At 34.4% G+C, this 52885-nt stretch overlaps 10 protein-coding genes and 1 pseudogene across 26 annotated transcripts; 1 reads left to right on the forward strand and 10 right to left on the reverse strand.

Moving 5' to 3' along the window:
• Window positions 1-1590: 1590 nt before the first annotated feature.
• On the reverse strand, window positions 1591-3101 carry LOC105792526 (NADPH-dependent aldehyde reductase 1, chloroplastic). Its single transcript, XM_012621139.2, has 3 exons — window positions 2811-3101; window positions 2352-2728; window positions 1591-2265 (listed from the first exon to the last, which is right to left on the reverse strand). The coding sequence occupies exons 1-3, from the start codon at window positions 3072-3074 to the stop codon at window positions 1884-1886; spliced, it is 1023 nt and encodes a 340-aa protein (XP_012476593.1). The 5' UTR covers window positions 3075-3101; the 3' UTR covers window positions 1591-1883.
• Window positions 3102-9419: 6318 nt separating this feature from the next.
• LOC105792527 (mitochondrial Rho GTPase 1) lies at window positions 9420-15518 on the forward strand. The gene is given in 16 exon segments (XM_012621140.2): window positions 9420-9607; window positions 9783-10006; window positions 10206-10338; window positions 10789-10938; window positions 11180-11356; window positions 11576-11723; window positions 11726-11829; window positions 12276-12344; window positions 12460-12515; window positions 12818-12899; window positions 13036-13247; window positions 13321-13390; window positions 13833-13945; window positions 14211-14361; window positions 14594-14780; window positions 15179-15518. Coding segments are annotated over 15 exon segments (1932 nt in total). The 5' UTR covers window positions 9420-9607; window positions 9783-9800; the 3' UTR covers window positions 15253-15518.
• A 930-nt stretch (window positions 15519-16448) lies between these two features.
• On the reverse strand, window positions 16449-17644 carry LOC105792530 (cyclin-P3-1). Its single transcript, XM_012621142.2, has 2 exons — window positions 17098-17644; window positions 16449-16884 (listed from the first exon to the last, which is right to left on the reverse strand). Exons 1-2 carry the CDS (start codon window positions 17496-17498, stop codon window positions 16623-16625), a joined length of 663 nt encoding a protein of 220 aa, XP_012476596.1. The 5' UTR covers window positions 17499-17644; the 3' UTR covers window positions 16449-16622.
• Window positions 17645-18754: 1110 nt separating this feature from the next.
• LOC105792528 (probable microtubule-binding protein TANGLED) lies at window positions 18755-21860 on the reverse strand. Of its 2 annotated transcripts, none has more exons than XM_052634741.1 (4): window positions 21551-21860; window positions 20292-20434; window positions 20143-20201; window positions 18755-19821 (listed from the first exon to the last, which is right to left on the reverse strand). In XM_052634741.1, the coding sequence occupies exons 1-4, from the start codon at window positions 21557-21559 to the stop codon at window positions 19040-19042; spliced, it is 993 nt and encodes a 330-aa protein (XP_052490701.1). In that variant the 5' UTR covers window positions 21560-21860; the 3' UTR covers window positions 18755-19039. The 2 variants fall into 2 exon arrangements, with proteins under 2 accessions (XP_052490701.1, XP_012476595.1); XM_012621141.2 differs by lacking the exon at window positions 21551-21860 and adding an exon at window positions 20544-20972.
• Window positions 21861-22009: 149 nt separating this feature from the next.
• LOC105792531 (F-box protein At1g55000) lies at window positions 22010-24828 on the reverse strand. The gene is made up of 2 exons (XM_012621143.2): window positions 24375-24828; window positions 22010-22645 (listed from the first exon to the last, which is right to left on the reverse strand). Exons 1-2 carry the CDS (start codon window positions 24777-24779, stop codon window positions 22271-22273), a joined length of 780 nt encoding a protein of 259 aa, XP_012476597.1. The 5' UTR covers window positions 24780-24828; the 3' UTR covers window positions 22010-22270.
• Window positions 24829-26923: 2095 nt separating this feature from the next.
• LOC105792535 (alpha-crystallin domain-containing protein 22.3) lies at window positions 26924-31211 on the reverse strand. 2 transcript variants are annotated; one of them, XM_052635244.1, is made up of 3 exons: window positions 30925-31211; window positions 27564-27877; window positions 26924-27294 (listed from the first exon to the last, which is right to left on the reverse strand). In XM_052635244.1, exons 1-3 carry the CDS (start codon window positions 30939-30941, stop codon window positions 27062-27064), a joined length of 564 nt encoding a protein of 187 aa, XP_052491204.1. In that variant the 5' UTR covers window positions 30942-31211; the 3' UTR covers window positions 26924-27061. The 2 variants fall into 2 exon arrangements, with proteins under 2 accessions (XP_052491204.1, XP_052491203.1); XM_052635243.1 differs by lacking the exon at window positions 30925-31211 and adding an exon at window positions 28214-29941.
• An 897-nt stretch (window positions 31212-32108) lies between these two features.
• LOC105792536 (alpha-crystallin domain-containing protein 22.3) lies at window positions 32109-36479 on the reverse strand. Of its 2 annotated transcripts, none has more exons than XM_012621155.2 (3): window positions 36330-36479; window positions 32803-33170; window positions 32109-32566 (listed from the first exon to the last, which is right to left on the reverse strand). In XM_012621155.2, the coding sequence occupies exons 1-3, from the start codon at window positions 36344-36346 to the stop codon at window positions 32334-32336; spliced, it is 618 nt and encodes a 205-aa protein (XP_012476609.1). In that variant the 5' UTR covers window positions 36347-36479; the 3' UTR covers window positions 32109-32333. The 2 variants fall into 2 exon arrangements, with proteins under 2 accessions (XP_012476609.1, XP_012476608.1); XM_012621154.2 differs by having other exon boundaries at window positions 32803-33173; window positions 36330-36478.
• Window positions 36480-37277: 798 nt separating this feature from the next.
• On the reverse strand, window positions 37278-39608 carry LOC105792534 (nuclear transcription factor Y subunit C-9). Of its 4 annotated transcripts, none has more exons than XM_052635240.1 (4): window positions 39465-39608; window positions 39192-39215; window positions 37713-38529; window positions 37278-37558 (listed from the first exon to the last, which is right to left on the reverse strand). In XM_052635240.1, the coding sequence occupies exon 3, from the start codon at window positions 38521-38523 to the stop codon at window positions 37738-37740; it is 786 nt and encodes a 261-aa protein (XP_052491200.1). In that variant the 5' UTR covers window positions 38524-38529; window positions 39192-39215; window positions 39465-39608; the 3' UTR covers window positions 37278-37558; window positions 37713-37737. The 4 variants fall into 4 exon arrangements, with proteins under 4 accessions (XP_052491200.1, XP_052491202.1, XP_052491201.1 ...); XM_052635242.1 differs by having other exon boundaries at window positions 37713-38554; window positions 39465-39606; XM_052635241.1 differs by having other exon boundaries at window positions 37713-38602; window positions 39465-39606.
• Window positions 39609-40028: 420 nt separating this feature from the next.
• Window positions 40029-49034, reverse strand: LOC105792532 (hypothetical protein). Of its 11 annotated transcripts, XM_012621145.2 has the most exons (12): window positions 45173-45354; window positions 44421-44764; window positions 44194-44344; window positions 43306-43643; window positions 43083-43233; window positions 42328-42668; window positions 42103-42250; window positions 41671-42005; window positions 41463-41592; window positions 40965-41290; window positions 40772-40889; window positions 40029-40644 (listed from the first exon to the last, which is right to left on the reverse strand). In XM_012621145.2, the coding sequence occupies exons 2-12, from the start codon at window positions 44751-44753 to the stop codon at window positions 40172-40174; spliced, it is 2844 nt and encodes a 947-aa protein (XP_012476599.1). In that variant the 5' UTR covers window positions 44754-44764; window positions 45173-45354; the 3' UTR covers window positions 40029-40171. The 11 variants fall into 11 exon arrangements, with proteins under 11 accessions (XP_012476599.1, XP_052490404.1, XP_052490409.1 ...); XM_052634444.1 differs by lacking the exon at window positions 45173-45354 and adding an exon at window positions 48867-49034 and having other exon boundaries at window positions 40772-41290; XM_052634449.1 differs by lacking the exons at window positions 44194-44344; window positions 44421-44764; window positions 45173-45354 and adding exons at window positions 47889-48039; window positions 48116-48456; window positions 48867-49034 and having other exon boundaries at window positions 40772-41290.
• LOC105792533 (gamma conglutin 1) lies at window positions 45725-47298 on the reverse strand. The gene has a single exon (XM_012621147.2). The coding sequence runs from the start codon at window positions 47234-47236 to the stop codon at window positions 45959-45961; it is 1278 nt and encodes a 425-aa protein (XP_012476601.1). The 5' UTR covers window positions 47237-47298; the 3' UTR covers window positions 45725-45958.
• A 375-nt stretch (window positions 49035-49409) lies between the features above and the next one.
• Window positions 49410-50954, reverse strand: LOC105792539 (gamma conglutin 1-like; annotated as a pseudogene).
• Between the last annotated feature and the right edge of the window lie 1931 nt (window positions 50955-52885).

Genomic DNA, 52885 nt, shown 5'->3' on the forward strand with positions numbered 1-52885 from the left:
AGGGCTTATGGTTGAATATTCTTTGGTAAAGTGGCTATGGTGAAAGAATAAATTCAATCCTTAAATATTAAACTTTTAGTTGTTTTATTTTGAAATTTACGAAAATCCTTTTAAATATATTTTTATGATTAAATGAGTTAACTCAAGTATAGATATATTTGATCGTGAAGGTGTAACACAAACGAGCAACGCAATTGTTACCTTTATTCTTAACTATACGCAGGAGCTTGAGGCTTTGGGTGTATGTCTCTTTGTCGACCAGGCTGGTTCAGGCATTAGTCGGGATCCTCCCTGTGTGCCTATTGTAAAGATTAATTTCAATGCATCATGTCGTGTACAATCACGGATGGCTTTCGTGGGAATTATAATTAGAAACCATGAACATATCTTCTAGTAGTTGTGCAATTACAAAGGAACGTACCTGTCACGTTTGCTGCAGGGGCTATGACGTGTGTTTGGGCGCTCGAGTTTGGCTGTGAACTGAAAATCAAATAATAATATGGGTTCATCTCCTCTAATTATTTAAAAAATTAGTTTATACTTATAAGAAGAAACACAAAAAATACAACATAATCCATAAAATAAAATAAACTCATGATAACTTTTTTAAAAATCAGCTTGAAATTTTCAATCTCGATGGAGAACTGCTTCAAAATCAACTTCCAAAGTGTTCTTTTGAGTAATTTTCGTGCTAAACTAAGACTCCTATCTTTCTCCCTTTTTATTTCCTTATATAAGCCTTCTTAAAGTGCCAAAAATCTAAAAATTGAAAATCTTTGTTGATATCATACACGGGCGTAACTAGTTACACGCCTGTCCGGCTCACACAGCCGTGTGGTCTAATCGTATAGAATACTATTGACCATGTGTAGCTTCCAAACAACTCCAATATTTTAATTTTTACTCGTTTTTCGCTCCTATTGTTATCAAATGCTCCAAAAAACTTCAAAAATATGAATTTAAAACATTGAAAGTATATAATTCACAATTAACACCATTTAATCACTCAAAATGCACTACAAATAAGACTAAGATATGTCAGTTTTGACACTAAAATATGTTTCTAGCGTTGGCATAAAAAATAATTTAAATATGGAATGGTCTAATATAAAATTTAGTTAGTGTTTATAAATATGATGAGCTGGTTTAACAAGAAATTTTCATATTTTGAGTCACTTAAGATCGACTTCTTTGGATATAAGTGATGGCCACATTTGCAATTTATGGTACCAAAACAATTAGCGTTATTTTGAGATTCAATTATGGTACAATAATTCAATTCTTAATAAACATATTTGGAATTAAGGCATTAAACTACACAAAGTTTTAGCAGCATAATGTGCCTGAGAAGATTAAATTTTAGCAGCATGATTCAATATATGGTATAATAATTCAATTTTCCTACGAAGGATTGCTTCTACTGTTGTTTGTCCAATACGCCAGCTTACATCTGAATGTGGAGCTCATGCTCTTCGGGATTATGAGGTGACCATGGCGAAGCTAGGGGTTTGATAGGAACCCAAAAATTTTAATCTATAATATTTTAAATTAAGAAGTAAAAATTCATTTGGATCCTGGTTTGCCCAAATATAAAGTCGTAAAGATGGCTCCTGCTTTGTTCCATTATTATACTTTCTTGCTTCTTATAAAAGACCCAAAGTTTCATAGTTGCTTTTTACACAAACCGCACTAGTTGGGCTTAGGCTCCTCCTAGTATCCTTGAGATTGCCTTGCCTAGAGTTATACATACAGTTGGAAATAGATACGACTGTTTACTATTACCACTCTTGCATGCAGCAAGACTCGAAACACCCACACCGTATTTATATAAACATAAAAAGGAACGAAAAGCAGAAGCTTGAGTAAACCCTGTATGGCGCATATCAACCATTCACAACGGTACCACCATTTGGATGGAGGGTTTGGCCAGTCATGTAGGAGGAGCAGTGGTTACATGCAAGGAACACAAAGCATGGTGCAACCTCGCTGGGCTGCCCAGGTCTTTTCATTGGAACTTGAGCTCCAAACTGAGCGGTTTCCTCTTCATCAAATGATGCTGGTATCAATGGAGTCCATATGGGCCCGGGTGCTACGGCATTCACACGTATGCCTCGGTTCACCAGCTGTAGTGAAAGGCCTCTAGTGAAAGCCACAATTGCACCCTTGGTTGCTGTGTAATCAAGTAGCTTGTCATTCCCTTTATATGCATTTACGGATGTAGTATTGATTATGGAGCTGCCTTCTTTCATGTACTTCAGAGCATGCCTATGAATTATCAAATTATGAAATTGTTACCATCGCTATTGACCGAATTTTTCACTTGTTTTTCTTGGAAAGTTCTAAAGAATTACCTGGCCAGGAAGAATTGGGAATAGATGTTGGTCCTAAACACCCTATCAAGCCTCTCCTCATCAATCTCCTCCACACTGCTAGCCTTGTACTGTTCAGCCGCATTGTTAACCAGAATATCGATCCGACCAAATGCTTTTACGACCTCATCAACGACTTGTTTGCAGTTCTTATCGTACCCCAAATCAGCAGATACAGCCAGCGGGTCCTTGGCGTCTGAGGTCTTAGCCTTCCTCAGGATCTCCTGACTGTCTTGTGCATCTTTCTCCTCTTGAGACTTCACGTACGTAAAGGCCACCGTTGCTCCCTCGAGGGCAAAGCTGTGGCAAACTGCTCGGCCAATCCCCGAATCACCTCCAGTAACTAATGCCACCTTCCCCTGCAAAACAAAAAGAAATTTACTCAAACATTCAGCATATATATGTGTTTGACATTTTTGGATTGTGTTTAGGAAACAATACTTGAAGCTTGTTGGAAGGCTGGTAGTTGGTGCTGTAGTACTCAGGGATAGGATTCATGACATGTTCTTTTCCAGGTTGTGCATCCTGTTTCTGAGGAGGTACCTGCTGTTGCTGCCCATCAGAAGCCATTCTGATATCTAACAATCTAACAGGTGATTTTCTCTGCTTCCTCGGAAAAAGGTTTCTAATAACTTGGGTTTTGTTTGGATACCAAGAAAGTACAGTAGGCAAGACTCTTGAGGAAATAAGCGAACGCGAAAACATATATATACGAGTATAGGGTTTGGATGAATGCAGTGAATGGGAAAAGGTGGTGCAATGCAAAGGGTAATATAATGAGTTGTGAGGTAGACACGTAGGGCGACGTGGCAGTACAGGTTACAACGTGTCCTGCCTGTCACATGCAGTGGACACATCAGCGGGAACAGACGTTTTTGTTGACATGAGGTTCCATGTGATGTGAGGTGGTTCTAGCATGGTCTTTGAAACTGGTCTTTTTCTGATCTGAATTTCTGCAACTATAGAAATGGACTTCTTCCTGAGTTTTCTCTTTTAAAGGGTGATGATATTGCGACATTTTTGCTGATCTTCAAAATTGTGCATTGCAACCTAAAATTGACCGATTGCCTACCAAACCTTTGAAGTTGAATTAGTTCAACAATGATAGTTTAGTATTTCAATGTCAATAGTTACAATATTTGCTGGTTTTGATTCGACTTGAACGAAATGTGCTAATTAAATAAATGAAAAGAAGATTGTAAGCATGGTTTTTGCCCATGGATTTTGGTTAGAATCTAAGCAAATGAAAATGTAAAGAATAAAATAATAAAAAATATTAATGAATGGACTTTTAGGGTCTGTTTGATTGAATGAATTGATTTTCCGGAAAATCATTTTCAACTTTTCCAGCGTTTGATTGGCGGAAAACATTTTCCATTTGGAAAATGAACTCCAAAACAAGGGAAAATGGGTTACATTTTAGGGAAAATGTCTTACCCTTTCAATTTCCATAAGACATTTTTCGTGCTCTCCTCTCTATCGCCTCATTCATTCATTCCTTCATTTCCGGTAGAAAATTGCTTCTATTTATCGACTTTCCAGTAACTTGTTTTTTTAATTATTCAATACTTGTTTTTTTAACACAATTACAAATAATTTATTTGATATTAATTTTTTTCAATTTATAACGATTAATATTGTGGCTTAATAATTGAGTATTATTATAAATAAATCATTGCAATCTATGTAAAATAATTTAAAATATAAAATTTATTAATATATATCAATATATGTAAAAACAATTTTTTGAAAAATATTTCAGAAATCATAAAACAGTAGAAAATAGTTTACAGATTCAATCAAACACGGAAAATATTTTCCAAGAAATTATTTTACGAGAAAAGTAAAACATTTTCCCGAAATCATTTTACAGAAAATATTTTACTGGCAATCAAACAGACCCTTAATTTGTAGATAAATAAATTTTCAATGTAAAGAATAAAATAACTATATGTGCCCGTGTGCACCAAAATCACTTAAATTTTTATAGATCATATGATCATGCTATGAGCCCGTGTATGGCACATGGTTGTGTCTTAGACCGTGTGAACATGTAGTTACCTTTCAAAACAAGGTTTCTAGCATATCACTTAGGGTTCAAGTCACCCAATTTAAACCATATTCAACCACTTCAAAAGCAAATCAAAACAAGTCCAAATCATCCTTTAAAATCACCATATGTGTGCCTAATTAACATGTCAAAATTGACACCTCAATTCATAGTTTTTAGCTAACCAAATGAATATACACACAACAATACCAATATGCCTTTAAGGCACTTCAACCATTTCCATTATGCCAAGCACAACCAAAAGCACATACAAATACCAATTCAATAATCACTAAATGACATATTCATCTTCAACTTTTCAAACACCAAATAACCATTCAATCAATCTCTATTAATGTTAAGCATTAACTTACCAAAACATCTCCTAAACATAACCTAAACATATAGCATCCATCATTCCACATCCAAGCACCAGTCAAAACACAATGCATACCATGATATTATCTCATCCATTTGACTTTAGGCATATACAAATCAAGTAACCTAACAAGTCATCAACAACAAGACCATTAGCATCACATTCATACATATATATATATATATATATACACATAGACTTCAAAATGTCAACCAAAACACAAAATGACCATTATAAGTATAAAAATATTCCTAGGTACATGCCAAGACTAAAAAGAACAATTCACCAACACTTGAGTTTGAGATTGCCGCTGGATGCTAGATCGACAATCGATTCTTTAAGTACCTAACCAACACACAGAAAATAAAACTGTACACTGAGTATAACTCAGTGGTATTTCTATAATCCGAATATTAAACATAATATGATACATACCAATGGATAAGTTAAATGTAATGAACAATAAGCACATTAATTTTGTATGTACTTTCACATTTTCATAGCTTCAATTTCTAACTCAAATCAAAACATTAACATGGATCATCACCCTTTCACTCAAATTCATTGAAAATTTAACATTAATGTCTCATTTCATCTCAAGATTCATTGTAAGCAATCTAAAGTTCATAATCAACTTTATTTTAATTCATTTCACAAGTTGTAATTCGGGTTGCCACTTCCATTTTTCCTATTAACATGACTCGGACTCGGACGAGTCCGACGAATACGCAGATCCAACCAACACACCAATTTGACACCTAGTGCCTGACAGATAAATCCGTAATAATAAATTGTGCCCTACTCTGACCATTAAACTGACAATAAATGTGCCCAACACTGGTCGGTATAACTGACAAATAGGGTGTCTAGCACTCCCTGACACTTAGTCGTAAAACCCTGAACTCTTTTTATCCTATTGCATGCCAATTATACCCAACCCTACCCGAACAATTAACAGGGTAACAATTTCTCACATTTCATTTATAAACATTTCTCCATTTCAAATTCATAATCACAATCAACCAATCCCATTTTCCTTATATATATAACAACATGTTTCATCACAACATTAGCACAATTTCACATTTCAAATAATATCTAATATTTCTGAATTTATTCAATTCAATATTTAATACAAATAACCATTTCAATCACATAATTTTCAATTCACTGAATCAATTATAACTCACCTTACGAACTTACCACACAATGCAATGTAAAAATGAAACACAAACCATAAACTCCAAGCTATTCGTCGACGATATTATCTTTTCCTTTTTTTTTCGAGGACTATGGGTCGACATTAGCTACGGATTAAAACAAATATAATAAATTAACAATACATAACCAAATTCGCATTCAATTGCTAAATTGTACAACTTTTTCATATTATTCAATTTAGTCCCTAAAACCGGGACTAACATAATTTTCACATTTAACCCCCCAAACCTAATACCAAACTTTCTAGAGTCCGTATAGGACTTCCTATTTCTCAATTACACCCCAAATTTCACAATTTGTGCATTAAAGTCCCTATAGCACAAAAATCATCATTTGACTTTAGAATTTAGTCATTTTTCTATACTAAGCTTAAAATCTATCAAATTAGTCCTTAAAACTTCAAACATTCAACAATGGTGACATCCTCAAATTTTAACAGTACCAATATTTACCAAATGAGTCAGCTAGCTTGAACTACCGACATTCCGGAAACGTAAAAATTACAAGAAAAAGACTAATTTAAACTAACTAAATTGAAGTTTAAATACTTAGAATCCCTTGCCGTTGGTCCTTCTTCTCCTTCTTTTGCTTCAAAATTTTGTGAAATTAATAAGGAAATGTTTTGTTTTAGTGCTCCATTACTTAGTTTTATGTTATTTTATTCAATTATGTTTTTATAATTTATTTATTTATTTTAAATTAAAATTTTACAACATTTTTAACAATTAAAACCATGTTACCGTCCACTAGAAATATAACATTAGTTTAATTGATTTTAATTCCTTAGTCATATTCTACCTTATAATTAATTATCAATTCATACTTTTATCACTTACGCGGTTTAGTCTGTATACGTTAATTAAACCCTAATTCAATAAAATTATTTACCCGAAATTCAATTAACTTCTAACATAACCCGTAAATATTTATTAAATATTTATGAGTCCGATTTACGAAATTAGGGTTCCAAAGTCACATTTTCTAATATCACTAACTTTTGGGTTGTTACATTTTTTATCCTGATTTTCAAAATCGGACTAGTGATCAGATCATTGATTTTCAATTTGATCGATTTAATTAGTTTGATTGTTGCTCTAACTAGACTACTATGAAAAGGATAAAAATATTATGAACAAGATAAGTAAAATAGGGGAAATCAAAATAATTTTTAAAAAAAAATAAAGAAAACCAAAAAAATAAAAATTTAAGAACACGTTTAAATAACAATAATGTAATAAACATAGTAAATACCTTACAAATTCAATTAAAATTTTTAAACATTAACAAAGTTAATTAAATTAACACTAAAATTTCAAATATTTTAAAATATTATTCAATGTCCAATTATCAACCAAAGCTTGAGACGTGAGAGAAGACTGAAAAGAAGAGAAGCAGATAGACAACAGCAAAGAGCAATCCATCGTTAGACTGGACCAGTTGGGCAGTCACTGGCCCAGACCGAACCGCTCGGGGTGTTGTGAGGGTGTCGCACCTACGATGACACCATTGGACACGACGATGCCAGCGGCGATGAAGAAATTTCAATGGCCAGGGGTGGCCATTCGGCGGTTGAATAATAAAGGAATCACACTCCTACTGGGGCTCTACCGGATAATTTGATTTCAGATTAACTATTTCAAAAATAATAATATTTTAATAAGATTTAATATTAAATTTAATTTGATACTTATCTTGATAGCATTTTATTAATTTAATATTAAAGTAATTATATTAATATTAAATTAAATATTTATCTTGTAAATAAATATTCTATTAATTTAATAAATTTAATATTAAATTTAATCTAATATTGATCTTGATAAGTATTATATTAATTTAATATTAAAATGATTAAGTTTAATTATAGTTGAATTCTCTAAACTCTCTCTATATAAAAAGAGTCACGAGTCATTATTTTTCACACACTTAAATTTAAGAGAAAATTGTAGAAAGAATTTTTGAAGAAATTATTTTAGAAAATTACTAGTGATATTTTTCTTATTTACAACTTGACTCTAAAGTTTAGAAAAATTGTGAAATTGTCCCATTATAATTTTGTGGAAAATTTTTTGATTCGAAGCAAGCTCACACTCGACAAACGTGACCTTGAGGATAACAGAGAATACTACTCGATCAAAGCGTTCATCTTAGACGAATAAAAAAGTGTTCATCTTAGACGAATAAAAAAGGTACAATTTTGATTACGTGTTTATTATTTTAGATATTACAATCAAGTTCTAGTTTTAGAAAAAAAATTTAAAGATAAACTACATCGATGGTCACCCAACTATTAGAGTGTTTCTATTTTGATCACTCAATTACAAAAACTTTCAATTTAATTTCTAATATTGTGGTCACTCATCTATTAAATCGTTAACAGAATGCTAGTGTCCCTTATTTTATTAGCATAATAGCAAATTTAACTCTTAATATTTATGTATTCTATTAATTTGATTCGATTCTAACTTTTTTAAAAAATATATAAAAATAAAAAATACATAAAAATTCAAAAAAGTAAAATCATAAAAAAATATTAAAATTTTTATATTTATAAAAATATAAATATTAAAAATATTGAAAAAAAACCCCCAAAACCCCATACCCATTCATCATCATTTTCAACCTCTCACGAAGCTGAGCAATGTAGCAAACGGTTACATAGTGGGTGGCATTGCTAATTGCACCACTCTTAGGAATCTCCCCACTACCACTCCACACTTCGAGTATTGCTTTTACTCCTCTCTTCTTCTTCTTCCTCTTCTCTGTATATAATTAATCATCAACCGACCACAAAATCTCCCCACCAACATTATCATGATTATGGCACATTCCCAACTCTGCTTCTTTTTGTTCATTTTCGCAAGCTCTTCATAATACCTTTTTTCCACCACTCCCTCACACCAGTCTTCTTTTCTCTCTTTTTAGATTCTTTTCATATAATAGAAGTAGTGGGACTAACAACAAATTTTAACTTTTTTTTCAAGAAAGCTAAAAGTTATATAATAGGCTAAAATATGCCTACTGCTTGTACTCTTTATATAATTACAATTTAGTCCATTTTCTTCTATTTAGGAATTTAGTCATTTTCTTTATATAATAGGTTAAAATATGCCTAGTTCTTGTATTCCATTTAGGAATTTGTATTTTAAATCACAAAATTAGAGAGATTAAATTCTTTGAAATAAAAATATGGGGACTAATTTTTAAATTGAAAAAATTAAAAGGACCTGGAGCATATTTTAACCAATATAATTAATAAAATAAAATAAGGGTTAATTCTGACCTAAATCAAATCTTGGCCGTTCAGTAGCCATCTTAGTATCAACGGCCATGGTCGTCCCAACAGAAAAACGGCGCTCTCAGTTCGAACCAAATACAAATTAATTAAAAAAAAAGAAGAGAAAATTTACAAACATCTTTGTTTGAGTCCGGGAAATTTCTTGTTCGTGAACTTTCCCAAAAAGAGCGCCTCCACCAAAAGCACAGCCTCGCCCGCCTCCGCCGTCCCTTCTTAGGGTTTTGGCGGCCTCCACCCTCGCAACCAAAGCCAAAACCCCTCTCTCTCATCTATTTCCTTTCAATCTTCAGGTTATTTACTTTCCATGCTACTCGCTTACCCCATTTCATCTCTTTTTCTCAAAATCAAAATTTCTCCGTCCATCTTACTGTATTTAAAATGCGTTTTGATGCTTCACCTTAGCTATGTCTACTTGGTTTTCTTAAATATCCGATTGCTTATTTATTTTACCTTTTCTTTTTGTAGTTTTTGATTCTTTTTTGAATGGCTAAATCTTCGAATCCGGAAGGGAAGACCGGGGTTCGCATCGTGGTGGCCGGTGATCGAGGCACTGGAAAGTCGAGCTTGATTGTAACAGCCGCTGCCGAAACTTTCCCAACGAATGTGCCCCGGTTGTTGCCGCCCACTCGTTTGCCGGAAGATTTCTACCCCGACCGTGTTCCAATCACCATCATCGATACCTCCTCCAAGTATAGTTTCTATTTCTTAGTCTGCTATCACTCAATTTCTTCAGAATTTATAGTGACATAACCGTAAACTTCGTTTAATAGCTCTAGCTGGGACTTAGTTGGATTAACGCAATATGGGAATTGAATGTGATTAGGTACATTTTTTTGTTTTGTTTATTGGCGTGTTTTGGGCTTAATTCTTGAATCTTTGTTTGGTTAGTCCGGAGGATAGAGGTAAACTAGCAGAGGAGCTGAAGCGAGCTGATGCTGTTGTGCTTACTTATGCATGCGATCAGCCTGAGACTCTTAACAGATTGAGTACTTTCTGGCTTCCAGAACTTCGCCAATTAGAGGTTTCTATCTTAATTTGCATTTGTATTTGCTAGTTTCTTCTTTTGATGGAAAATATGTGAAGTGGAGGTAAGGTTGTTAAGAAGTTTTTAATCATGCTCTTTCAGCTCTTAATTTCTTGTGCCTGTGTTGGACTCAATTCAAACTCTATAAAGTTGACATGTTATGAGCAAAAAGACCTTATGGATAAAAATATCATAGCTAATTTTACATTTTCAGTTTATCAGCATTTAAATCTGTGTCTAAGCAACTTAAATATGCTTTTGGCAGCTAATTGGCTCACTTAAGATTTCACCATACTTGAATATAAGCAACTACATTTGCTTATTCTTTCAAAAAAAAAAAAAAAACTACATTTGCTTAGGTGTCCTTGTAGATCATGCGGATTGTGGAGTATTATTTTCTTAATTGATCGACTTCTGCAGCAATTGAGGTTAATTATTATTGAGCAGGTGAAGGTGCCTGTAATAGTAGTAGGCTGTAAGTTGGATTTAAGAGATGACCAGCAACAAGTGAGCTTGGAACAGGTGATGTCACCAATAATGCAACAATTTCGTGAGATTGAAACTTGTATTGAGTGTTCAGCATATAAACACATTCAGGTATGAATTGAGGTCCTCTCTTGTTTTCATTTCGGAGTTAATATGAAAGGCAGATGCTGTAAACATGCTGATAAAATGTAGGGTGGTTTTAGCATTGATTTCTGTTTTTTGCTTCGTGTTCTTATTTGCACATATGTGACAACTGACATCATTATGTTTAATTGTATGATAGTAATTGGTATCTATAGATCGCATTGATACTATCAGGAATTGAACTTTTTATGCATCTCCATTTTGATAGATCCCTGAAGTTTTCTACTACGCACAAAAGGCAGTGCTTCATCCAACAGGCCCGCTATTTGACCAGGAAACACAAACTCTGAAGCCACGGTGTGTGAGAGCCTTGAAGCGAATTTTTATTCTTTGTGATCATGACAGGGATGGTGCTCTTAGCGACGCAGAATTGAACAATTTTCAGGTTCCTCAGATGTTCCTTTTCCCTTTTTGTCTTTTACTTTTGAAGCGGGTGGAATGAGATTGAATGATGGGTTGACTGTTTCTTGAAGGATTGTGCTATTCATTGCTTGATGTATTGAAATGCTGATCTATTTAAACATGAAATAAGCTTTTTGTCAATGTTAACATAAGATATCTTGTGCTTGAACAGCCAGGAATCTAATACTTTGTTGCAAAACAGGTCAAATGTTTCAATGCTCCATTACAACCTTCAGAAATAGTTGGTGTTAAACGGGTTGTGCAAGATAAGTTGGTTGAAGGAGTCAATGAACGCGGTCTCACGTTGACTGGTTTTCTATTTCTTCATGCACTATTCATAGAAAAAGGCGCCTTGAGACAACATGGACGGTCCTGAGGAAATTTGGATATAACAATGATATCAAACTTTCAGATGATCTCATTCCATATTCTTCATTTAAAAGAGCTCCTGATCAGGTATCCTTCACTAAAACTAAACATTCTCTTTTTTATGAAAACACTGAATAAGCATTTAAAGCTGTTGTTCCTTTTGTTTTCATTTTCAACTAGCATTGTCTGATCATTATTGTTTGCTTACAATATTGTCCATATGAGCATTAGTTAGAATTGGTAATTATTCTTCTGCTACAGAGTTTTTTGTTTTGGTTTGCTTTAAATTTTATTTTACAAGCATTGCGTTTGGATGTGACTAATATTATTAATGTTATATTTGGTGACCAATGGAATACCTACATGTTGTTTTAGATGAGCAAAGCCAAAATTGGCTGATTTTAATTAGGCCAATTATGAATTGTTCTGTTTTACATTGGCATAATGGACTCTATATCTCATCATATATGCTCTACTATGGTGTTATTTGAACTTCTCCTTATAACTTTGCTCCTGTGTTGCCTTTTATGTAGAGTGTGGAGCTGACAAATGAAGCTATCGAATTTCTGAAGGGTGTCTATGAATTGTTTGACAGTGACTTAGTATGTCTTAGTCTTTCTCATATTTATTTACATTATATTTCTCTTGCTATTTAATATTCTTAACTTTTGCTTATAGTTTTTGAAATTATAAGAATTGTAATATTGTTTTTTTCAGGACAATAACCTCCGGCCCATTGAAGTTGAAGATGTTTTTTCAACTGCTCCAGAGAAGTATGGTTATCAATTTGAAATATATTTCTTCAATTTTCTTTTGCTAGATTGCAATCCTACTGAGAGTGGGTGAGGTCGGAGTGTGCAATTTTATTGTCCCAAAAGAGGCAGGATAACAGACTGCTACCGACTAAAAGTCCAGTAAAAATCTTCACATACCCAAAGTGAAAATGAGGGGATTTTATTTTCAAAAACTGTTGTAATAAGCTGTGTACGAATTTTCACATATAGATCTCTATTGTTATAAGTTGCAAAGCGATATTATCTTGAATCATGCTTGACATTTTATTCTTCAACTTCAGTCCATGGAATGATGCTCCATATAAGGATGCTGCAGAGAAAACTGCACTGGGAGGGTTATCACTTGATGCATTTCTATCAGAGGTATTCCTGGTTTTCTGCTCTTGAAAATATGAATTTCACACTTAATTTATTCTCATTAGAACTAACTCATTGTTGACTAAGTCAGTGCACATTCATGTGATCTGATCATTATAATGAGTTATGGTGCATATTGTAGTGGGCGCTTATGACACTCTTAGACCCAGCTCGTAGCTTGGAGAACTTGATATACATTGGATATCCTGGCGATTCTTCCTCTGCCATCCGCATCACTAGGAGAAGGCGTCTGGATAGGAAGAAGCAACAATCAGAAAGAAATGTTTTCCAGTGCTTTGTTTTTGGTCCAGCAAACGCTGGGAAATCTGCATTGATGAATTCTTTTCTTGGCAGGTATTCATTAAAATTCTTTTCCTGATATCTAATTCTTTTCCCCATCTTTTTAACTTTATTTACTTTTATGTAGGCCCTATTTGGATTCATATTCTCCAACTGCTGATGAGCAATACGCTGTGAATGTTGTGGAATTACCTGGGGTAAGTGCCATTATATTATGCACTGTCTTGTAATTTTATGTTGAAAGCAAGCCCCCACCTCTAAACACAAGGAGTTACTTTGTCATTTTGGGGGATTGGGGATTTTCACGTATATGCATTTCTTGGTGTTATGGAGTCTAGACCATAAATGGGGTGTCATAGGCATATTAGAAAGACTTTGTATAAGGTTCAAGTGAAATGATATTTGAAGATGTACTTTCTTTGAGATGAAATACTGTCAAAATCTACACACTTGCAGTATCAAAGCAATTCCTTTCTGGAACTTTACACATCAAAACCTTTTCATTTTATTGACATATACTTCCTTGCATTTAGTTAGAATAGCAGTTATTGAGATATACCTAAGTTGATAAATTCTTTTGCTTTCATATGTTAATATTTCAACTTCGGGCTTGGTGTTTGTTTGTTTTGCCATTCTTAGGGAATAAAGAAAACTCTAGTCTTGCGGGAAATTCCTGAGGACGGAGTTTCAAAACTGCTGTCTAGTAAAGAGTCACTGGCTCCTTGTGACATAGCTGTATTTGTTTATGACAGGTAAATCGAAGCATGATTTTTCTGATGTGGGATTTTAAATTTAGAGTTATCTGCTATTCTTAGTTAATCATTTTCTGTTATGTGATCATATTTGTAAAAATGGTTGCACCCTCATGTGCTTGGAGTGAACTCTTTTTGTGCCACTAAAGATGATCATGTATATTTTGTTCCATTGTTGAATTTTGTAAAAATTCATGTAGGTGCATATGCATGTGTTATTTATTTATTTTGTAAGTTCTATTTCATTATAATCTGGCCTTCTCAGTTCTGATGAGTCTTCATGGAAGAGAGCAACTGAATTGCTCATGGATGTTGCTGGTCATGGTGAAGACACTGGTTATGAGGTGCCTTGCCTCATTGTTGCTGCTAAAGATGATCTGGATTCATTTCCAATGGCAATACAGAATTCTACCAGGGTATCATGCTTTATTTATTTTTTCGTAATTTAATTTTCTTGCATAGTTAAATGAATAAGTAGAATGCCTTAACCGAGTCAAAATGCTTAATTTTTGTGTCCTCGAAGAGGTAATGGTATTCATGTCAGTGTTGGTCTAGCCTCTGATATGATTATAGTAGAACACATACTTTAAAATTTTATCTTAAAAAACTGAAGTGAAAAGTGTATTGTATTTCAAATTTCCTTTTCAGGTTAGCCAGGATATGGGGATAGAGGCACCTATACCTATCAGCTCAAAATTGAGTGATTTCAATAACATATTTCGAAGGATAGTAAATGCAGCTGAGCATCCTCACTTGAGCATTCCTGAAACTGAGGCTGGGAGAAGCCGGAAGCAGTACCATCGGCTCATAAACCGATCTCTCATGGTTGTTTCAGGTATGCTGATTGTCTGGCATCTCACAACTGTTCTACTCTCAATGCACTTGAAACTTGGGGTTGTTGAAAATGTTGGTGACCATGGTTAGATTTTCTGATGACTTCTTGTTGTGCACATATTTTACTTTTTTCTCCGTGTTGGCGTGGGGGAAATCACTATTTCTTTCCTTTTGTCCACTTGCTTACAGTGTTTGCACCTTAAACCTTTTTACAAGTTATAGTGTGATTTTGTTTAAGCATATATGTATTTTGAAGTTTTTCGTAGCAAAAATTATCTTTAAACAATCTGAGATGGTACGAAGTTGCTTCAACTTGAATGGCATGCTCTTTTATTTTTATCATTCACTATAGTGAACTGTTGTTTTATCGTTTTGAATGATGTAATTCACCATTTGCAGTTGGAGCTGCTGTAGCCATTGTTGGATTTGCAGCTTACCGCGTATATGCTGCTAGGAAGAATGCTTCTAGTTGAGGGATGACGATTCTCCTATCTTCTAGACACTGTTGTGGTAATCTTATCTTCTTAGAAACAATTTTGCCATGTTTATTTTCTTAATCTGATTTCGGTGGCTGACTTTTCTGGGTTATATTCAGAATCCTAATCTGTATGAAAAAGAATTGCAAAATTCTATCATCCAATTTAGTAGTGTTGGAAATGTTTGGTCTGTAGAATATCAAGAGAAATGATGGAATAGAGTGATTGTGCAATAAAAAAAATTTTGCTATACATTTCAACCATCGTTGCTTGCCTGTGTCCTATTTCATACTATTACTTTGGATTCTAAATATTGTAATTTAGATGAATTGGGATTGGGATGAAGAGTTTCACCTGGATTCAGATACTAATCTTTTGGAAATTTAATATTCAAATGGTTTTGATTAAGATGGTGATAGATACTAATTTTAGATCTTTGGTGTATCCAGATATCCGGTTGATATTAGAGTATGTTTGTACACTTGTAATTATTTACTATAACCTCTTGTAATTTTTAATTCTAAAAATTATTAATTATTATAAGAATTTCTAGAGTAATACTCAAGAAAAAATATTAAATCAAATTATCGTATGAAAAACTTCTACAATACAATTGCTAATAAAATTAACAAGTAACAAGAAAAACAAGCTAGCATTTTATATTTGTTAAGTTATTATCTAACATTTAATATAGAGTTAAATTTAATATGAATAATTTATATAAACATTTTGTGAGAATTTATTTAATTATTTAATTGGGTAAGATGTATATTTCGTAAAATTTTTAATGTGATTAGTAAAACAACATATAAATATCTTAAAATAAAATATATATCTTAAAATTAAAATACAATTATTAGTAAAATGATTTTTAAGCTTTAATCATTTAAGGTCATATTAGAAAATAATTATTTTAATTTTAATCTTTCTTTAAAAATTGGAGAATGCAACGAGTATTAGACTTAAATATGTAATTATATTTAAATTTAATTATTGTTTGAGTACTTTTATGCTCGCTTTATAGTTTATGTTCGAGTTTCTAGTTGTCATTCTCAATAATATTATTTTCTAGACTTAAATTTTATTTTCGCTTTGAAAATACTTTTCAAATAAATAATTAAATTTGAATCTAATTATTAAATAACTTTCTAAACATATTCTTATTATATAAATAAATTAGATGAAATTAGTAATTGCTTTTCAAATGGATCATTGTTATATAAATTGGATGTGGATGTAAATTAAATATTCTGATATTAAAACGGTTTAGTATATGCCAAATCATCTCTATGCAGCAATTGAACCATTCTGACGGAGAGGGATTTGAACTTTGGGTCTTTGATTTGTTTAGGTCACCGTAGTTAACATTATAGGGCTCTGCCTCTATGAACACCGGTGAGTCGGCGGCCTCGTCCGGTTTCATCTTTCTTCAAGCAATAGCCTTGAGTTTGCAGAGCAGTTTGGGTTTCCAGACCACCTTCCTGTTGGATCATAAGCCAATACTTGTTGAAGACCTCAGTCGTGACATTAAGTTGAAAATCCAAATCGAATAAAAACCTCATCTCCAATCTGTTCATTTCTTCTCTGCTAATTCCCCCCACTTTGGCGTAATACGCATTGTTATAATGCCTGCACACACCATCTAAATCATTGGGTAAACACAATTCCACACTAAAAAACACCAACGACAATAGATCAAAACAATCAAGTTAAGCTGTTAAATCATGCCAATTTCAAGATTACAAAACAACCCCATGTTACTAAAGGACAAACAAAACATATTAATCTCTTCTATATCTTTTGGAACAGAAGCTTAAGACATGGAACTAAAACATTACTTACTGGTCATCCATAAACTTTGCAGCTACCATGACACTCGTAATCAAGAGACGATGCACGCTGAGTGAAGTAAGGTAAGCGTCGATTCGTTGCAGGAACCTGTCAATATATATAACAGCAACGACAAAGCAAGAATTGCTGCATTTACAGTACTTGAAGATGCGTTCGACATACTGTCTAAGGTTCAAGGAAGGTGCTCTTGAACCATGGAATATGGTAATAACATCCTTAATTTTCGATCCCGCCAATAACTTTTCGTTCCCTCGTACCGATCTTTCGAGAACAGAAGATAGAAGAGATAGAACTCTAGGACTACCAGGAAGCCAATTACCAGACTCGTCTAATCCTAAACCAGTATAAGGATTAGACTCACCAGCCTTGCCTTTAGCCATCAATGTTTCCATATGTTGTTCGGTGAAGATTTGATTTTGTAGTTTTTATCAGCTTTGTTCCTTTCTTGCAAGGAGAGTCACAAAAGGAACATACTTATATTTGTTTTTGAAATAAATTGCAAAACTTTATTCCTAGTGGCCCAATTTTGGGTTGCAATTATTCAAGCTTTTGAATCATCCTTTTCCATCAGAGACTAGAAGCACCAGGAACAGTATATTTTAGCGGAACAGGGAATATATCATGGCACGACCAGAAAAAAACAATGGAAAAATTCGAGTTTTAACTCAATTGGTTCATACAATTACCTTTAAAAATTGATATTTTAACATATTTTACATTCAAATCTCAACATCTGCATCATCTTTTCTTAACTATTTTACAAAGTTTTAGCTCCTTTCAAGTGTGATTCCATTAAGGTGATTAAAAATCGATTTAACTTCAATACCTTTCTTCAACCTAATCGTGATAATTATGATCTCTATCACTTGAAATTTTATTTTTTCTAAAGTATTTATATTTAATACGAATATAGATAATGAGTTATGATCTTTCGAATATATAAAAAGAATTTGAAAGAAATAGAATATACTCGTATTAAATATATATGCTAATTCGAATTTGAATAATATAGGTTATGATATTTTCCAAACGTCTCTTTGTAGCCATGGTCCAACCAAATTGAAGGAATCTTGGTTGATTGTAGAACATAAAGAATGAAAGTGATTTCCTAATTCTATCTTAGATTAAATAGAATTTCCTTTTAGCCCTAAAAATGTTGGCAACTTTTCTTGGTGGCCATATATTTTTCTTTTTCATACACCATTTGTATATGACGTAAGATCCCAAATTCCCAAAAGAATGAAAGGGATTTCCTAATTCTAATCTTTAGATTAATTATAACCTCCTTGGTGGCCATATTCTTTTCTTTTTCATACACCATTTTATATGATTTAAGATCCCACATTCCTAAAAGAATAAAAGCGATTTCCCAATAAGTTTAATCTTTATATTAATTAGAGTTTCCTTTTAGTCCTCAAAATGTTGGGAAGGTTGTATTCTTTTCTTTGTCATACCTATCTTCCCTGGACTCTTCAATTTTCTTTTAAGTATCCATGTTTGACACTCGTGTCCTACCCATGGATATAGAGATAGATCCTTTAGAGAAACTTAGAAAAATCTAATATACCACTTGTACTTGAGTTTGGTAACTTTGTTTCGTACACCATTTTGTCTAATGCATATATTTGTTGTACTGATAGTGCAATAATGATGAAAGTTTGTGATTGACAGATATAGAATAGCTTCAAGCTAAGTTTATTCTCAGTCCAATGAAACAAAGAATCAGACTCTATACTATGGACATTGAGATTCACAACCTTTTTACATCAAACAATAATTGAGATTCACAACCATGTAAGAAAAATCAACTATGGACATTGAGATCAAACCAATGAACAAATGTAATTGGCAAAGTCAACTATAGACATTGTGGAAAGCCAAAGATGATCAAAGCTCAACTATTGACATTGTAAACCGAAGAAAGTTCATGACCTTAAACTCGGCTAGTCGATGACCGGATGGACATTAGAGCTGGACGCTGTTTCAGTCCACTCATGGGTGCATCACTTTCTCGCAAACTTATCCTGCTCTTCAACGGAGACATCAATCTGTTGGCTAACCGGGAAGGTGAAAACGACCTACGTAGCTTGGAAGCAGCTGACACTTTTGGTGACTTCTTGCTCGTGTTCGTTGATCTTGTGGGGGATAGAGAAACCACAGGTAGGCTCTTGATCTTGACTTGAAACTTGGAAGCTGATGGAGGAGACTTGATCAAGAACTTATGCGGAGTTTGTCTATTTCTTGCAATCACTGGGGACCTTGTCTTGAAAAACTTTTGTTGCTGTGAAGTGGGAGCTGAACTGAACAAAGGGTTTGGGAATAAAACAGTTTTTTTAGCCCACGGCCTATTCCTTGGTGACACCCTATTGGCCATATGTTTACTGTTTTCCTTATCAAATTCCCTGATTTTTGGAGGAGAAACCTTGAAGTTGATCCTGGAACGAGCCCTTTGAAGAGACGGAGAGTCGGATTCAGTTCGAATTAGTTGCAGTTTGTTCTGTTTCTCCCTCTTTCTTCTGGCTCTGAGCTCGGTGTTTTCGGGCTGTGTTCTTTGCTTCCTGTGTTCAGTCAATGGAGTTTTAGGATCCTCAGAAGTATTCTTGGTTTTGTTATCAGCAGCTGCTAGGATCTGTCTTGCAAATTGATTTGCTTGAAGTATTTCGCCCACTGTTTCCCCTACTAACATTGCTGGCAATGACATTCTCCTCCATTCACCTGCATCAAAAAGGTAGGATAAATCCAATTATTTCCATCTTAGCTTGCTCAACAAAGTTTAACTTTGAAAAAGATCATTTCATCAAAAATTAGCTTATAAAGGAAAGCTAGTCTAATTGGATTTAGGGTATATATGTATCTAAGCCACACTCAAGTGCAAGAGAGTACAAGAGGTAGACAAATATGGCATTCTAAAAGCTACCTTGTAGTGGATATTTATATAGGAAATTCAAAATGAATGACAAATTCAAGGAGCAATGCTCAAGAGAGGGAAACTAGGCCACAAAATTTAAAAATATAAAGAAAATAAGAGGGATATACCTCCTGCAGTGGCTGGAAACTTCCCAACTGGTGATTTCCTTGGAGTAGAGTTCTTCATCCTTCAAATTGAAAACCACCCAATTTAGTATGCAAAACAAAAAGATCGAACCTTTTGGCACAGTTGAAGACAAACCAAAATTTGATCTTACCTCAAGGACTCTTGCTTGCATCGGAGACTAGTCCTCATATAACCCCTAGTACTTCTTGGACTTAAACTCACCCCTGATATAACCTTAGAGCCTCCTGCAACTGTTAACTGCAACTCTTGCAATCTGGCCATACATTTCTCCACCTTCAAAATCCCAATAATAATTAAAAAAGCAAAAACCCCATAAGTAAAAAAAAAAAATCACTTTTTTTTTTCTCATGATTTGATTAGAAAATGAAGTGCCCAAATTTACCTTCTTTACAGTTTCTCTGAGTAGGACAGGATTAAGAGGAGCCACCACAAATTTCCTTTGTTTTGGTGGGGTTCTAGCAACCATTATTGCCAGAATGGAAAGAAACTTCAGCGGCCAAATTAGAAAAAATGGAGGGTCTTTTCTCAAAGGAAGTGGGTTGTTTGTTGGGTTTTGGCTCCTCCTACGCTCCCCTCCCCTTTTCTTTGTTGCTCTAAATTAAATACCCATGGAAGAGAGTTAATCTCAACTATTGGGTTGGTTTCAGTTACTGTTTTTCCTCCTTCAAAACTCAAAAAGATTTGCTCTCTCTTTTAGAGTTGATCAGTTTAGAGAATAAAAGTCAAAAAGTTTTGGTCTCGAGATATCATCAGTGCTGGCCGGCTGGGTAACGGAATTCTTTTTGCCTGCCCCCAACGTATATATGCCAACGGCTACTTGTATTTGATTTTTTTTTCTTTTATTTGAAAAAATAAGGTATGCATTTATATGATTTTGTGATCATTTCTAAATTTGTAACACACACACACATATATATATTTCTATCATTTTAGAATTACAAAAACATTTTTGTTTATTATATTATTAAATTAATTTTTATGCATGGGTTAATTATAGTATATTATTTTTATTTTTAAAAATATTCATTTTCACAAATATTATAAAATATACTATATACCATACAATATTGGTATTTATCATTGTTTAAAATTTTAAAATTGTATAGATAATTTCTTATAAATTCTGTATAAAAATTTAAAACTTTTAGATAATATGTTTGTAAACAATTATTACTTATTTTAAAAATTAGAATAAGTAATTTTTATACTAATTATAAGCTCTAACACTATTTTGTGTATTGTTAATCCAATGTGAATGATAACAGATTAGTCTAAAAAGGAAAGGTAAGCCTATATTAGTACATGCATAATTTTGTGTTTATCTTTGTTCACTTGTGTTCTTTGATTAATGTATCAAATAATAATAATGAATAAATAAACCAAACCCACCATTTTCATTCAAGCTTCTTGGCAAATTTCACAATTAAAGTAACCCACGATTTCGACTTTAATCCAACATCACAACTTCTCTGCATCTCCCTCTTCCCCAAGATCAGTTTGAAATTCCGGTTTTGTCGTTTTCGAAACCATCCAACCGGCAAAAAAACGAGTCAGTTGGGTCAGTTTAAGCATAACTTCAGTTCGGTTTTGAGTTCAAGAAAAAAGAAGTCGGCTTGATCAGTTTTTGGTTTTTCTAGACCGAACCGATTGATTGCTTACAAATAACAAGCTTATAAACTAGCTGTATTAAAGAAAATAACATGTTTTAAACGAAGGCAATTCTAAAATAATGTTGTTACTAAAAGTATCTGCAAGACATGTTCGAAAATAAACCTTTCCAAAGGAGAAGGCTACTTATGCAGGAAGGCCAATCGCGCGAATGATAGGTCAAACTTGTACGGATCGGACTTTGGATGAAGATTTACAATGGCTTAACATTAATAACTTAACACCCACTTCCTTTGGACATGAAATCAATTTACAGACAAACGTATACTACAGAAACATCAGGCACTTGCTTTGTTCTTAGTACAAACAAAGACGACATTAACACTTGACATTATGTTTCTTCTTTATAACTTCAGTAAATGCTAAAGAAGGAATTTTAATTTATTACCGGCTTCGAATTCATGGCCCCTTTCCGTCCATCAATTCAACATGCATTTCCAACTAGGCCAACCCTGTCTGCCTCTCCCACCTGAGGTCCGAAGAGAATTGAGAGAGTGCAGCTCGAGGATCACCATTTGAAATGGACAAATAGTATTGAGCAGTTCCATCATCAACATGCATGCTTCTCTTTAAGGAGTCAATCACCCTTCTCTTGCCCCGATCGGAGGTCACTCTATTCAACAATGTTCCAGGCTTACTCTCAGGCTTGCCATCAAGATACAGCACTGCCACTTCACGCTTTGCGTAGGTGTCCAACTCTATATAGCATGTTCCATTTATAAGAATGTCCGGATTGCTTACAGGGATCAATAGCCTCTCTCTGGAATAAATCCCATGGTCACTCATCATGTTATTCAGGCGCTTAATGTCCGTAACCTACAAATACAAACAACGTATATATTTAACCAGCAATTCACTTAATATGGAGCTGAAGACAAAGTTAATGTTGGTACACTAAAAGAAACATTTACAACAGAAAGGGGAATCGGAAACCCTGAAGGAAAACTCCATGTAGAGAAACCATAATGCTAAACCTTGAAGCAGAAAATTTACAGTTGCATCTCTCACTTCACTCTTAGTTTTATCTATGCACGCATCAAAGGTTAAACAGAAAGAATTCATTTTAATCGCCAAATATTTAAAAGGGATCAGAAAGTAATAAATCTTCTACGACATTTGAACTGAATATAGGAGAATGTTATTCTTGTGATTATTAGTAGAATATAATAAATTATATTATTGCATTCTAGACACACAGTAAGTGAAATAATAGACTTTCATTTAATTCTTGTTTCTTTATGTTCAAATTGCATTCCATAAGTACAGATCTGGTTCGTGAACAGATATGCTGTGAGAAAGAGCTGCATATTTTCAGAATCTATTGCAGAAGCTGCAGGACGCAAGGTAGAATCATTACTAATGAAGTAATTAAAGCATGTGATGCAGGAGAGTAAGTCCCTTGAAATAAGAAGGTGATCTTAAAAGCTTTATATGAACAACCATCAGATGATTTCTGGGACTATGTTACTTTTCAGCATCCTTCTACCTTTGACACTTTTAGCAATAGCCAAAGATCTTATCACTTTTAGCAAGGCTTGGAAGCAGGGCTATTGCTTTATGGTCTTCCAGGTGGCAAATCCACCATGATAGCTTCCATGGCTAATCTTTTAGGCTATGATATCTATGATCTTGAGTTGACAACAATAAAAAAACAACATAAGAGCTGGGGGACACTTTTAATTAATACAAAAGGTAAATCTATCATTCTTGTTGCTGACATAGACTGATCACTTGATTGTACAAGATGCAGGTAAAAGGCAAGGCAACAATAGGGCTAATCCAATTGTGAAAAAAAATCTAAAGATGAAGAGGAAAAGGCTACTGGTGAAAGCAAAGATTACATTATCTGGTTATCCATATTGTGTTGATGGAACTGGTTTTCTTGTGAAGGAGAAAGGATAGATGTGCAAATTATCATATTGCTGCTTTGAAGCATTCAAAGTCAAAATGTTAAGAGTACTCAAAAAATAAATAAAAAGGTTTGCAACAGAAAAGGGAATTGGAATTCCTAAAGATTAATTCCATGAAATGGCTGTTGCATCTCTCATTTCACCAAAACACCAAATACTAATCAGTGATAAAGTTATTTGAGCTATCTTAGTAACCAAAACCAGAAACTCTCAAGTCCTCAACCAAATATAACACAAATCAAACCCTGTCTTTTCCTATCCCTTTAGCCTTAAGGCTTACGCCTTCCTAATCTTCATCTCCATCCAAGTCTTAAATTACCATTAGCAGCATAACACACAAATTGCAAATGTATACAGGAAAAACATTGACATTCAAACAAGTTAATTATAATATACTGTTCATGTCAGTAAAATGCAATTCAACTCTTACCTTTTAGTATTATCAATTCAATTTCAATAAAAGACAATCTTACTATACAGAAAACAAAAGATTGACCAAAAAAGAATCATAAATTCCTCATTTTTACCTGATTCAAGTTTTACCCTTTAGTACAAATTCAGCTATAAAAAAAAAATTTCCCAAGCAAATCCCTTAATTTTCTCGTCAAATAAAAAATACCCATATTTTGGTTTACCTGAGAAGAGTACTTAACGGCAAGACTAGCAACAGTCTCCCCTCTCAAAATCCGATGCGAGATAGCGAACTTCCCAATCCCATTATCTCTCCAGAAACTTCTCGAACTGGGCGTCCCCACCACATCGAGAAGCTTCCAAGGAGCCTTGAATGCCTCCACAACCATATTGTCATCGGAAGCGACGGCGTTCCAGGTCTTGCATACGCAGCTGGCACGTGCCAAATCCGCGAGAGAAAGCTTCTCGAAAATGAGCCGGAGAGTGTCCCGACACGTGAGAGCTGCGAAATGGGAATTCATCGGGGAGATGGTGGCAGTTGAATCGATAAGGATGGGATTGGAGGAGAAGGAATTCAGGGGGCTGGTGAGGGTTGATTCGTCATCGTTTTCATCGCAGCAACAACTCATTTTTGCACACAGAGAATATCAAATTTCTGCTTTTTTTCCCTTATATTTAGCTAACTGTCAACCAATCATTTTGAATCAGTCTATATATCCGGGTCATAAACCCATTTATTTTGCGAACCAAAAAGTCTTGGCCATTGAATCAGCCCGTTAAATGTTCTTTGGGCTTAATTGAAGTAAATATTCAGTTGCTTGATTTTCAAATTTTAATTGATATAAAAATTTAATCACAATTTTTTCTTTTTCCCAAAATTTACAAGCAGATAATAACCTATAAACTAAAATTCATGCGTAACGGTTAAAAACCTATGCATATAATTATATATGATAAATTTTAATCTCGATATTTAGAACCCAAAATTATTATCGTTAACAATTGTATCATAGAGGTGCTCGTGGATGCGGACTTAAGCATGATATTAATATATTTTAGGTATAATGATTTATTTGGCCTTCCAACTTTACAAAAATGTTATTTTAGTCCTCCATTTAAATTTTCGTCTCTTTTAATTCTTGAACTTGCATTGTTTGTCAAATTACCTCAAAATGGATGTATGTTAACATTGCTGATGTTACATCCATGTGTATATTACTTTAGTAATTAATTAATTTTTAAAAAGATTAAAAAAACAATATTTTTTTATTTTTTAATAATTTTTAATTTTTAAAATAATTTTATAATGCTTTTAAATATTAATTAATTAATTAGTATTTAAATATTAGAGAACTTGGGTCGAGGCCCTCTGGCTCTAACGAGGCTCAGCCTCCGTCTAAGCCATCGACATAGTTGGGGTGAGCAAAGTCCAAGGGTTGTATTGGGCCTCAGTCATGGAAGCAGCCAGCATTAATGCGTCAATAGGAGTATATAATGGTATATTCCTTCAAATCTCTTGGCTTTAGAAGATTACTATGTCCCCCAGCTTTAATCTCTCTACAAATATACCTGAATAGACTTTGTATTTTACAGCCATGTTGATACACAATAAGAGAGATGATGATGGTGGTTAATTGTGGTTCACATGATTATGTCGAGAGTTTTGGAGGATAGTTCCAAGAGTTAAAAGAAAATGATTAGAAGGTTCTTCTGGTACTTAATCCAGCAGAGTTTAGATATAAAAATGATGTCTTAGGAGAATACGATGAATGAAAAGAAGGCTTATATGCTGTAAGGGTTTCTTTTAAGATAAGTGTACTCTTGGAGAAAGCAATTAGTTAAGTTATGATGGATTTTTAACATGTGAATTTAGATGTGATTGGATGATTTATTGTCTTATTGATGGCTCATCATGTGAGAGTGATGCCTGGCACTCGTCCATGTGTTATACATGCATGAGACTACTATTGATTAAAGAAATAACCTAAATCTTATAAATATGGCGATCTACATCGTCTAGCAAGAGAGCCCATTTGAATGAAGCGGTTTTTCAATTATGAGTTTGGCGAGCTACTCGTTTTTTTATTGGGGCCATTGACTTGGGCAAAGTTATTCCAAAAAACAATTGCAAATTATGAAGTGATATTCGTAGAGACAAATTTGAGTTTGACGATGAATACAATATAATAGTTTAATTTTTAGATAATTGAAAATTTTCTTATTCAATAATAGTACCAAAGTTATTTAAAGATCTATATTCATAGAGGTATCAAGTTCAAAACTTGAGCAGGTTCTATAAGCTTTTCTCAAATCGAGAAATAAGATCTTGAGGTTGCATTTTGCAACAAAATATGACATTAAAAAAAAGAAAGATAATGCGTTTTTTTTTTATAACGCTTCTCATCAAGTTGATTTATCTATGTCACAATATGTTTTCAATTTTTGCCTAAATTTTTTTCATATACTTTTATTTGTATTTGATTTATATTTGAATACTGAAACATATAAACATAAAGCTCATCTTTTAACGTAAAGAATTTTTTCCACAGTTTTTATCTTAGTAAAGTTATAACAAGATTGATCAATAAAACTTGTAATTCTCTTTGTTCTTCTTTACCCTCTTTATTATTTATTGCATAACCCATATTAAATTTTAGTATTATTGTTTAAATTTGAACCTGAATCAAATATTGTTATTTGTCATGGTTCAGATCTCTAAATCAAATATCAGTTAGTGAAAAAAAAGGGGGAAATAACATGGAAAAGGAGAAGATTAAAGTTCAAACACCAAGTTCATTTTATGATTTTAGAAATGCTTAAAAGCCTATAACATATTACTACTGAGTTGGATGCAAGGGAAAGAAATGAAAAGAAAATAAAGGGCAGTCACTGGTTTTCTAACATTTCCCAATTACATCTTCTTCACAATGGCTTCAAGAAATCCGCAAGCCAAATGACTCTTCACTTCTTGGTTATTGACCGGACCAGGTAGCCGGAATGAGACGGTGAAGGGTCCCGGTGGGCCTAGATTTTGTGTCAGCATACGAAAGACTCCAGATTCGTTGGATACTATCTGCTCCCCCGTAGTCAGTATACCCTGTATTGTAACCTTACCATCTGCTCTAATCACACAATTGAATTCTCCTGCACTCGTAAACTCAGATTCTCATTTTTCATCCCACCAAAATAGAGATAACAAAGTAGATAGAAACATGAATATGATGATTCAAACTTTTTCTAACAGAGAATTCAATTTAAATGAACATCACAACTAGATTAGCTTCAATCACAAATCCTGGAATAGAGGTTTAATGGCATGAACCATTGCCACAGCCCTTCCATCTCTTAATCAAAGAGATGAGGTTTAGCAATCATGAGGAGAGTGATTGATCTTAAACACTAAAGGAACTTACTTTTATCCATGGATACCCCAGGAAGGGAAACACGGAAATAGTATGAATCCTTCAATTCACCAATTTCCACTTTTCCAATAAGTGGTCCCATTGATCCAGTGGCTGCAGCACCAGTTAGTGCAACTCCATTGTTGGTAGCATCTATCATTTCATTCAACACTTCCCTGGTTGATTGTGAAGGCAAAAATATCATAGCTGGACTGTTTTTTTCCACGGCCTCTGCATTCTCTTCGGTTGGTGAAGAAAGCATATCACCTGGATTAGTTGGACCCATGGGATCAGGCACATAAGTTTCACCTGTTGTCCTTTCAGACCTGCCAGAAGACATATAGAACGTCATGTTTATTTTTGAAGAAATTAGAAATAGACCTTGTCTTGTTTAATAATCCATTTGAAAGAACATATAGGGAATCTTATGGAAATAGAACATGGAGAAACACACACCATAGATATCAGTTATTTAAGACATACAGGAAATCCTCACTCACAAGAATCAAATTTCTCAAACAACACTGAAAACAAATATTGAAGCCAGAGACAGGGTTAAAGAAAAAATCTCAAACTAGACACATAAAGAAAACATGCATCAAATCACCCATAACATACTGAAACAAAAGAAAAAAACACATTTGAAGTAGTTTTTCTCAAACCTTGGAAACTCATTGTTGAGATCAAGGGTTGTCAAGTTTTCAAAAAAATCATTTCCTCCTTCACCACTGCTCACACCCTGAGAACTCATTGGCAGGAAAGTATGTTTTCTTAAAGGATGCTTCTTAAACTTAGTGTAGGTTATGGCTGAACCTTACAACTGCAGCTTATATAATGTCACTGCCTTAAAGCAAGACCACTTTCCAAATGCACTCATTTATTATTCCCCTTAGAAATATTAATAAGTCCTTCATTACCTTGGATTTTTTTCCTTTTACAGCAAATTTCTCAGATTCCCTATTTAATAGCATATATAAACTTCCAAGTAATACAGCTGTTTAGTTGCTCTTATCAAAACCAGGAAGATATGTGCGTTACGCGCGTGTAACGCACACATAAAAGAATGAATGAAGTTAGTTGAATTTGTAAGTTTTAAATCAGGAAGCATCTACTAACTCGTGTAACATTACACATTCACACAAAGTGCAGCCATATTTGGCTTTCGCAAATGGAAAACACGTGCATAACATGCATGTGATTCCCTAATTTTCAATTGGCTCTTCAAATGGACAACAAGTGCACGGCATGCACGCCATTTATAATTTTCAAGGAACTCTTCAAATAGTTAACACAGGCATAGCATAGCTTTCCTAATAGAAGCCTACTTATGCTACCATAAATAAAAGAGCTCTTCAACCACACAATCAATGATTCACATCCATCATTCTAAGACACTCTCTATTATGCATTTGATGTTTAGTTGGGAGAATGGTGAAGGAAAGATAAGTAATACACAAAGCACTAGCATATGAAGTTTTCTTTAGACAACATGGTGAAGAGTGATTAAGGTTAGATTGTATCGGACTTAGATATATCAATTTATTGATGTTAATTCAAACATAAATTAAACCATAGATGCACTTATGCATTGTAATCCATGTACATACATCTTACTTCACAGGTGTCTCTACCTATTTCAGAGAGAGAGGCAAACCCGGACAAAAACCTTGTATAAATTTAAGAGAAATATTATTTTGTAGGAATCCTTCAGATTAAGTAATGATTTGCAATATCAAATTTTATTTTAAAAAGTAAAACTTCTTATTTAGAAAGTCCTTCAACCTACCTTTCAGATCTCACACAAACTATATTACACGAAGTCTCTTCATTTTAACTAAAAAAAAATTCAGACACTTCATGGATGCATTAGATCCATATTAGCATAATGGATAGAGTTGCTTACAAGAAGTTCTACATACTTGTATTAGATTTGGATAGGTGAAGCCAAGAATTTCATATAGAGGGCAAAGAATTATGAAAATAAAAAAACAATAAAAGCAATCTCAAGGGGAAAGGAGGTCGAGGCCCTGCCCCGCCCCTCTCACTCCCTTCACTCCTGTATTTATCCTAGTTCATGTCATGCAGCAATATTAGGTTTTTTTCCCTTAGTTTTGGATATACTTTTAGGACTACATGCCCTTCTTTTGATTTGCCCTACATTGCTTATGCTTTATAGAGATAAATATACTTCTGGGCAAATTCTTCTATGCAATCTTTTCATTTTTCATTTACTTTGAGGTTTTATTCAATAAATCAAATCTACCACATAATTATACAAAGTTTATTGATTATAACTGTGATTCAAAAGTGTAGTATTGCCTACTTTATTGGTTATAGATCTTCAATTAACTCTTTAAGGAATCCAAAGCTCTGTCATATGCTTTAACAGACGCAATCCAAATGCATATATAGCATTCAAACATACTAACATACTTGGTTTTTTAAGTTGTCTTTGTTGTTTGGAGTTCTTGATGTTGCAAATACTGACTTCATGGCTGAGTGAGTGTTGGAAGGGAAGTGTCATCTTTCCGAGAATCAAGGAGAAAGGGCCGGTTTCCATTTGACAGGGACAAGTGAAGAACCATTTATGCTGCTCCGACTCTTCATTTTTCTTGAAGTACCTGTGTGCAATAAATACCCAAACCAAGGTACAGACCCTCCAAATACATGGAAAACCTTCAAAAAGAATTGAACATATCTGTGCCGAACACATATTCATATTCAACACTTACACCCAAGTCATAACATTGAAATTACCCTCAACTTTTCTAAACAGGAGAATATCCATTTCCAAAGAAAAGCTCTAAAATATAAGTTATCGGAATTCCAAATTGGAAAAAGTTAGCCTATAAACCCTAAAATAAAGGGTCTCTTGGCAATGAAATCCAAACCCCAAAAAGCAGCCAAAGATGAAAATAGCCAAAATCTTAATTCAACTTCCAAACACTTCTTTTAGATCTATTTTTATTATCATTAGATTTTTTTATGAACATCATTAGGAAATATTGTATGTAAAGCAATCCTAAGGTAAAATTCCTTGCTTTTTGCAACGAAATAACATAATTAAATAAAAGGATAAAGCAACTTAAACATGAAACTTTACTTTTTTCCCAAAAAGATTAATAACCAAAACAAATTCAATCTAAGATGAAGCACATAAACTCAAACGATCCATCATATACATAATCCTGACCATGACCAATCCAAAACCAGAAAGAATATGGCAAAATCTATAAATACAATTCAAAAAAGGGAAAAAAAAACGTTGTAACTTTTCAGCTTAATCCAGTGTGGAGTAGAGACATAAATTAGATATACAAATAACATGTAGTAGAATATAATAACAGATATATGACCATCTGGGTATCTTTACCTCATTGGAGAAGCCATTGAAGAGTCGGAAATATCATAGCTGGACTGATTGCTTCAACAGCCTCAGTATTCTGTTCGGTTGGTGAAGAGAACATATCGTCCGGATTAGTTGGATCAATGAATATAGCACACAATTGCAAGTATGTTTTCGTTAAACAAATCATCCAGATTAGTATATCGAATTGTAATGGAGGATAACTGTTAATATTTCACTTCTTTCTTCTTCTTTTATTCCATTTGCAGATCAAGGTGCTGGGATATATGGGCGGAAAGAAGAAGAAAAAGGTTAAATTCCAAATTTAGTATTGTTTAAATTACATTTTCACATTCATTTTATAACATTTTCAGTTTTTATATATTATTTCAACTTTTAAAATTTATAATTACATGTTTTAAAATTTTATATAAAATTATTTTTAAAAAATTATATATTATACATATTTTTTTACATTTGAATCAATATAATATATATAATACTAAAAAATAATATATATAATACTAAAAAAGAACACATGGCTTGTTTTAAGAGTGATACGTGATCGGTCAAAACATGCTAGGTGACTTTTTTTCATTGACTAAAGTTGCCAAACAGTTTTCCTGAACATCTGTTACCAAATGGATCAAAAATAAAAGAAATTGATACTTCAAGTGCCAAATTAAAACAAAAAGAAATTTAGATATAAAGTGAAAAAAAATTCAAGGATCAAATCATGAATTAAGCCAAATATAAACTTAGATAAAATTTTAGGTTTGTCTTTTATTCAGGTTAGGCTAATTTTTTGGGCCCAGCCCAACCCATTTTATAATTCATTTATATTTAATATAAGGTAAATATCAAAATAATCATTTTTGTTTATCTCATGTTACATTAGTTACTTATGTTTGACACTTACATCTGAGCCGTTAATTATCGTTAATGATATAACGATAAGCTAATGTGTCACATTAAATTATTATTTCAAACAAAAATTTTAAGTTAAATTATACAATTGGTCCTCATATTTTTTCGTTTGGAGCTAAAATTTAACATAAAACTTTCGTTTGAAATGATGATTAAACGTGCATACGTCAGCTTACCGTTACATTGTTAATAGAAATTATCGCTCAGTGACTAAAATGTTACAAAATGATAACATAAGTGACTAAAATGTAACCTGTAACAAACAAAAGTGACTATTTTGATAGTTTACTCTCAAATGAATGATTGTTACCATAATTTAATTATTATTTTTAAAGGAAAAAACATAGAGAAGGAACACCAGTTTGGTTCTAAAGGAAGAGATTAAAGTTTAAACAACAGCGGTTTTAGAGATGCTCAAAGCCTATAACATATAACTACTGAGTTGGATGCATGGGAAAGAAATGTAAAGTAAGTAAAGCGGCAGTCACTGGCTTTCTAACACTTCAGAATTACATCCTCTTCACAACCGCTTCAAGCATTCCGTTAGCCAAATAACTCTTAGCGTCTTGGTTATTCACTGGACCAGGGAGCTGAAACGAGACAGTGAACGGTCCCGGTGGGCAAAGATTTTGTGTCAGCATATGGAAGATTTGAAAGTTCTTGCACACTATCTTCTCGCCAGTAGTTGACATCCCCTTTATTACGACTTTTCCATCAGGTTCTATGTCACAATTGAAGTCTCCTGCACTCATAAACTCGGATATCTCAACCTTCATCCCAGCAAAATAGAATAACGGAATAGACAGAAAGATGAATATGATGATTCAAAGCTTTTCTAACAGAGAATTCGACCCTCTCTTAATCAAAGAGATGACGTCTTTCTGATCAAATGAAGAAAATGAACGTTCTTGGTCATATTTCAAGTGAGTTAAGCAATCATGAGGGGAGTGATCATCTTAAACATTCAAAGGAACTTACTTTTATCCATTGAGACCCCAGGAAGGGCGACACGGAAATAGTATGAATCCTCCAATTCACCAATGTCCACTTTCCCGATAACAGGTCCAACTGATCCAGTGGCAGCAGCACCAGTGAGTGCAACTCCATTTTTGGTAGCGGCCATGATATTATCCAACTCTTCCCTGGTTGATTGTGAAGGCAGAAATATCATAGCTGGACCGATTGCTTCCACAGCCTCGGTATTCTCTTTGGTTGGTGAAGAAAACATATCATCTGCATTAGTTGGACCCATGTATGGCACACAATTGAGAGGCGCCACATCGAGAACCGGCTGCTGAGGATTCATGCGATTAGGTTCATAATTTTCACCTTTTGTCCTTTCAGACCTGCTAAAAGACATGTAGACTGTCACATCTGCACATTAACACCAGAGCTGAGCCCTGGAATACAAAAACTAACTCTCACAAGCAAATCTACCACTTAATCTTCTCCCTCCGGCCCAACCATTTCTACCATATATTAACAAAGTTCTTTTTAAAGAAATCAGCAATAAAATTTGTCTTGTAAATAATAAATCCATTCAAAGAACATGTAAAGAGTCTTATGGAAACAGAACATGGAGAAACACATACCACAGACATCAGTTATTTCTCAAACAACATTAAGAAAACAAAGATTGAAGCCAAATACAGGGTTAGATACTGCAAAAGTAAGATTTTTCTAAATATGACACAAATCCCAAACTAAACACATGAAGGAAACAAGCATTAAATCAACCATAACATACCGAAATAAAGAATCATCACGTTTGAAGTAGTTTTGCTCAAACCTTAGAACCCCACTATTGAGATTAAGGGATCTGAATTTTTCTGACAAAGCATTTACATCTGCCTCAATAGTCACACACCGAGAACTCATTGTTAGGGAAGTAAGATTTCCTTAAAGATGCCGCTTAAACTTAATGTAGGTTGTGGCTGAAACTTACATCCATGGTTAATATAATGTCACTGCCTTAATGCAAGACTACTTTCCCAATGCACTCCTTGTTTGTTCCCCTTAAAAATATTAATAAGTCCTTCACTACCTTGGATATTTTTACCTTTTACAGCAAATTTCTACGTTTCCAAACAGATTCCCTATTTAATAGCATAAATAAACTTCCAAGTAATAAAGCTGATGAGTTGCTCTTACCAAGACAAAGAAGATATGCGTTATGCGCGTGTAATACACACATGAAACAATGAAAGAAGTTACTTGAATTTGTAAGTTTTAGATCAAGACACATATATTAACGAGTGTAACATTACACATGCATCCAATGAGACATATGAAACCATCTTAGGCATTTGCAAATGGAAAACACGCGCATAGCATGCGCGTAATTTACAATTTTCAAGGAACTCCTCAAATAAACAACACGTGCATAGAATGGGCGTGATTTATAATATACAAGGAACTTAAGGTTAACACATGCAATAACCCAGCATTCTAAGAAACTCTCTATTATGCATTTGAAGTCAGCTGGGAAAATGGTGAAGGAAAGATTAGTAAGCACTAGTATATGAAGTTTTCTTTAGGCAACATGGTGAAGAGTGATTAAGGTTAGACTGTATTGGAGTTAGATATAACAATTTATAATGGTAACTCAAAGATAATTAAACCATAGATGCACTTATGCATTGTAATCCATGTACATACATCTTCACACATGTGTCTATCTATTTGAGTGATAGAGGCAAGCCCAGACAAAGAAAACCTAGAATAAATTTAAGATAAATATCATTTTTACGGGAATCCTTCTGTTTTAGTAGTGATTTGCAATAACAAATTTTATTTTAAAAAGTAAAACTTCTGATTGAGGAAGTCCTTCAACCTACATTCTGGTCCTCACATAAACTATATTACTAGAAGTCTCTTCATTTAACTGAAATAAAATTTCAGACACTTTATGAAAACACTTGATCCATTGGCTTAACAGAAACAGTTGCTTATAAGAACATAATTGTATTAGAATTGGATAGGTGAAGCCAAGAATTTCTGATAGGGGCCAGAATAAAAAGAATCAAATTATAATTTTCTTCTTTTTTTAGGAATCGCCAAAATGAAATTTTACTACTTTTCAAATGTAAAAACACTAAGAATCATTAATAAAAACACACACACTAAAAGCAATCTCGAGGGAAAGGAAGGCCAAGGCCTTGGCCTGCCCCCTCCCTTTGCCCCTATCTGTATCCTAGTTCATGTCCTGCAGGAATATTAGTTCTTTTCCCTCAGTTTTGGATATACTTTTATGACTACATGCCCTTCTTTTGATTTTCCACTCATTGCTTATGCTTATAAAGATAAATATACTTTTAGGCAAATCCTTCTATGTAAATTTTTTCATTTACTTTGAGGTTTTATTCAATAAACCAAATCTACCACATGATTATACAGAGTTGATTGATGATAACTGTGATTCAAAAGTTTAGTACTGTTTATTGGTTATAGATTTTCAATTAACTCTTTAAGTAATTCAAAGCTCTATCATATGCCTTAACAAAAACAATCTAAATGCATATGTAGCATTCATTTGATCACCCATACAGTTTGTATCTTTCAAATTAAAAGTTGGGTGGGTATATAGGTGCAACCATACTAGGTTTTTCAAGTTGTTTCCTGTCTGGGAATTTTCAGTTCTAGGTAATCCAAATACTAACTTCGTGGCTGGGTGAGCGCTGGAAAGGAAGCGCCATTTTTTCGAGAATCGAGGAGAAAGTGGCTGGTTCCCATTTGACAGGGACAAGTAAATATCCGCTTATGTTGCTCCGACTCTTCAATGTTCTTGGAGTATCAGTGTGCAATGCATATCCAAACAAAGGTATGGGGATGTAACCCTCCAAATACACGGAAAACCTTAAAAAATTGAATATATCTGTGATGAACATGTATGTATCTTTAAGTCCGAATAACATTGAACATTATCCTCAACTTTATTGAACAATAGAATATCCATTTACAAAAAAAAGAAAAGCTCTAAAATAGAAGTTATCAAATTTCCAAAATAGGGAAAATTTAGCCTGTAAACCCTAGAAAAACCCTAAAATAGAGGATCTATTGGCAATGAAACCCAAATCCCCAGAAAGCAGCCAAAGATGAAAATAGCCAGAAAAAATCCTAATTCAACTTCCAAGCACCTTTTACATTTATTTTTCTTATCATTACATTTTCATTTTTTGGCAATCCTAAGGCAAAATCCCTTGCTTTCTGCAACTAAATAACATAATTATATAGAAGCACAAAACAACTTAAACATGAAATTTATATCTTTACCGAAAAATTTAACAACCAAAACAGATTAGATCTAAGAAGAAGCACATAAACTCAAACAATCCATCATAGATATCATCTTGACCATGAACAATACACAAATATATCCAAAACCCAGAAAGAAGATGGCATAAACTATAAAATACAACTTGAAAAATGGGAATTCAAAGCTAATAAGGATACACAGTGAGTAAAGAACGTATAAAACAGATGCATGACCATCTGGGTATGTTTACCTCATTGGAGAAGCCATTGAAGAGTCAACTGAGATAAGCAAAACTGAAAGCTTTCAGTGAGTTTGTAACATTGTTTTATCAGTTTCAAGGAATCTGCTTTTTCTTCTTTAGGCCAATGGGTTTTGCCAAAATGGAGAAAGACAAAGAGGACTCCGTTGGAAATTATTGGCTGCAGTAAGTGCACCGTGCGTTTTGCCTTGGTTTGTGTTCTCTTTTTTTCCTTATTTTCTTACTTTTCGCCGGGGAAGGGGGTTATTTTATATTGATTATTTTAATAAAAAACGTATTATTAGAATTTATAAATAAGATTAGGATAAAATTATTAGTTTATTACAAGTATTTAACTATTAGATAGTAATCGTCTACATTTTTTAATGAATAAATTTAGTTTCGATTTTTTTTAACATTTAAATAGATTTGGAATTATTTTGACAAATTAGATTCCCAGATATGTTTCAAATTCCCAAAGAGGCCATTAAAAGGATTTTTTTTTTTTTGAAGGTAAAGAAGCCATCAAAGTTAGAAAGGAACTCCATTACTGCAACTGATTTGACCTGATATCACTTCTCAGTGGCTAATAAAACTACAGGGTGTTTTGTTCTTTTAATGTCTTCCTGTGACATTATATACCTGCAACTTCCATGGCTCCAGTTTCAAAAGTAACCCTTTACTGCTCAACTTCTATCCAACATGACAGATTGGGTTAACGGATATATTTGCATGTCTACATGTTTCTTCGATTAGTGGATCAGATCAACTTGGAATATATGATTAACTAATGGGTTATTGGACCAGATATGCTCGGAAACTGTTTGAAGTAACCAGAAGAACATGCTCCATAGGTTGTAAGAAATTCACCCTCTAATGTCCAAATCTAATCCTTGGCAAGAACAACGTTAACAGGAACAGATATGGCTATTAGATACTGGCCATAGATGGAGATACTGCTTCATAATAAAATTTACAATTATATATGTAGATAGATAGAGATATTCCTTCTTTCACATCTCTAAGTAACATTCCACTAGAAACGAGATCGAAAAAAGAAAGGGTACATAGAAAGGAAATGTAAATTGTTCAATCATGATCAGTCATTCTTCAAGCATAGTATTTACAGAAAAAAAAAAGGTCTGATCTTCAGCTTATAACCTTGATCAAGGCCTTTGACCCGGAGAAGCCGTCCTTATTCTGTTCCGTTGAACATTCCCTAGATGTCTCAAGGAACTATTCTGTAACCAATTCAGAAAGTAAGCGAAGATAAGATTACAAGAAACGAAAGCCGCAACTAGAGCAATTGTACCATTCTACTTCTTCATTCCATATCAGTTTATGGTTCTACTTTCTAAGGTTCCGGTTTGATTCACATTACAAGTATCGACTTACCTTCTTAAATTCTATGCTAGAGTTGCTAATGATCAGAGGATGACTGCTGTTGCTCGGGACCTGGTGGCCACATCTGTTGCGCCATGTACGGGTGAGACTGCTGGGCATAGATAGCAGGGTCCACCACCGGCTTCCCCATTATCATTCCCGGAGTCCCGACCTGAGGTGCATGCTGTGCAGGCATGTAATAAGACAGCGCATCAGCAGGTCCTCCAACAGGCATTGTTCCTCGTGGAATCGATGCGAGAACTTCATCTTTCAAATCCTCCCTCGGAACTATGTCAACTAAGAAGTCGAATATGTCAGTCCTAGTAATAGCTGCTGCAATATCGTTTTTCTGAAGTGTCCTCCTTTTATTCTCTTCCGTGTGATTCCACGAACGCAAGGTCAATTCTAAGATGAACATTTCGCACGCCCGGGCAAAAATGACTGGAGCCTCGGCAGATATCATCCTCACATCTTCATCAGCTTTCATGATCTTCTTGATCCTCGCCAACGGAAGGTTATGGTTCTTGAAATCCGTAACTTTCTCGATTTCTTGATACTGATTTGCCCAAAATGCCTGGAGTTGTTGCTGGAGTTGTTGTTGTTGCTGATGGTGGATTTGCTGATAAGCAAGTTGGTGCTGCGCAAGTTGAGCTCCTGTCGGCTGACCTGTGGACTGAATACCTCCAACCGATGTTACGACCGAACCCGGATTTGGGGCCGTCCCAGTCACTTGATTTTGATACGGATTAGTACCGTAAGGAACTTGACCTCCGCTACCCATCATCCCCATGGCAGGGGGCTGTCCATGTCCTTGCTGATCCATTCTAATCTGCTTCAACCAAAACTTAATACCTCTGCCTCGAACAAACAAATTTTAACTACGCATTACATTTTCATTGCATCTAAACATTGAAATCCGAATAAACCTCGTAAGCACGACAATCTCCGGTGAAAGGAAAGCCAAAAAAAAGAAAAGCAAACCAACATAGGTTAGAAAATCACATTCCTTCAGATCCTATACATGTTACTCCAACTCACTATTTATCAACATAACATCAAATCCAATACATGTTATTCCAACTTACTAGTTTTCTAAAAGTGACACACAGTCCGACACATATCCGTACATGAGTTTGATACCCTCCCTATACATAAATATATATTTTTTCAGACACTCATATCCAACACTCAAGCCCAAGTCCTAATAAAAACAAAACATGTGTCGTTTTGGCTCCAAAAACATGAATTCCATCCTGATTTACCTCATAAAGTTCTCCATAAAAATTTGAAAAAGAAAAACAAGCACAATAAAGATCATATATGTCTATTTTCTGCAGCAATTCAACATCAAAGAAAAAAAATTATTATAAGAGAAGATGATTCAAGTAAAGATCTCCTAAACCAAACTAGATAAAGTATATACTTGGTATATTATACGTATAAAAGAACGTATACGAAAAGCTTATTACCATTAAGGGAAAAAATTTGTACCTTGATTGGAAGATTGAGAAGAGCCTGAGATAGGAAAGAAGGGAAAAAGTGTCAAAACAGAAAAGAAGCTTCCAAGATCAAAAGGGCAAATATGGATAAAAGTGTTCTTTTATAGATTTTTTTTCTGTACGGTGAGAAAAAAAAACCCAAATTTGGTAAATTTTAGGGTTAAGAGAGAATGAACATTGAAGAGGAAAAAAAAAAGGTCGTCCTTTTTAGCAAATAATTAATTTTTTTAAAAGAAAAAAAAAAGATTTTCTCGTACAAACTAACCTTAGATTGGAAACAACAAAAGCTGAAGTTGTTTAGAGTGTTTTTTTTTTTTCCTTTAATTTTTTCTGTTCGGTTTTCTTTTTTTTCTGTTGGGTTTTGACATGTGATGGCAGAACTGAGAAGCTACTTTTTATACGGTCTGGTCTTCCTCTTCTTTCTGCGTTTTCCTTTCCATTTTTGGTTTTCTGACGAAATTACCCTTTTCAATGAAATTACCTTCCGGATATCATGTTTCAGTTGTTTGGATCCGTTGGATCCGAAATATTAGATTTACACCTATATAAAATACAATTTAATTATGATACGTATGTATAAATATTTTAAAATATATAATATGAGTCGCGGCAAAATTTGATATAATTGCATACTTGACATCAATTTCGAGTTCAATTTAATATCAGATTAATTAAATTGAAAATAAATCGATCTGAAATAAGAAATTAAATTGATGCGAATCAGTACAAAGTGTTAATCGAACCAAACTAAAAACTAATTAAATTGAATCGATTTTTTTCTATTTTGGGTTAAACGGTGAAAACTTTGGCAGACACATCTAGATATGTGTGAGAACAAAAATTGGGGAACTCCATTAATAGTTCATACATGGAGGATCAAAGAAGGAAGGATAATTCACAAGGACATTAACAGTTGAAATGGAAGTGAAAGTGAACAATTTTTACATGCTAAGAAAAGCTGATATACAATTGCTATCGTCGAAGCTTTCTTAATAACCATTTCCTTCGTTGATGGACATCCATTGCCACAAACATCCGGGCCTTTTTCTCGTCTTCGAGAAGCTTGCTAGCATCTAAGAAGAGCACATCGTCCATGCCTGGTATGGCTTGAAGCGCATCTACTATGCTTTCAATTGAGCTATAATATTGATCTTCGTTGTTAAAACTAGTTCTGACCTTAACCGGCCTTTTGTCAGAAGGATGTAATCTTCCTTGATTGGTTCTCACGGCTTTCCTTGATGCTGCCATTGATGAAGCATCAGTTTTCCGCTTTTTCCTTTGGTCAGGTATTTCAAACTCTGCGGCCAGAGATTGTAGATCGCCAAAGATATCATTGAACCCCGTATCAAGAACATCATTGTCAATATCTGATTTTACACCCGCACTACCGGTTTTATGAATCCTCGTCGGACTGCTACTAAAAGGGGACTCATCCTCCTCTTCACCTACAAACGTACAAAGTCAAAAGCTACTTTTAGCATATTTGTGATACCCAAAAAGAATGAAGTCTCATTGTCCATGCATAGGCAATTCATGTCACAAACATATAAAGAGAGAGGGAGAGAGATGTACCGGAAGAATTTTCAGCCTCCAAATTCCACCCATTTATATTTGCATTTCCGTAAATCAAGAACAAATCATTATAGCTAGGGAGGGTTCTGTTCCGGTATGATCGAGCATCAGGGTGTTCCTGCAGAAGACAAATGTAAGCTAAGATTAGCGACATTGCAAATTTTGTGCGGAAGAAAATTTGGTCAGGCAGCACCTTCAGATAAATGGCCCAGAGATGGTCATCAGCAATTATCATCTGTCGCTTCTCATCCCAAGTAAATCCATCATGGTCGAGTAGATATTTCATATCATTGAATCGTTTCCTCAAGTTCATAAAACGACTTTTTAGGACATCTTTGTCATATTGATACCCAAATTCTGCACTAAATTTTGCTACCATATCACCCCAGGCAAGCTTGCTAAATTTTTTATCAATCATACTCCCTTGACGAACATGCTCTAGCATTAGATCAATGAAATATCGATCCATTGACGGTATCCAATCAGTTCTCCCATAGTAACCATTTTTCAGTATAGTTCCTTGAACAATTCAAGACAAAGTATAAGTTGAAAGAAAAATTAATGTTCCTCAAAGTTGCTAGAACTAATGGATCACCAGAAATAGTAAATGTCCTGCCTTTTAGATGATAAGAAAAATACCAGTTATAGAGCTAATGCAAGTGCAAATAATATTGGCAATAGAAAATCTGACCATATCCATTGCAGCAAGCATCTCGACCTGATCGCCTGTCCTTCCTATCAGTTGAATTTCCATAGATCAAGCATAAATCATTATAATTTGGCTTACGTTTGTGCCTGTATGAGACAACGTCTGGGTATTCCTACATTTACCATATGTTAGCTACTTTGAAAAGAAAAGGCTTGACATCTAAGAACAAACAAACAAGCAAAGCAAGCACCTTGGTATAAGCCTCCCAAACATCATCACGGGCTGTAAGCATCTGCCGTGTTTCGTCCCAAGAAAACACTCTCTGATCAATGAGAATCCTCATATCACGATACTGTTTGCCAAGACTTTTATGATGATCCTTCAAAGATTCCTCATCAGGTTGTAATCCAAAACTTTCCATAAATGACAGACACATATCCAACCATACTTCAGTATCCAAAGCACCACTCATCATATTACCCCTATGCACTTGCTTTAACAAAAGGTCAATAAGGTGTCGTTCCATTGAAGGAGTCCAGTCTATCCTTGAATAACCATTACGAGCATGGAATTGAGAGTCATCTCCTACAATGTATTTACATGAGAAAATACCCTCATTACAGCCAGGAGGGGGGGGGGAATCTTAATATAATATGCATGTCTTTTCAAAATAGATGCATACCAATCATCAAATCCGGGTCCTCATTTTCAGGATGCTCCCTTTGGGCCATACTGCACATTCCATTAGAACTTTCTTGACCAAATATAACACACAGCTTGTGATAGTCAGGCACCATTTTGTGTCTGTATGATTGAGTGTTGGGATGTTCCTGCATATATTACATTTGAGCTAAAATAACAGCATGACACAGTGATGACAGAAAATTAGAGATGTATGGAAATTCACCTTCATATAAGCATCCCAAACATGATCCGCAGCAATGACCTTTTCTCGTTTGTCATCCCATGAGAACCCATTCTGTTCAAGTAGTATCTTTATGTTATTATATTGCCTCCTCAAGTGTCTGGCCTGGGACTTCAAAGCCTCTTCATCATAGTGACATCCAAACTTTACATTGAACATTGCAACAATTTGATTCCATGCCTCAGGTACAAACGCATGACCAATTTTATTCCCTCCTAGTGCTTGGTTAAGCAACAAGTCAATAAGATGACGATTCATTGCTGATGTCCAGTGTGGACCCAGCATCTCGTCTCTATCATGGAGATGGCCTCTGTTTTCTTCACCTAAAAGAGCAGGAAAGCCATCATAGACATGTACCGAAGTATGACAGAAATAGAAAATTATTTATCACCATAGACAGCTATTTAATAACATCTTTCATAAAGACACAAGTTATACCCCTAGTTATGACCTTACAAGAGATAATTATTAACAATAATATAATCATGCAAATATTCCTATAGCTCTCTGTCAAAGAAAGAAAAAGGAAAAAACCAAGGCGGAGATCCATATTCAAACCAGGAAAATACATCAAGCACTAAAAAGGCCAAGATAACAATTACCATAGCTTATCCACATTTATTGTCAAGTTTCAGTGTTACCAACTTAGCCAAACATTGGATGCCATGATCCAATCCCCTAACCTACCCTTCTGAACAGAGAAATTTCAGGCCTTCTTACACAGAAACGAAACTTACCAGTCCACACTGGTAATGTTTTAGGCCCAGTATATCTTCCTTGGCGCATATGACTTGAAACTACACTGTTGCTTGCATTTTTATAAATCAACCTCAAATCTCGGTAGTTCAGCATCTTCTTGTTTCTGAAGGTATGGGCATCTGGATGTGCCTAAAACATAACAAAGGAAATTATAAAATTCCATATAGTCAATTTCCATGTCGAATGGAGATAGATATATACCTTGATATAGTTATCCCAAACAAGATCATCAGCAACTATCATTTTTTGTTTATCATCCCAAGAAAACCCTTTTTGTAAAAGTAGACTCTGAACATCACTGTAGTGCTTCAACAGTTTCCTATATCTACGCCTTAAAAAGCTTTTACTGAACTGAAAACAAAACTTGGCATTGAATGAACCAAGCATATCATTCCATGCTTGTTTGCTGAATGTGCTCTTACTTTTATTACCCTTTCTAAGATTTTCCAGCATAATCTCAATGAAGTATTGATCCATGGCTGGCGTCCATTCTATATTCAGGTTCTCGTCACTTACTGCAGGAACGGAACTTCCAACACCTAGAATTAAGATGGCAATTAGTGAAAAGTTTGTTCCATTTTGTTCTAAAAAAAGGTCCCACCAAATAGTGAGTACATTTAAATGCAATAATAATCCATTTCATGTCCTTTATGAGACTTGCAAATAAAATAAAAAACCATCATCAAATTTTCATTTTTCTCTTGGTATTTTGGGAGTTTGAATTAAAAATGAAGTAACAAGGTATGCATGGCTTAGTTTGTGAAAAATATATGCGAGAAAGAACACATATATTTGTATGCTAAGATGCTGTAACTAAGATTCAACAAAGGTCTTCATAGGTTTCCATTTAGTGCACAGACACTCTCCATAAAGCAGATATAATACTAAATCACTGAAAATGTTACTGGGATTTCTCAATCAAGTCATGTGAAACATTATTACAATAGCATTTATTGACTTGTACTAGCTGCAAACTTGTTCATCATTCTAAAAAGCTAAGAGTTTTAGATAATCATAAAGAACCCCAGAACGGACTCAGCGTAACAATGCCAATGGAAATACATAACCTTATTAGTAACAAGAACACACCGAAATTCACCCCTAGCGCATCATCATCAAAATCAATATCATGACTAGATCTACTGTATCTTCCATCAGCTTGTGTATATGCATATATCAAGCACAAGTCACTGAAATTCGTCAAAGTTCTATTCCTGTATACCTGTGCATCCGGTTGACCCTGCAAATCCATTATAATAAAATAAGAGCATATAAAAATGCAAAAACCTCGACATAAACAAGAACATCATCCCCACCTTGATATATGCATTCCATACATGTGGAGGGGCAACTACCAATTTCCTTGTATCATCCCAACTAAACCCGTTTTGTTCGAGAAGATTCTTCACATCATTATACTGCTTCCACAAATTGGTATAATGACTTTTCAAAGTGTCCCTATCGTATTTACACCCAAATTTCACATTGAAAATAGATAACATATCGGTCCAAGCTTGTTTATTAAATGTATGGCCTAATCTATTACCCCTATGCATTTGATCTAACATAAGATCAATGAAAAACCGTTCCATTGTCGGCGTCCAATTTGTTCTTGTTCTATCACTGCTACTAGGTGCATTGCTCCCCATTCTTCCCCCTACTAATACAAAAAAGCTTCATTAATTTCTTAATTTAGAATTACAGTACCTTAAAAAGTTGAAATTTAAGCGATAACTTACAAGCCCATAAAATTCAAAGCTAATATAAGCTCAAATGAAATAAAAATTGAAAAGATAAAAAAAAGCTAGTAAATTATTTGTTCAAAAAGATATCTGCAAAAAGGGCATTAATAATTGTTTAGTTTAAGGTTTCTACTACCTAAGAGCTTCAAGCAGACATATTCTATCTAAATTAAGTTGAGATAACATTAAATTAGCTCTAACATCTAAAATTGAAAACTTTATAACTTTTTATTTTGTATTTTCCAGCATTATCCCACTAGTGATACGAAAAAATAAGCGAAACTATTAGTAAAAAATAAGCAAAAAAAAAAATTGAACCTTGGTACCTTTGGGTTTTTTGTCAGAGATTTCGCGTACGAAAATTTTATTTCAATTTCCGGGAAATTTGATCAGGCGTGTGTTTTGCGGGTGCTTTTGATTCCAACCAAAAAGATCATGAAAGAATGGGTGCTTTTGATTGAAAGCTTGAAGGAGAAACTACAGCCTGTTTGGTTGCTGAGAAACTGGGTAGTTAACAGGCAAGAAAGTTCTCAGAAGTGGGCTTAAAAAGCACTTCAATTGGACCCTTTCAGCCCAAAAACCTGAAGATTGGACCCAAGGATCCAACACTTTATTTATAAAGAAACTATTTAATCAGATGCATTTCGACATATTTGAATTCACATGCCAATCGAATTGAGACTTAATTACAATAGTTTAGAAACTTAATATTTTGAATATCCATATGTTTGTATATTTTATTATGTTATAAATGTGTTAAAATATTTTGGTTTATACAATTTTTGATAATTTAATAATTTCTATTATATAATTTTTAGATTATTTGTAATTTCAGATCTTATGTTGTGTGATTTTTATATGATAAGAAAGTTTAGAAATACGGAGAGCAATTCCTTTTCAGAATTAATCATTTTGATTACATTCCCAAAAAAAAGTGAAAGGGCCAAAACACATAGAGATGGCCTTTATTGCAATACACATTTACATACATAGATCAATACATACACATATATGTGTATGTATAGCTCTAATTATTCCGTTTATCACATTGGGGTAGTGGAAACTTAAACCAAGCAAAAGTGACCCTTACTGGGAAGCTTGCACTTTTGTTTTTATGGAATAGCAGTGAAGTTGAAATTATTGCAAGAAGTCTTGTAGAACAGCAGGGAAGAACTGAAACCAAGCCTTGATCTTGCCATATCAAACTGTACCAGATTATTCTCCATTTGGTAAGCCCCAATAATAATCGAAGCTCCATTGTTCTTCATTCCTCCATCCACAAAAGCTAAGCAAGACACTCCTGGTGCAGCTTCAACAAGGGAGTTTGCTCCATAAATCCTCCACATAACATGCTTGTCATGGAGCACAAGGTCGATGTTAGGAACCCCTGGTCCAACCCTGCTGTTTTTGAAGCTTTTCGAGTTGAAACAGGCACTGAATGGCGCAACTGGTTTTACTTGGGGAATAGCAGAGAGCTCCTTGGAGAAAAATTGTGTGACAGCTTTGAAGATTGAGTGGTGTAGAATGGTGTAAGGGTTGATTGTGCTGAGCTTCGTGCCTCCGACGCTTTGTTTATTGATCGATAACAGTGCTGTGTCTATCGGGACATCCTTGTCGTTTATCTTGATGGATTTAACTTCCATGTAGTACTCTCCTTGGGGACTGATGATAAGTGGAGTATAGCTTAATGGTCGTGTTATATCAACATTAGGCAGCATATAATAAGGGCTGTCCCCAAAGAACATGACACCTTTAGGGGCTAAACAAAGGGCAAACGTTGGGGCAAAACCAGCAGACCCAAAGTGTGAGGCCAGTTGAGTTGGTAGAGAAATGGGGGAATGCCCCAATCCAGCCACCCCTTGAACAGTACTTGGTAACCCTCTTTGCAGTAAAAGGGAAGGTGCACAAGTGAACAAGAACTGAGGGACCCTAACCATTGGACCAGGGTTAGACCCTTGAGTGGATTGAATTGATAGCACATCTTGTGCAAGCTCACTCATGGCGGTAAGGCCTGTCACAGGGTTCATTGACATGACCCCACATGTGTTGTTATGGCACCCTGGTCCATCTCTGGTGGAGCATATGTGGCAATAGTGACTGTCAGCTCTAGAGCATTGAGTCGAGCGGCACCTAGGGGCATGGTAGGTGGACGAACGGTAACTTTTCTCACAAGTAACCCATAGTAACCTTCCATTCAAGTCCACAACAAATGGGACTTTCTGTGAAGGAGTTCTCTTGTATATGTTAGTCACATAAAGTTTAGTTTTCGAATCTTTTTGCAGCTGCAAAACGAACCTGTTCGGTTTCGAAGTCTTTTGAGATTCAGATAAAAGGATGAAAGAAGAAACGGAAAGGAAAATGAGAAGGAAAAGAAGGAAAGAAGAAGCCATGAAAGCTCAATGCCTGCACAGTGATGCAAGAAGAGGGTAAGCGGTGAGGAAATAAAGGGGGAAAATGGAGTTACTTATAGGCAAATTGAGTTCTTAAAATCTAGTCATATTTTTGGGTGATCCAAGCATTGTTCATGTGAAAGTTTTAGGCATTATATGCATTTGGCAAGCAGAAGATGAAAGTTAAGCAGGCTAAAGTTGGGAAAATTCAGGCTAAAAGATGGACCCCAAAGCAAAGGAACAAAATTGAATTGGAAAGTGTGGAAGGCACTTGGCAATGGCTTAGAGCTTCTACAGCCGTGCCATCAACACATACAAGGACTTCATGGGTTTGGCTTGGCTTGGACTGAACTGGAATTTGATAAATTTCATCTTTAATTTCTCAAGCATGTTAATTTCTAACATATGGACAAATATGACCTTATGGTAGATAGAAGTTTGTACGTAAGGGAACCCTACTGGGATTTCTGGGATTTCTCAATCAAGTCATGTGAAACATTATTACAATAGCATTTATTGACTTGTACTAGCTGCAAACTTGTCCATCATTCTAAAAAGCTAAGAGTTTTAGATAATCATAAAGAACCCCAGAACGGACTCAGCGTAACAATGCCAATGGAAATACATAACCTTATTAGTAACAAGAACACACCGAAATTCACCCCTAGCGCATCATCATCAAAATCAATATCATGACTAGATCTACTGTATCTTCCATCAGCTTGTGTATACGCATATATCAAGCACAAGTCACTGAAATTCGTCAAAGTTCTATTCCTGTATACCTGTGCATCCGGTTGACCCTGCAAATCCATTATAATAAAATAAGAGCATATAAAAATGCAAAAACCTCGACATAAACAAGAACATCATCCCCACCTTGATATATGCATTCCATACATGTGGAGGGGCAACTACCAATTTCCTTGTATCATCCCAACTAAACCCGTTTTGTTCGAGAAGATTCTTCACATCATTATACTGCTTCCACAAATTGGTAGAATGACTTTTCAAAGTGTCCCTATCGTATTTACACCCAAATTTCGCATTGAAAATAGATAACATATCGGTCCAAGCTTGTTTATTAAATGTATGGCCTAATCTATTACCCCTATGCATTTGATCTAACATAAGATCAATGAAAAACCGTTCCATTGTCGGCGTCCAATTTGTTCTTGCTCTATCACTGCTACTAGGTGCATTGCTCCCCATTCTTCCCCCTACTAATACAAAAAAGCTTCATTAATTTCTTAATTTAGAATTACAGTACCTTAAAAGTTGAAATTTAAGCGACAACTTACAAGCCCATAAAATTCAAAGCTAATATAAGCTCAAATGAAATAAAATTGAAAAGATAAAACAAGCTAGTAAATTATTTGTTCAAAAAGATATCTGCAAAAAGGGCATTAATAATTGTTTAGTTTAAGGTTTCTACTACCTAAGAGCTTCAAGCAGACATATTCTATCTAAATTAAGTTGAGATAACATTAAATTAGCTGTAACATCTAAAATTGAAAACTTTATAACTTTTTTTTTTTTTGTCTTTTCCAGCATTATCCCACTAGTGATACGAAAAAATAAGCGAAACTATTAGTAAAAAATAAGCAAAAAAAAATTTGAACCTTGGTACCTTTGGGTTTTTTGTCAGAGATTTCGCGTACGAAAATTTTATTTCAATTTCCGGGAAATTTGATCAGGAGTGTGTTTTGCGGGTGCTTTAGATTCCAACCAAAAAGATCATGAAAGAATGGGTGCTTTTGATTGAAAGCTTGAAGGAGAAACTACAGCCTGTTTGGTTGCTGAGAAAATGGGTAGTTAACAGCAAGAAAGTTCAAAGAAGTGGGCTCAAAAAGCACTTCAATTGGACCCTTTCAGCCCAAAAACCTGAAGATTGGACCCAAGGATCCAACTCTTTAGTTATAAAGAAACTATTTAATCAGATGCGTTTCGATATATTTGAATTCACATGCCAATCGAATTAAAACTCAATCACAATAGTTTAGAAACTTAATATTTTGAATATCCATATGTTTGTATATTTTATTATGTTATAAATGTGTTAAAATATTTTGATTTATACAATTTTTGATAATTTAATAATTTCTATTATATAATTTTTAGATTATTTGTAATTTCAGATCTTATGTTGTGTGATTTTTATATGATAAGAAAGTTTAAAAATACGGAGAGCAATTCCTTTTCAGAATTAATCATTTTGATTACATTTCCAAAAAAAAGTGAAAGGGCCAAAACACATAGAGATGGCCTTTATTGCAGTACACATTTACATGCATAGATCAGTACATACACATATATGTGTATGCATAGCTCTAATTATTCCGTTTATCACATTGGGGTAGTCGAAACTTCAACCAAGCAAAAGTGACCCTTACTGGGAAGCTTGCACTTTTGTTTTTATGGAATAGTAGTGAAGTTGAAATTATTGCAAGAAGTCTTGTAGAATAGCAGGGAAGAACTGAAACCAAGCCTTGATATTGCCATATCAAACTGTACCAGATTATTCTCCATTTGGTAAGCCCCAATAATAATCGAAGCTCCATTGTTCTTCATTCCTCCATCCACAAAAGCTAAGCAAGACACTCCTGGTGCAGCTTCAACAAGGGAGTTTGCTCCATAAATCCTCCACATAACATGCTTGTCATGGAGCACAAGGTCGATGTTAGGAACCCCTGGTCCAACCCTGCTTTTTTTGAAGCTTTTCGAGTTGAAACAGACACCAAATGGCGCAACTGGTTTTACTTGGGGAATAGCAGAGAGCTCCTTGGAGAAAAACTGTGTGACAGCTTTGAAGATTGAGTGGTGTAGAATGGTGTAAGGGTTGATTGCACTGAGCTTCGTGCCTCCGACGCCTTGTTTATTGATCTATAACAGCGCTGTGTCTATCGGGACATCCTTGTCGTTTATCTTGATTGATATAACTTCCATGTAGTACTCTTATTGGGGACTGATGATAAGTGGAGTGTAGCTTAATGGTCATGTTATATCAACATTAGGCAGCATATAATAAGGGCTGTCCCCAAAGAACATGACACCTTTAGGGGCTAAACAAAGGGCAAACGTTGGGGCAAAACCAGCAGACCCAAAGTGTGAGGCCAGTTGAGTTGGTAGAGAAATGGGGGAATGCCCCAATCCAGCCACCCCTTGAACAGTACTTGGTAACCCTCTTTGCAGTAAAAGGGAAGGTGCACAAGTGAACAAGAACTGAGGGACCCTAACCATTGGACCAGGGTTAGACCCTTGAGTGGATTGAATTGATAGCACATCTTGTGCAAGCTCACTCATGGCGGTAAGGCCTGTCACAGGGTTCATTGACATGACCCCACATGTGTTGTTATGGCACCCTAGTCCATCCCTGGTGGAGCATATGTGGCAATAGTGACTGTCAGCTCTAGAGCATTGAGTCGAGCGGCACCTAGGGGCATGGTAGGTGGACGAACGGTAACTTTTCTCACAAGTAACCCATAGTAACCTTCCATTCAAGTCCACAACAAATGGGACTTTCTGTGAAGGAGTTCTCTTGTATATGTTAGTCACATAAAGTTTAGTTTTCGGATCTTTTTGCAGCTGCAAAACGAACCTGTTCGGTTTCGAAGTCTTTTGAGATTCAGATAAAAGGATGAAAGAATAAACGGATAGGAAAATGAGAAGGAAAAGAAGAAAAGAAGAAGCCATGAAAGCTCAATGCATGCTCAGTGATGCAAGAAGAGGGTAAGCGGTGAGGAAATAAATGGGGCAAAATGGAGTTACTTATAGGCAAATTGAGTTCTTAAAATCTAGTCATGTTTTTGGGTGATCCAAGCATTGTTCATGTGAAAGTTTTAGGCATTATATGCATTTGGCAAGCAGAAGATGAAAGTTAGGCAGGCTAAAGTTGGGAAAATCCAGGCTAAAAGATGGACCTCAAAGCAAAGGAACAAAATTGAATTGGAAAGTGTGGAAGGCACTTGGCAATGGTTTAGAGCTTCTACAGCCGTGCCATCAACACATGCAAGGACTTCATGGGTTTGGCTTGGCTTGGACTGAACTAGAATTTGATAAATTTCATCTTTAATTTCTCAAGCATGTTAATTTCTAACATATGGACAAATATGACCTTATGGTAGATAGAAGTTTGTACGTAAGGGAACCCTAGCCTGGAAATTTTGGGGGCCGGAATTAAATTATATATATATTTATGATAATAAAAATATAAATTCACAATTTTAATAATTTATATATTATAATTTTTAAAATATTAAATTAATTTTTTATCATTTCTGGGTTAAAGTTCAATTTTGTAAATGATAAAATACTTAAATGAAAATTTTTCTATTTTAGAGGGGTCAGGCCCTAAGAGCCCCTGGCTCCGCCCCTAATTCAGCCCCACAACATCTTTATATCATTACTTAAAAATTATGTGAAATATTTATCTATCCCCTTCACATTTTTTTTTAAATTTAGTCATAATAAAAGTTATAATTTGTTATTTAAATCATTGATGAGTTGGTATCACAAGTCAAGCAGACACTTACTCAATTAAGAAAATTACTAAAACATCCTTTTGCATTTAAAATAATATATATTATTCTAAGGTACTTTAGTCGTCCTAATTAAAAATAAATAAAAAGTTGATAAGGTGGGATTGAACCCACGCTAATTCCATTAGTGTTAGTACTTTAAAAGTTAAAATCTGTCAACTTAACATGTTTATTTTTTATCAATTATATGTCACATAATATGAAGATATCTTAATCAACATGCCAAGTTTGAAATTTTTGGTGGAAAATATTAGCAGCATTGTTAACGATTGGACTACAATTTTTCAATTAGAAAAGTAAGGCTTAATTTATAAGGTAAAAAGACCTTTAGTCCCTCTCAATTTCAATATTGAGCAAAATGGTCCCTCTAAAAATAATCAGAGCAATTTAATCTCTGTCATTTTCAAAAGTGAGCAACTGAGGACAAATTAATTACAGTGTTAATATTTTTTGTCATTTGTACATATTTTTATTAGTATAATAACAAATTTAGCCCTCAAAGTTTATACCACACCCCTATACATATGTATATATATGTAGCACCCTTTAAACAATATTCCTAGTTTCGCCCAAACAATTATACGACACTATTAAGATGTCAAAATTTGTGATATTGTAACATGCTAAACAAGATTATGATATGTAAAAGTAGCGTAAAGAGGTAAAAGTATCATAAAACTCCTATGCTAAGAGTTGAGTTACATTTTACTTTTTCTACTAAAATAATAGGCAATTTTAGTCCATATATATTAAATCAAAAACAAATTCATCATTTTGTTAAACCGTTAAAATTGGTCCTTGTACATTAGCATGATATACATGTGGCATACCATATATTACTGTCTAGTTATTCCATCAGCCATGCTAAAATTAATGAAATTCTTAATAGTAAAAATTAATGAAATTCTTAACAAAAAAGACCCATATACTCTTTGAATTAATTTGTTCATTTTTTTAACAGATAAAATAAAATACAATTTAACTTTTAGTACAGAAATCTCTATAGTACTATCATGAAAACGATACCAATACACGGTAGGTCTCACCAATAGCCCAATTTCATCCAAAGCCCATCTATAAGGGCTACCTAAATGACCTTTATCCAAATCTG

Source organism: Gossypium raimondii, chromosome 8 (genome assembly GCF_025698545.1).
Source record: "Gossypium raimondii isolate GPD5lz chromosome 8, ASM2569854v1, whole genome shotgun sequence".
In the NCBI taxonomy this organism is placed as follows: Eukaryota; Viridiplantae; Streptophyta; class Magnoliopsida; order Malvales; family Malvaceae; genus Gossypium; species Gossypium raimondii.

Bases quoted from the DNA above. Each gene is read 5' to 3' on its own strand.
- LOC105792534 (XM_052635240.1), bottom strand. From the start codon at position 38,523: ATGGATCAGCAAGGACATGGACAGCCCCCTGCCATGGGGATGATGGGT.
- LOC105792526 (XM_012621139.2), bottom strand. From the start codon at position 3,074: ATGTTTTCGCGTTCGCTTATTTCCTCAAGAGTCTTGCCTACTGTACTT. The intron at 2,729-2,810 runs GTATTGTTTCCT...TTTGTTTTGCAG, and splicing joins AGCCTTCCAACAAGCTTCAA to GGGAAGGTGGCATTAGTTAC. The intron at 2,266-2,351 runs GTAATTCTTTAG...GATAATTCATAG, and splicing joins TCCCAATTCTTCCTGGCCAG to GCATGCTCTGAAGTACATGA.
- LOC105792528 (XM_012621141.2), bottom strand. From the start codon at position 20,627: ATGGTTGCTAGAACCCCACCAAAACAAAGGAAATTTGTGGTGGCTCCT. The intron at 20,435-20,543 runs GTAAATTTGGGC...GGGATTTTGAAG, and splicing joins TCAGAGAAACTGTAAAGAAG to GTGGAGAAATGTATGGCCAG. The intron at 20,202-20,291 runs GTAAGATCAAAT...TTCAATTTGAAG, and splicing joins TGCAAGCAAGAGTCCTTGAG to GATGAAGAACTCTACTCCAA.
- LOC105792533 (XM_012621147.2), bottom strand. From the start codon at position 47,236: ATGGCTTCTTCTTTCCTTCTTTTCCTTCTCATTTTCCTTTCCGTTTCT.
- LOC105792536 (XM_012621154.2), bottom strand. The intron at 32,567-32,802 runs GTAAGTTCCTTT...TTATGAGTGCAG, and splicing joins TGGGGTCTCAATGGATAAAA to GAGACTTCAATTGTGACATA.
- LOC105792531 (XM_012621143.2), bottom strand. From the start codon at position 24,779: ATGAGTTGTTGCTGCGATGAAAACGATGACGAATCAACCCTCACCAGC. The intron at 22,646-24,374 runs GTAAACCAAAAT...TTGTATTTGTAG, and splicing joins CCGTTAAGTACTCTTCTCAG to GTTACGGACATTAAGCGCCT.
- LOC105792535 (XM_052635243.1), bottom strand. From the start codon at position 28,302: ATGAGTTCTCAGGGTGTGAGCAGTGGTGAAGGAGGAAATGATTTTTTT. The intron at 27,878-28,213 runs GTTTGAGAAAAA...GTCTTCTGGCAG, and splicing joins CTCAACAATGAGTTTCCAAG to GTCTGAAAGGACAACAGGTG. The intron at 27,295-27,563 runs GTAAGTTCCTTT...TTACGAGTGCAG, and splicing joins TGGGGTATCCATGGATAAAA to GAGAATTCAATTGTGTGATT.
- LOC105792530 (XM_012621142.2), bottom strand. From the start codon at position 17,498: ATGGAAACATTGATGGCTAAAGGCAAGGCTGGTGAGTCTAATCCTTAT. The intron at 16,885-17,097 runs GTAAGTAATGTT...TGGTGTGTGCAG, and splicing joins GCAAAGTTTATGGATGACCA to GCATTATAACAATGCGTATT.
- LOC105792532 (XM_052634444.1), bottom strand. From the start codon at position 44,753: ATGGGGAGCAATGCACCTAGTAGCAGTGATAGAACAAGAACAAATTGG. The intron at 42,669-43,082 runs GTAAGTTTCGTT...CTGCTCTTTTAG, and splicing joins AACATTACCAGTGTGGACTG to GTGAAGAAAACAGAGGCCAT. The intron at 40,645-40,771 runs GTACATCTCTCT...GTACGTTTGTAG, and splicing joins GGAGGCTGAAAATTCTTCCG to GTGAAGAGGAGGATGAGTCC.